This window comes from Hordeum vulgare, chromosome 1H (genome assembly GCF_904849725.1).
Source record: "Hordeum vulgare subsp. vulgare chromosome 1H, MorexV3_pseudomolecules_assembly, whole genome shotgun sequence".
Taxonomy (NCBI): domain Eukaryota; kingdom Viridiplantae; phylum Streptophyta; class Magnoliopsida; order Poales; family Poaceae; genus Hordeum; species Hordeum vulgare.
This window is the reverse complement of record NC_058518.1, coordinates 494,996,055-495,068,143: the sequence shown is the minus strand read 5'-3', so window position 1 is coordinate 495,068,143 and position 72,089 is coordinate 494,996,055. Positions and strand designations below refer to the sequence as shown.

The following is a 72,089-nucleotide window of genomic DNA, read 5'->3' as shown; positions in this document are numbered from 1 at the left end:
CACAGACAGATGGGCAGACTGAGAGGGTGAACCAGATATTGGAGGATATGTTGAGAGCTTGTGCTTTGGACTACTGGTCCAGTTGGGATGATAATTTACCATATGCACAGTTCTCATATAATAACAGTTATCAGGCTAGTTTGCAGATGGCACCGTTTGAGTTTCTGTATGGCAGGAAGTGCAGGACACCATTGATGTGGGATGAGGTTGGAGAGCGTCAGTTCTTTGGACCAGACTTGATTAGAGATGCTGAGGAGAAAGTCAGGTTGATTCATGACAGGCTAAAGATAGCACAGTCTAGACAAAAAAGTTATGCCGATGCAAAGCGTAAGGAGGTGACATATGAGGTAGGAGACCGTGCATACCTTAGAGTTTCACCACTTCGTGGAATTAAGAGGTTTGGAATCAAAGGTAAGTTAGCACCACGCTTTGTGGGGCCTTACAGGATCTTGGAGCGTCGAGGAGAGGTAGCTTATCAGCTGGTGTTGCCAGAAGCTTTGTCAGGAGTTCATAATGTGTTTCACGTATCCCAGCTGAAGAAGTGTCATGCCGAGATGGCAGACGTTCCTTTGAGAGATACAGTGCCACTTGAGGCAATTCAGTTGGAGACTGACTTGACATATGAGGAGAAGCCTGTTAAGATTCTGGAGACAGCAGAGAGAGTTACTCGCACCAAGACAATCAGATTATGCAAAGTTCAGTGGGATCATCATACAGAAGAACAGGCTACTTGGGAACGAGAGGAGGATCTCAAGCACGATCACCCACACCTATTTGCTAGCCAACCCGAATCTCGAGGGCGAGATTCATCTTAAGGGGGGTAGGTTTGTAACATCCCAATTTTCTTAAATTCGGGTGTTAATAGATCATTCATATGCATCTCATATTTTCCTATGCATTATTTGCTCTTTTGAAAATTTTATTCATTATGTAACTTCGGGAAATTTATTGGAGTGGAGATAATATGACTTCTCCCGTGTCGAATAAAGGTGCATAATGTTTCGAATATTATTCGGAGTCACCGATTTGGTTTTGCAAATTTTATAATGTCCGAAATTATTTTTAGTTAAGTTTTCAAATGCTATTTGCGTGGCCTATTGCATTAAAATTATTTTCAAAATATTGCATTAGGTGGAACTAGGTTCCTTTATTTTTTTATTAGGGGATTTATTTTATACTTATATATATGTGTCTATATTAGCATTTTAATATATATATATATATATATATATATATATATATATATATATATATATATTACTATATGCGTATATTATATGTATATATTTTGTGTATATATATAATACTATCTTAGTATATATATTTATATCAGTATATATTTGTTGGTATTTATTTAGCTAGAAAAAAATATTTATTTGATTTCTTTTAATTTTTATTTTTCGTAGCTGTTTTCTTAAAAAAAGGGAAACCACCAGGGGCCAGCCCACCAGCACCGAGATGGCAGGCCAGCGCCCTGTTCCCATCGAGCCTCAGGCTCCTGTCACGCAGCCAGCCAGGCTCCTGCCCAGGTGTCCCCAGCCCCAGCACGCCACGAGCCCCAGCTCCCATCGATCCCTGCCACGAGCGTTAGGAACCCACGCAGCGAGCCCAGCCCCAGCGATTCCCATCGCACTAGAGCCCCAGGCGTTGACCACCTCCTTCGCACCAGCCTCCAGGGGCTGGACCCCACCGCCCCAGCGCCAGGTGGCCAAGATCCCGCGCCCTAGTTTCTTCCCTGAGCCGGACCAGGAGACCGAGCCAGGGACGAGCTCCCACGACTCCTCCCCCTCGCGAGGGCATAAAGTCCGAGGGACCGAAGCCCCAGGAACAGAAACCCCTGCTCCCGATTCGCACAGCACCGCCGCCTCGCATGCACAGCAGCCTCGAGCTTCGCAAGAAAACGCCGTGCACGCCCGAGTTCGTCCGTGTTCGTCGGAGTTCGCAGAGCCGCCGTCGTCGGAGTCCGTTCGACCGCCACCGGAGCATCATCGGAGGCACCATGCCGAGACTAATCCGTTTTCCCCGCTGTTCGTGGTGAGAACGCCCGTACGAGCCGATTCATCAAACCCCGATGAACAGCTTCTGGGCGAATAAAATCTGTTTTAACCTGTTTTTAGCTGTGTCAGATTCTCGGTATAATTTTGAAATGCGTTTATCTTTTTACTCGTAACTTCGATTCAGGAAATTCTTTTTCGTGTGATCTCGTATTGATGAATAGAACATGTTAGAACCAGTAGTTTTCGGCTTTGCGAAAATTAATTTTTTTGTTAAATCAGATTTATTTTAGACCTACCGAAGGCCATATTTTGCAAACCTTCATCCGATTTAGTTGATTCTTTTTGCGTCATGTTCGTATCAGCATGTAGATGATTTTATACCTACTGTCATGCTATTTATGCTTTGGTTTTAAACAATTTGTTTTATTGCCGATGGTTTTATTTGGTGTTATGTGATTGTGGTGATTGATTGGTGTGATTGTTTGCAACGTGTAGATTGTGCGGAGTGCGACGCAAACTATTGTCTGGAGTGTGACTTTCTGAACCAGAATCAAGGCAAGTTACATGTTGATCATACTTTACCTATTATTTTCTATGCATATAGTATTATATCACCCTATGAAAATTTATGCATGTATAGGATTATTATTATTATTGCTATGCTATTGAGCTATATCCCCTTGTCATGAAGATCATTTTAGATAAAAAATTTGCTATGCTATGTAGACGGGGATTGGTTCCTGTATTCATTGAGATTATGTGAGGATTACTACAAAATAAATTTGAGTAGTAATTAAGGATTTAATTCACCTCTGGGCGGATATGGTATTGCTGGGTGGTTTCAAGAACATCATGGTATCAACCCTCTGAATGTAAGTGGATGCCGCCCAGGTTCAAAAAGATCAAATAGACTTAATGACTAGTAGCTTCCTTGTGCGACCACTGGCTATTATGGGCTCTGGCTTAGTTGATCAGTCGTGGAAACCTTACCCGGATGTGCCAGCTGATGTAGTTATGATAGGTGGGATGGGCCTCCTGTGGGACTAGGTGACTCCTTCTGAAAGACTTCGTCTCAATCTTCGGGTTGGGTCCAGTGGGTACAACGTACTAACCTCTGCAGAGTGTATAAACTAATCATGATTAGCCGTGTCCCCGGTTATGGACAATTTTGAGCAGCTAGGCCATTACAGTTGTTGGATGATCTTGACAGATGACACACTTAATAAAACTTGGTGGGAAACTTAATGATTGGTAATAGGTTGGAGTTGGAGATGCCAATTCAACCATATGTGAGTTATTGTAGCAAACAAATTAAAACTTGACTATTAGGTAGCTATGAGGATAAAATCAGCTTTCTGCAAAATAACCATCAGCCTTCTTTTGTTGTACTATGCATATACATGTAGGTCTGTTATATTACTTTTCATGTGTAACTTGCCAATACATTCAAAGTATTGACCTATATGGCTGCAACGTATCATGTTGCAGGACATTCAGACGAGGAGTAAGGTACCGTTAGGGTCGCGAGTCTTCACTCAACATCGCCAGTGGGCTATGATGGGACTCATCATTATTATTTTGCTACTTTTCCGCTGTTTGATAGAATAAAGCTAGCTAAGTGCTATGCAGATTGTTATATTTTATAAATTCTGGATCATACGTTGTAATAAATGATGCACTTGCTATTCTGGTTTTCATCTATACTGTGTGTGCTAGCGAGTCGATCCAGGGACTAGCACAGTAAAGCACAGAAACTCAAATCCTTCGAGGTTTGGTCGTTTACAGTAAAACTTGCAACAACAATTAGAGGACGTCTAACTTGTTTTTGCAGGGTTTGACATGTGATGTGATATGGCTAAAGTTGTGATGTTGCATGTATGATGTATGAGATGATCATGTTATTGTAATAGGTTTCACGACTTGCATGTTGATGAGTATGACAACCGGCAGGAGCCATAGGAGTTGTCTTAATTTATTGTATGAGATGCAACGCCATGTGCTTACTACTTTTACTTCATTGCTAACGGTTAGCTATAGTAGTAGTGATAGTAGTAGTTGGCGTGACGACTTCACGGAGACATGATGATGGAGATCATGGTGTAACGCCTGTGACAATGATGATCATGCGATGCCTGAAGATGGAGATCGAAAGAGCAAAGATGATAATGGCCATATCATGTCACTATATGATTGCATTGTGATGTTTATCATGTTTTTCATCTTATTGCTTAGAACGACGGTAGCATAATAAGATGACCCCTCTTAAAAAAATCGAGAACGTATTCCCCTAAGTGTGCACCGTTGCGAAGGATCATTGTCTCGAAGCACCACGTGATGATCGGGTGTGATAGATTCTAAAGTTCGCATACAACGGGTGTAAGCTAGATTTACACACGCGAAACACCTAGGTTGACTCGACGATCTTAGCATGTATAGACATGACCTCGAATACAAGATACCGAAAGGTCGAACATGAGTCGTATGGTTGAATACGATCAACATGAAGTTGCTCACCATGATGACTAGTCTGTCTCACGTGATGATCGGACACGGGTTAGTCAACACGGATCATGTATCACTTAGATGACTGGAGGGATGTCGATTTAAGTGGGAGTTCATACTTGATTTGGTTAAATGAACTTAATTGTCATGAACTTAGTCTAAAAGTTGTCTTTATAAATATTGTAGATGGCCAACGTCAACCTCAATTTCAACGCATTCCTAGAGAAAAACAAGCTGAAAGATGATGGTAGCAACTATGCGGACTGGGTTCGCAACTTGAAGCTCATCCTTGAAGCAGCTAAAAAGGCTTATGTCCTTGATGCGCCGCTAGGTGACCGTCCCGCTCCCGCAGCAGCCCATGACATTCTGAACGTCTGGCAAACGCGGAGTGATGACTACTCTCTGGTTAGGTGTGGCATGTTATACAGTTTGGAAACGGGGCTCCAAAGGCGTTTTGAGCAACACGGTGCATATGAGATGTTCCAAGAGCTGAAACTAGTTTTTCAAGCTCATGCCCGTGTCAAGAGATATGAAGTCTCCGACAAGTTCTTTAGCTGTAAGATGGAGGAGAACAGTTCTGTCAGTGAGTACATACTCAAAATGTCTGGGTTACACGGTCGTCTGACTTCACTTGGAGTCGAACTTACGGATGATGCTATAATTGACAGAATCCTCCAATCTCTCCCACCAAGCTACAAAGGTTTTGTGCTGAACTACAACATGCAAGGGATGGAGAAGACCATTCCTGAGTTGTACTCGATGCTCAAGTTTGCAGAAGTAGAAATCAAGAAAGAGCATCAAGTGTTGATGGTCAACAAGACCACCAGTTTCAAGAAGGGCAAGGGTAAGTAGAACTTCAAGAAAGATAGCAAAGCCGCTGCCGCGCTCGGTAAGCCAGATGCCGGGAAGAAGAAAAAGAATGGACCCAAGCCTGAGACTGAGTGCTTCTATTGCAAGGGAAAAGGTCACTGGAAGCGGAACTGCCCCAAGTACTTAGCGGACAAGAAGGCCGACAACGTTAAAGGTATATGTGATATACATGTTATTGATGTGTACCTTACCAGCACTCGTAGTAGCTCCTGGGTATTTCATACCGGTGCTGTTGCTCACATTTGCAACTCAAAGCAGGAACTGCAGAATAAGCGGAGACTGGCCAAGGACGAGGTGACGATGCGCGTCGGGAATGGATCCAAGGTCGACGTGATCGTCGTCGGCACGCTACCTCTACATCTACCGTCGAGATTAGTTTTAAACCTTAATAATTGTTATTTAGTACCAGCTTTGAGCATGAATATTGTATCAGGGTCTTTCTTAATACGAGACGACTACTCATTTAAGTCAGAGAATAATGGTTGTTCTATTTATATGAGTGATATGTTTTATGGTCATGCTCCGCTGGTGAATGGTTTATTCTTGATGAATCTCGATCGTGATGTTACACATATTCATAGTGTTAGTACCAAAAGATGTAAAGTTGATAATGATAGTCCCACATACTTGTGGCACTGCCGCCTTGGTCATATCGGTGTTAAACGCATGAAGAAGCTCCATACTGATGGACTATTAGAGTCTCTTGACTTTGAATCATTTGATACATGCGAACCATGCCTCATGGGAAAGATGACTAAGACTCCATTCTCAGGAATAATGGAGAGAGCAACCGACTTATTGGAAACAATACATACTGATGTGTGTGGTCCAATGAACGTTGAAGCTCGCGGTGGCTACCGTTATGTTCTCACTCTCACCGATGATTTGAGTAGGTATGTGTATATCTACTTGATGAAGCACACATCTGAGACGTTTGAAAAGTTCAAGGAATTTCAGAGTGAGGTTGAGAATCAACGTGACAGAAAAATTAAGTATCTACGATCTAATCGTGGAGGAGAATATTTGAGTCACGAGTTTGGCTCACACCTAAGGAAGTGCGGAATCGTTTCACAACTGACGTCGCCTAGCACACCGCAACGCAACGGAGTGTCTTAACGTCGTAATCGCACTTTATTAGATATGGTACAATCTATGATGTCTCTTACCGACTTACCACTATCATTTTGGGGATACACATTAGAAACTGCAGCATTCACTTTAAATAGGGCACCGTCTAAATCCGTTGAGACGACACCGTATGAACTATGGTTTGGCAAGAAACCTAAGTTGTCGTTTCTTAAAGTTTGGGGCTGCGATGCTTATGTGAAGAAACATCAACCAGAGAAGCTCGAACCCAAAGCGGAGAAATGCGTATTCATAGGATACCCTAAGGAAACTATTGGGTATACCTTCAATCTTAGATCCGAAGGTAAAACCTTTGTTGCCAAGAATGGATCCTTTCTAGAGAAAGAGTTTCTCTCGAAAGAAGTAAGTGGGAGGAAAGTAGAACTTGATGAGGTAATTACACCCCCTCTCGAACCGGAAAGTAGCGCAGCGCGGGAAATTGTTCCTGTGGCGCCTACACCAACTGAAGAGGAAGTTAATGATAATGATCATGAAGCTTCAGATCAAGTTACTACTAAACCGCGAAGGTCCACGAGGGCACGCTCCGCACGAGAGTGGTACGGCAACCCTGTGATGGAAATCATGTTGTTAGACAACGGTGAACCTTCGAACTATGAAGAAGCAATGGCGGGCCCGGATTCCAACAAATGGCTTGAGGCTATGAAATCCGAGATAGGATCCATGTATGAGAACAAAGTATGGACTTTGGTGGAGTTTCCCGATGACCGGCGAGCCATAGAAAATAAATGGATCTTCAAGAAGAAGACTGATGCAAATGGTAATGTGACCGTTTATAAATCTCGACTTGTCGCAAAGGGTTTTCGACAAATTCTAGGAGTTGACTACGAAGAGACTTTCTCTCCCGTAGCGAAGCTGAAATCAGTCTAAATAATGTTAGCAATTGCCGCCTTTTATGATTATGAAATTTGGCAAATGGACGTCAAAACAGCGTTCCTTCACGGGAATCTTAAGGAAGAGTTGTATATGATTCAACCAGAAGGTTTTGTCGACCCTAAGGGTGCTAACAAAGTGTGCAAGCTCCAACGCTCCATCTATGGGATGGTGCAAGCATCTCGGAGTTGGAACATTCGCTTCAATGAGGTGATTAAAGCGTTTGGGTTCATACAGGTTTACGGAGAAGCCTGTCTGTACAAGAAAGTGAGTGGGAGCTCTGTAGCTTTCCTCATACTGTATGTGGATGACATATTATTGATGGGGAATAATATAGAGATGTTGGAGAGCATAAAGGCCTATTTGAACAAAAGTTCTCGATGAAGGACCTTGGAGAAGCTGCATACATATTAGGCATCAAGATCTATAGAGATAGATCGAGACGCCTCATAGGTCTTTCGCAAAGTACATACCGTGACAAGATATTGAAGAAGTTCAGTATGGAAAACTCAAAGAAAGGGTTCTTGCCAGTTTTGCAAGGTATGAGATTGAGTAAGACTCAGTCACCGACCACGGCAACACATAGAGAGAAGATGAGTATTGTCCCCTACGCTTCAGCCGTAGGCTCTCTAATGTATGCCATGTTGTGTACCAGACCTGATATAAACCTTGCCATAAGCTTGGTAGGGAGGTGCCAAAGTGATCCCGGTATGGAACACTGGACAGCGGTCAAGAATATCCTTAAGTACCTGAAAAGGACTAAGGAGATGTTTCTCGTTTATGGAGGTGACGAAGAGCTCGTCGTAAAGGGTTACGTCGATGCTAGCTTCGACACAGATCCGGATGACTCTAAGTCACAGACCGGATACGTATATGTGTTGAATGGTGGGGCAGTGAGCTGGTGCAGCAGCAAGCAAGAAGTCGTGGCAGCATCTACATGTGAAGCGGAGTACATAGCTTCTTCAGAAGCGGCTCATGAAGGAATTTGGATGAAGGAGCTCATCACCGACCTTGGAGTGGTTCCAAGCGTGTCGGGTCCAATGACACTCTTCTGTGATAACACTGGGGCCATTGCCATAGCCAAGGAGCCCAGGTTTCACCGGAAGACCAAGCACATCAAACGTCGCTACAACTCCATCCAAGACCATGTCTAGAGTGGAGTAATAGAGATTTGTAAAGTACACACGGATTTGAATGTTGCAGACCCATCGACTAAACCTCTTCCTCAAGCAAAACATGATCAATACCATAATGCTATGGGTGTTCGATACATCACAATGTAACTAGATTATTGACTCTAGTGCAAGTGGGAGACTGTTGGAAATATGCCCTAGAGGCAATAATAAAATGGTTATTATCATATTTCCTTGTTCATGATAATCGTCTATTGTTCATGCTATAATTGTATTAACAGGAAACAGTAATACATGGGTGAATAAATAGATCACAATGTGTCCCTAGAAAGCCTCTAGTTGGCTAGCTCGTTAGTCAATAGATGATCATGGTTTCCTGATCATGTGCATTAGATGTCATTGATAACGGGATCACATCATTGGGAGAATGATGTGATGGACAAGACCCAATCCTAAGCATAACACTAGATCGGATTGTTCGTATGCTAAAGCTTTTCTAATGTCAAGTGTCTTTTCCTTCGACCGTGAGATTGTGCAACTCCCGGATACCGTAGGAGTCCTTTGGGTGTACCAAACGTCACAACGTAACTGGGTGACTATAAAGGTGCACTACGGGTACCTCTGAAAGTGTCTGTTGGGTTGGTACGAATCGAGATCGGGATTTGTCACTCCGTGTGACGGAGAGGTATCTCTGGGCCCACTCGGTAGAACATCATCATGAGCTCAATGTGACTAAGGAGTTAGTCACACGGTAACGTGCTACGGAACGAGTAAAGAGACTTACCGGTAACGAGATTGAACAAGGTATAGGTATACCGACGATCGAATCTCGGGCAAGTTCTATACCGACAAACAAAGGGAATTGTATACGGGATTGATTGTATCCTTGACATCGTGGTTCATCCGATGAGATCATCGTGGAACGTGTGGGAGCCACCATGGGTATCCAGATCCCGCTGATGGTTATTGGCCGGAGAGTGTCTCGGTCATGTCTGCATGTTTCCCGAACCCGTAGTGTCTACACACTTAAGGTTTGATGACGCTAGGGTTATAGGGAAATGTTATACGAGGTTACCGAAAGTTGTTCGGAGTCCCGGATGAGATCCCAGACGTCACGAGGAGCTCCGGAATGGTCTGGAGGTAAAGATTGATATATAGGATGGATGGTTTTGGACACCGGAAATGTTTCGGGCGTCACGAGTAGCGTAACGGGACCACCGGGACCACCGGAAATGGTCACGGGGGTCCACCGGGAGGGGCCACCATCCCCAAGAGGTAGCATGGGCCAAAAGGTGGAGGGAACCAGCCCAAAATGGGCTGGTGCGCCTCCCACAAAGAGGCCCAAGGCGTAGGAGGTGGAGAGGGGGGAAACCCTAGGCGCTAGTGGGCCTAAGGCCCACCTAGGGGTGCGCCACCCCCTCCCCCTGCCCTGGCCGCCGCACCTCCCATCTGGGGGGGGGGCTGCTGCACCACCTAGGGGGGGAACCCTAGGAGTGGCACCCCCTCCCCTCCTCCTATATATAGTGGGGGGTTTTGGGGCTGTTTTGCACACAGTTTTCTCTCTCCCTCGGCGCAACCCTCCTCCCCTCCTTCCTCCTCTCCCACGGTGCTTGGCGGAGCCCTGCAGGAAGACCTCGTCTCTCCATCGACACCACGCCATCGTGCTGCTGGAGATCTTCCCCAACCTCTCCCTCCTCCTTGCTGGATCAAGGTGCGGGAGACGTCACCGGGCTGCACGTGTGTTGAACGCGGAGGTGCCGTGGTTTGGCACTAGATCAGAATCACATCGCGATCAGAATCGCCGCGAGTACGACTCCATCAACCGCGTTCTAGTAACGCTCCCGCTTAGCAATCTTCAAAGGTATGAAGATGCACTCACCCCTCTCTCGTTGCTGGTCTCTCCATAGGAAGATCTGAATATGCGTAGGATTTTTTTTGAATTTATGTTACGTAACCCAACAATACCTCCATAGACAATGCCCTTAGAATGGTTCGTGTTCAACCGTTGAGCTACTATGGCACCCAAGCTATAAGTTTTATCATTATAAAGAGCTTCGTGCAAGACCGCAAGATCTGCGGAACTAAGTGACCCAGCTTTCCCACGGCCAATCAAACATTTTCCCACAAATAATGAGAAGTACCGAAGCACGGGAAAATGAATGCTAGCAGCTCTAGCGCAAGACACTCCTCTCTCCTCTCCTACAACAATTGTATCGATGAAAGCTGCCAAGTTCCATGGACGAGGTTCATGAATATCCCCAACAAAAGGCAATTTGCAAACATTGCAAAAATCCTGAAGTGACATGCGCTGGGGGATATCATAAAGTTTAAACTCAACCATAGGAGGATTCTTCCTCGGATAGAAGTTAAAGCTTTGTACGAAGATATTAGTGAGGAGGTATTGTGGACACTTATCTTCAACGAAGGCGGTAAGGCCTGCGTTCTCCACCAAGTGATAAAAGTCATCATAAATTAGAGCGACGCGTAAGAACACGTCGCTTGGCCACTCGCACGCTTGAACTTCTGCGACTCGAGGGACCACATACTTGGGCTTCTTCTCACTCCCATCATCCTTGGGGTCACGGCTTGAAGAGCCTCTTAAGAACCTCCTCATCTTTTCCCTTTCCTATCTCTCAAAATTTCTGAAATTTTTAGTGATTCTAAGCAAAAGTGAATAAGGCTCAACAAAACTCGTAGCAACTACTCCCACAAGTGCCTAGAGGCCATATTACGCCTCAAAACTACTTGGGACCAGCTAAAATCAGCATGCAAAGCTCAAGAACATGGTCACCAAGGCAGAAAAAATACGCGGAGTATAAGACACTAGAGCAAAAACTAATTGGACCAATGGAGGAGTCACTTACCAAGGAGTAATTTCCCCAAAACAGTTCGGAGAATGGTGATTTGAGCAAAGAGATCGAAAATCCCAGCAAGAGGAGCAAGAACACGGGTTTGAGCTGCGAAACGATTTTTTCTGGAGGTAGGAGAACTAGATGAGAGCAAGAATGAGTTGAGAGGGTGCCTGTGGGCCCCCACAAGCCTGGGTGGCGCGGCCAGGGGGGTGCCCGCGCCGTCAGGGCTTGTGGCCCACTGGTACAGCCCCCAGACAAGCTCTTTGTCTCAGAATTTTTCAAAAATTCCAGAAAAAAACATACTTGATTTTTAGGACGTTCGGAGAACTTTTATTTTCGGGGTACTTTTCTACTGGGCGCTAAAACAGAAAACAGGAAGAACTGAACTAAATCTATCATTTTTCTTCTAAGCAACCGAAAGTGAAAGCTTGGAACAGAGGTTTGTGACTCCTTGATTCATCCATCTCATGGTCACCGAAAGAAATCCGTCAATGGGGTTGATCAAATCCCCTCGACAAAACTTCTCGAATCGCAAAAGAAGACGGAGAATTTTCGAATAGTCACTAGGTCACCTCAATGGGGATGTGTATCTCCCCAACAAGCAAATCATACTTCATCTTGACATGAGGAATAGGGCATTCAAATCTCCCAATAAGAATCGATGAAGTTTTTTTGCTAGCATTGATGCAATGTACTCGATATTGTTTCTTCGGAAAGTGCACCGTATGCTCATTACCGTTGACATGGAAAGTGACATTGCCTTTGTTGCAATCTATAACAGCCTCTGCGGTGTTTAAAAAGGGTCTTCCGAGGATGACCGCCATGGCATGGTCCTCAGGAATATCCAAGATAACAAAGTCTGTTAAGATAGTGACATTAGCAACCACGACAGGCACATTCTCGCAAATGCCGATAGGGAAAGCAGTTGATTTGTCGGCCATTTGCAGAGAGATTTCAGTGGGTGTCAACTTATCCAGTTCAAGCCTACGATAAAGAGAGAGAGGCATAACACTAACACCGGCTCCAAGGTCGCATAACGCAGTGCTAACGTAGTTGCCTTTAATGGAGCAAGGTATAGTGCGCACATCAGGATCACCTAGTTTCTTAGGAGTTCCACCCTTGAAGGTATAATTAGCGAGCATGGTGGAAATCTCAACCTCAGGTATCCTCCTCTTATTAGTCACAATATCTTTCATGTACTTAGCATACGAAGACATTTTGAGCATATCCGTCAAACGCATTTGCCGAAAGACACGTCTGATCATTTGAACGAAGCACTCAAAATCCTCATCATCCTTTTTCTTGGATGTTTTGGGAGGAAAGGGCATGGGTTTCTGAACCCATGGTTCCCTTTCTTTACCGTGCTTCCTAGCAGCGAAGTCATTCTTATCGTAACTTCTATTCTTAGGCTGTGGGTTATCAAGATCAACAGGTTCAATCTCCATATCCTTATCGTTGCTAGGTTGAGCATCTTCATGAACATCACTATTGATATTATCATTAGGCTCATGTTCATCACCAGATTGTGTTTCAACATCAGAGACAGAGGCATCGTTTGGACTCTCAGGTGTAGCAGCAATAGGGTTGCTAGCGTGCAGGTTCCTATCATCTTTCTTCTTCTTTCTAGGATGACTTTGTGCATCAGCGCTAACTACTTAAGAATCTTGTTCAATTCTCTTTGGATGACCCTCAGGATACAAAGGTTCCTGGGTCATTCTACCGCCTCTAGTGATGACTCTGACGGAATTGTCATTCAACTCATCGAGCAAGTCATTTTGAGCTTTAAGTACTTGTTCTACCTGAGTAGTAACCATAGAGGCATGTTTACTCAGAAGCTTAAGATCGTTGACGTTTCTATCCACACAAGCACTTAAATGACTAAGCATACTAGCATTCTTTTCCAATTGTCTGCTAACATAATTATTGAAACTCTGTTGTTTGGCAACGAAGTTATCAAATTCATCCATGCATAAGCTAGCAGGTTTATCAAAAGGAATATCACTCTCATCAAACCTACGCAGAGAATTTACTTCTACTACGTGTATCGGGTTATCGAGACCATGGATTTCTTCGATAGGTGGTAGATTTTTGACATCTTCAGATTTAATGCCTTTCTCTCGCATAGATTTCTTGGCTTCTTGCATATCTTCGGGACTGAGGAATAGAATACCTCTTTTCTTCGGAGTTGGCTTAGGAGGTTGTTCGGGAATAGTCCAAGCATTCTCATTGCACAAGATGTTATTCAACAGAATCTCAGCTTGTTCTACAGTTCGTTCCCTAAAAACACTACCGGCACAACTATCTAGGTGGTCTTTGGAAGCATCAGTAAGTCCATTATAGAAGATATCAAGTATTTCATTCTTCTCAAGAGGGTGATCAGGCAAAGCATTCAGTAGCTGGATGAGCCTCCCCAAGCTTGTGGGAGACTCTCTTCTTCAGCTTGAGCAAAGTTGTATATTTCCTGCAAGGCAGCTTGCTTCTTATGGGAAGGGAAACATTTCTCAGAGAAGTAGTAGACCATATCCTGGGGGCTACGCACACAACCAGGAGCAAGAGAAGTGAACCAGGTCTTAGCATCATCCTTTAGCGACAAAGGAAACAGCTTGAGGATATAGTAGTGGCGGATCTTTTCCTCATTAGTGAATAGTGTGGCTATATCGTGCAGTTTGGTAAGATGGGCTACAACCGTTTCAGACTCATAACCGTGAAAAGGATCAGATTCGACCAGAGTGATTAACTCAGGGTCGACAGAGAATTCATAATCCTTATCGGTCACAAAGATAGGCGAGGTAGCAAACTTCGGGTCGTATTTCATCCTAGCGTTCAGAGATTTTTCTTTCCACTTGCGCAGTAGTTTCTCAACATCATAGCTATCCTTACACGCAAGAAAATCCTCAGCTATCTCTCCCTCCATAACATAACGCGTATCAGGCATATCAGGCAATTCAAGCATAGGATAGCTAGTTCTAGCAGGCAAAATAGCAGGTTCTACATCAATAGTATCATCACATCTAGCAGCAACTCTAGCAATTTGTGCATCAAGGAATGCACCTAGTGGCAAAGCAGTATCAAGCATAGCATCATTAGGCATAGTATCAAGCATAGCATCATCATAAGCATCATGGGCAGCAGAAGTACCATCATCAAGCACATGCGACATATCAAGATTCCTAGGAGGAGGTGATGTGGCAAACTTACTCATAACTGAAGGTGAATCAAGTGCAGAGCTAGATGGCAGTTCCTTACCTGTCCTCGTAGTGGAAGGCAAGATTTCAGTTCTTGGATCTTTCGGATTCTTCATAGTGACCAGCAGACGAAAATCCCAAGTGACTCAGAGAATATAGTTGCGCTTCCCCGGCAACGGCGCCAGAAAAAGGTATAACACACAAGTGTAGGGGATCGCAACAGTTTTCGAGGGTAGAGTATTCAACCCAAATTTATTGATTCGACACAAGGGGAAGCGAAAGAATATTCTCAAGTACTAGCAGCTGAGTTTGTCAATTTTAACCACACCCGAAAGATTAGTGTCTGCAAGCAAAGTATCAGTAGCAAAGTAGTATGATAGCAAGAGTGCCAGAAAAGGTCTGTTGACGGCAGACTATTCCTAACTTGTTGTATCAATGGCGCCAGAAAATAGCACGTAGACGGGGAATTAATCTTCCCTAGCAACGGCTCCAGAAAAGTCTTGCAGCTTGTAACAGCAAAGTAGCAAGTAACAGCAGTAGTGACAACAGCAGCAAGGAACAACAGTAGTGACAACATGTGACAACCCGATGCCGACGTTCTAGAAGATTCCCTTTCCTTTCCGTTTTCGTCGGGTGTCTGTTTTCTTTTGTCGCGTCATCATCGCATCATGCGCATCATCTGCATTGCATCGGCATCTCCGTTGTCGCCAGTTTTCAAAACGTGCATTCGTTAGTAGTTGCCGGTTCTCGGCGTTGTCCGTTCTGAGCCCGACCGCACACGCACGCGCCCACGACACCTTCGAAACCCTGTCTTAAAAGTCTGCGTAAAAATTTCTCTGATCGGGGTGAAACTTGGCATGCAGTCATAATTAGTTATAGCCAGGCCGCCTGTCGAATTTCGTCGCGATCGGAATCAGTTTGGTACCCGAACGGTCGACCGTAGCGGCACCGTAATCGGTCTATCGTCGGACGTTTGTCGGTGTTTTAAAACTCGTTGCCGCGCCGCCCGTTCTCCCTCTCGTCTCCGATAAACCACCTACACGGCCACGTACCCATTCCCGCGTGCGGAATCGTCCGAATCCGACCGCACGGTTGGATCCGGAACGCGATTTCGGGTTGACCGAGCCCCTCTGCTCTCTATAAATACCCCCCTCCTTCATATTTTTAGACAACCCCCTCTCCCCTACCTCGTTTTCCATGCCAAACCCCCTCCTCTCTCCTCCCTGGCGCCGCCGGCCCGCAAGGCCCAGATCGGGCCTGCCTGAGCCCGAGCCGCCGCCGCCCCGATCTGCCTCCCGAGTTCCTCTCCAGCCTCGCCGCCTGCAGGTCGCTGCCGCAAGCCCGGCTAGCCGCCGGCCTCCTCCCGATCTCCAGCCCCTTCGCCGACGGTGCCCCAGCCCGATCGCGCCGCCCCGTCCCCAGCGCCTCGCCGGAGGGCAGCAGCTGTGCCCGGGAGCAGCTCCTCTGCCGCCGCCGTTCTGCTTCCCCGTCGGCGCCGCCCTGCAGCCGTGCGTTGCCGCGCCAGGCCCCGCCGTGCCTCGCGCCGGAGCGCCGCCGCCTCGGCCCCCCGGGTCGCCCGCAGCCTCGCCGGCCGGGATCCCGTCGCCGCCGGTTGCTGGAGGTCCCGACCGCCGCCAAGGTCGAGCCTCGACCCGATCGAGCGAACGTCAACCGGCGCCTCCTGCGCCTGGGCCTCGCCTGCGAGTTGGGCCAGCGTCGTGCCTCCCCGCGCCGAGACCCAGCGTGGGCCGGCCTTGCCTCCCGGCCCAGCTCGCCCCTCTCCCCAAGCCACAGCCTCCACTCCAGGCTGGACCGAGCCGGCCCAAGGTGAGCACCCCCCAAGCCACTATTCTACGCCCATGCACTGACTTGTTACCTTGCGCCCACCTGTTCGGCCCATTTAGGAATTTCAGGAATTTAATTAATTCCAGTAATTAGACGATATTAGATTGCCCGTAGATTTTATTTCGTAAGTCGGTTCGCGAAGTGTAGCATATGTATCTTGACTAGATTTTCGCGTAGAATCCGATTTCACAAATTGCATATTCAGTTGACGTCGTTTAGCGTGCCGAATGCCTAGAATAGCGTGCTGTTTTAATAGTATACGTCCCGTATTTAATTTTCCGCGCGTGTTCGAATTGTCCGTATGCCTTAGATAAAATGCCCATGTTTTAGGAATCATTTTTGCATGTATTTTAGAGCGGTAAATTGTATTTTTGCGTGTAGGGATTGCCGGTAGTTTATTTTCCCGTGTATAGGTTATTTTTCTCGCATTTTCTTGTGGCATTATATTGTTGTGCAACCCCACATATTTTATATGTTTCCGGCGTAGAAAGTGTTATGTGGCTGATTTTGGCAGATTGTGGTGATTTGTCGTTTTGCTCGTAGATGTTGAACCGTAGCTCGTTTAGTTTCATTTTCTCTTGCTGTTTGTATGTTTTGAAGTGCTCGTGACCGTCGTTGCACACATATTGCATTCATGCCATCATATCTTGCGGTGCTTGTATCTTTTGAACCGTAGCTCCGTTGGAGATAATTTCTATGTGTAAATTGCTTGTATCGATGCGTAGAATCACGTGTACCTACTTGTTTTGCTGTATAACAACTAATTAAATGCATTAGTTCTGATTTGGACAGAATTATAAATTAACATGTGAGGTCGTCTCGGAGGTGCTATATGTCATTTCCGACCTCATTTAAAATGCCTAGATAGGTAGTTTAATTGCGCTTCATCTCTTGCCATGTTTAACCACATTTAATATTGCCATGTACCTAATCGGGATAGAACTAATTAAATTAACGTGGAGTTTCGTCAATATGCAACTCGTTGTATATTGAACTTCACTTAATGTGTAGTGTCTGTTTGTGTGAATTGTCATGCCGTGACTTGTATGTATTCAGCTGCTCATGCATCATTTGTGTTGTGCATCATGTGGTGAATTCCGTGTGTTGATTTGTGTTTCCGGTTTGCTTCGTCTCGATAGAGTTCCGCAGCGTGCCGGATTGTGAGGACCCGTTCGACTACGTCGGTTCGTCTGCTTCACGGAGGCATTTTTCTTCCAAGCGGGATCTCAGGCAAGATGACCATTTCCCCAGATACCATTACTATCATTGCCATCCTAGTTTTATCGCTTCTATCGATTATGTCTCGTTGCCTACCACATGTTAAATATCAGCCTCTCAATCATGCCATGATAACCTTCAACCTCTTCGACCTAGCAAACCACTGATTGGCTATGTTACCGCTTGCTTAACCATGTTGTTAGCGTTGCTAGTTGCAGGTGCAGATGCTTCCATGTGATAACATGGGTTCCTTGTCATATCACCATATTAATGCTATTTAATTTAATGCACCTATATACTTGGTAAGGTGGAAGGCTCGGCCTTTCTAGCCTGGTGTTTTGTTCCACCTTTGCCCCCTTAGTTTCGGCTACCGGTGTTATGTTCCATAATTGAGCGCTCCTAACACGACCGGGGTTGTTATGAGGACCCCCTTGATAATTCGTTTTAGATTAAAGCTGGTCTGGCAAGGCCCAACATTGGTACTACATTTTCCCAACATAATAACTTGGTAATAGTGAAAGCATAGGGCGTCATGAACCCGAGGAGTAATTTCACATAATACAGGGAGGGCCAGTGCTGATGGTGTTGGTCCAAAACACAGCATTGATCGGGGCCACCGCGAGGAAACTCGAGGTTTGGCACTCGTACGCGTAGCTTATCCGTCGTATCCTGAGAACGAGATACGCGGCTCCTATCGGGATCGTCAACACGTCGGGCGGCCTTGTTGGATTAGTTTTACCTTTGACGAGATATCTTGTGCATCGGGATTCCGGTGATCCTTTGGGAAATCTCAGAGTTGAGGTTTTCCACTAGGAAATCCGATGAGATCGCGAGCTTCGTGATTGAGGATTTCTATGCGGCTTGTGGTAATTTGTGATGGACTAGTTGAAGCACCCCTGAAGGGTTAAATCTTTTCGGAAAGTCATGCCCGCGGTTATGTGGCAACGCGGAAACTTTGTTTAACACTGGTTCTAGAAAACTTGAAGTTAATTTAATTAAAATATGCCAACTGTGTGCGTAACCGTGACTGTCTCCTTCGTGAGAACTTACTCCGATCGAGGACACGACGGGGTTATGTCTGACGTAGGTAGGTGTTCAGGATCATTCATTTGATCATCCGTAGTTCACGTCCGCTATGCGTAGATCTTCCCCCTCTTATTTCTTGTACTTGTAAGTTTAGCCACCAAATATATGCTTAGCCGCTGCTGGAACCTCACCACTTAACCATACCTCACCCATTAAGCTTTGCTAGTCTTGATACCTTTGGAAATGAGATTGCTGAGTCCCCTGTGGCTCACAGATTACTACAACACCAGTTGCAGGTATAGGTAAAGGTTACTCGACGCGAGCGCGTTGATTGTTCATTTGGAGTTGCTTCTTCTTCTTCTTCTTCTTCGATCTAGGATGGGTTCCAGGCCGGCAGCCTGGGATAGCAAGGATGGACGTCGTTCTTATTTTTCTCGTTTGTTTCCGTCTGTAGTCGGACCCCGCTCTTACTCGTGATGAATATGTAATGTACTGATGTGACTCTGATGTAGCTTGTGGCGAGTGTAAGCCAACTCTATTTATATATCTCTCCTCTTGAGTACATGTACTTGTAATGATATCCATTCTTGCGACACGACGAGATGTGTTTCTATCCCTGACGAGGCCTTCGTGCCAAATTGAGGATAGGGTCGCATCTTGGGCGTGACAAGTTGGTATCAGAGCAAGGACCGACCTAGGAGCCCCATTGATTGATCGAACTTGGCCGAGTCGAGTCTAGTGAAAAACTGCTTTGAGTCTTGTTATATATCAAAGAGTAGGATTCTTTTTTCTCCTCTTCTATGCTGTGGTGAGGAATCTTGACGTAATAATTTATTCTACTCCTCTCCCCACTCAAAAACAATTTAGGATCACGCGGATATTTTTGGAATCTATATGATGCCGATGTGACGGAGTTCTGTCTTGGTGCCTCCTATCTGCTTTGAGTTTCAGGGGAGTTGAGCTCCAGGGGATTCTCGAGCACATCGTTATCATTCAGATTTCTTAATGTCTCAGAACGAAGGATGTTCGTAATTGCTTCAATACTAGTAGTGGCGAGATAACCCCGATGTCCCCAGTACTGGTGTAGATTGTTCGGGAGTACTGCCATACTTTGTATCATTGTGATCACGAGGGTCTGTTGTAGATGAAGGTCCGAGATTCTGGTCTTGTGTTGACGGATGTGATACAAGTGACGGGTTACTATAGGAGTTGTGTGATTATTACTCCTTGTATCCGTGTACCAGATTGCATGACCAGATATTTCGGGAATTCTTAGGTGGGAATTCAAGTAGTCGCTTATAGGACAATCTTCCAACAAATGCATGATGTTAGGTTGGGGTTCGACATCTAGTGGATTCGTTTGTTCACGGTCGACTTACAGCGGTACACGTTGTGTCTTAAAGAGTCCTTGTAGCTTGCTACGACTTGGGGACGCTTCGTATGTCGGGTGCACTGCCTTGCACTTGATGGCTACTGTAAGGATCGAGCCCGTGCGATCCTGTCCACGAAAATATCGGACGAAATCTCTCTCATGATTTTGTTCTGGCTTGTTTCGTAAGCCTCACCCTTTGTTTTGTTGGAATATGGTAATTCGAGTTGCTTCGATGTCAAGTGGTGATTTCAGATCTTTCCTAATGTGTGTTCTCATATTTTTATGTGAATGCAAATTCTTTGCTCAATCAGATCGTCTTATCAATTCCTTTCAACCGGAGTCATCGTATCAATTCCATTCAACCGGTGTGCTTCTCTTCAAGTGGATTCAATCCTCTCCAATTTTGGCAAGATCATTCTCTCATTTTATTCCGGAGTTCATCTTATCTAGCCCAAGTTGTCTTTGTTTTTCCCCACCCTCCCGCCCTTTTCTCAGCGATTCAATTTTCATCCAAGAGTTTTCTTTTCATTGTGCTCCCGCTGTGTGGTCTTTTCTCTCTTACCAAGTGATTCATTGTGAAGATTCTCAGGAGTTCTAGTGCATCATTCCTTCAACCTGGTTATCTTTTCCAGTGAATTTAATTCAGTTGTCCGTGTTCATCATATCCTTTTCATCCTTGTTAATTACTTCCTATGTTGGGAATTCTTATTGAGCCTATCTTGTTATTTATTCCTCTCTTTTCGATCCAGAGCGTTGAAGCTATCTTAGAAGTTTTTGTTTCCAATCTTTTCAATTATTTCGAGGTGCTAACCTCATCTAGTTCTCTCCATACCGGTGTAATATCTCTCCTTATAGTCAGTTGTTTCAACGGTGGTTTCTTTGAGTGGGCCCATAACCCACAGGTTCTTTCCCAGGATCTTTCCTGGCTCTTTTAATCTTTTCCCGGAGATCATTAATTCTTTTCAGCTATGACGTAAGTATGGATTTCATCAGTCGTATTCCTTCTTCAGGATCAATTAGAATTAATTCTCAACCTTTCATTCTTCTCTATTCCGGAGTGTCTCAGTAATTCTTGGTGTTGTTCTCGTCATCATTCTCAGCTTGCAAGTCGAAGGAGTGTTTCTCTCAATGTTGGTCCATTCTCTTTGTGATTAATCGTTTCAGACTTATGGCATCATCTTGAATTATTCCCAATCATGAGTAATCTCTTTCTGGCTATCCGGTGCTTCTCTAAGTTGTTTTCATTCTCGATCCTCCGAAGGCCATCATTTCAGAAGATTCTTCGTTCTCAGCTTTCAGCTTTCATCCTTAATTCTTCTCCATTGTTGTCTCTTCGTTCGTCTCTCAATTATTCCGGTGCCTTATTCAAGTTTTTTGTTAGGTGGTTCATGATCTCTTCGTTCTCATGTGTTTCCATGCATTCTTGGAATTCCCATTCAGTTGTGAATTCTTACCGTTGCGTCCTTCAATCATGCCTCAAGTGGTGCTTATCTTTCTGCCTCTTCAAGATTCATTTCTAGTAGAATAAGTGATATGCTAAATCCATTGCTTGTCATCGGTTAAACTTGATGAAGGATAAGCATAACATAATTCTTATTCTTGTTTCATCAAATGATCTTAATTCTTCTTCCGGAGTGGCTCACGATATCAATTCCTTTTCTCTAGTGTTCTTATCTTTCTTTTCCGAAGTTCCAAGTTTTCTCAAGTATCTTTTCGTGTTGCTTCATCTAAATTTTGGCAAGGTCATAATCTTATTATTTTCTTCCTTGATATCTTTGCATTATTCATTCATATACGGAGGTCCTTCTTGGTGGTTCATCAAGGTTTCAATCCATTCTCAAGTGTTCTTCAAGAATCTTGTTGGAGAACCTCAAATTTCCTTCTCTTGCTTTTCCAAGTGCATTTGTTATTCCTTTATCCGTTGAGGTGGTATTACAACATTCTTGTTAGTGTAGGAGCCTCGAGGAGATATCCTTTCAAGAATGAGATAATTAAACCCACCAATCCTTTGATCATGAGATTATTCTTAACTCATGGTTTCTTCATTGATCTATCTTGGTTTGGATTTCACCTAAAGCTTTTCCTATGGATTGTACTATCATGGTGCTTGTCTTTAATCTAAGTTCTCAATGCATCCTCTTGGTGTAAGATTGTTCATATCTTGTTGCTACCAATCTATCCTTCTTTCTTTTAGTGCTTGGTTGTCACCTCATATATGTTGAGATGATCTTCATAAGCCCACTACTATCTTGTTCTTTTCATTGTTGGTTTTTCCAACTACTATGCCAATTTTCTGTCCGGAGGCTCTTCAACTCTATTGTGATGATAGTTGTCATTATTTTCTTCATTCTCTACTTCCGCTTGAGCTAGTTCTTATTCTATTGTTCCGGAGGCTTTGCGATATTGCTCTTTTGGTTCAATCTTGTTGTTCTATCAAGATCATGGTGTTCCCTTGCTCTATTTAGTTGTTTGTTATGAATATTGTATATTTCTTCTACCTTTTCGATTTTTTTTGTCCCATTTTCCTACCGAAGTGCTGCCGAAATTTTCCGTGAATTCTTGCTTCTTTCTCATCTCATTCCTCATCTCTTTGCAACCTTCAAGGATTGTTGGTTTCACTCGTTTGTCAAGAAGCGACTAAATTTTACCTTGTTCTTTCTCATCCTCTCCCCCTTTCATTCTTGGATCTTGGGGCGAGATCCTCTTGTAGTGTAGGAGAGTTGTGACAGCCCGATGCCGACGTTCCAGAAGATTCCCTTTCCTTTCCGTTTTCGTCGGGTGTCTGTTTTCTTTTGTCGCGTCATCATCGCATCATGCGCATCATCTGCATTGCATCGGCATCTCCGTTGCCGCCCGTTTTCAAAACTTGCATTTATTAGTAGTTGCGGGTTCTCGGCGTTGTCCGTTCTGAGCCTGACCGCACACGCACACGCCCGCGGCACCGTCGAAACCCTGTCTTAAAAGTGTGCGTAAAACTTTCTCTGATCAGGGTGAAACTTGGCATGCGGTCGTACTTAGTTATAGCCAGGCCGCCTATCGAATTTCGTCGCGATCGGAGTCAGTCTGGTACCCGAACGGTCGACCGTAGAGGCACCGTAATCGGTCTATCGTCGGACGTCTCTTGGTGTTTTAAAACTCGTTGCGGCGCCGCCCGTTCTCCCTCTCGTCTCCGGTAAACCACCCTACACGGCCACTTACCTATTCCCGCGTGCGGAATCGTCCGAATCCGACCGCACTGTTGGATCCGGAACGCGATTCCGGGTTAACCGAGCCCCTCTATTCTCTATAAATACCCCCCTCCTTCATATTTTTAGACAGCCCCCTCTCCCCTACCTCATTTTCCGTGCCAAACCTAACCCTAGCGCAGCCATCCCCCCTCCTCTCTCCTCCCTGGCGCCGCCGGCCCGCCAGGCCCAGATCGGGCCCGCCCGAGCCCGAGCCGCCGCCGCCCCGATCTGCCTCCCGAGTTCCTCTCCAGCCCCGCCGCCTGCAGGTCGCCGCCGCCAGCCCGGCTAGCCGCCGGCCTCCTCCCGATCTCCAGCCCCTTCGCCGACGGTGCCCCAGCCCGGTCGCGCCGCCCCGTCCCCAGCGCCTCGCCGGAGGGCAGCAGCTGTGCCTGGGAGCAGCTCCTCCACCGCCGCCGTTCTGCTTCCCCGTCGGCGCCGCCCTGCAGCCGTGCGTTGCCGCGCCAGGCCCCGTCGTGCCTCGCGCCGGAGCGCCGCCGCCTCGGCCCCCCCGGTCGCATGCAGCCTCACCGGCCGGGATCCCGTCGCCGCTGGTTGCTGGAGGTCCCGACCGCCGCCAGGGTCGAGCCTCGACCCGATCAAGGGAACGTCAACCGGCGCCTCCTGCGCCTGGGCCTCGCCTGCGAGTTGGACCAGCGTCGTGCCTCCCCGCGGCCCAGACCCTGCGTGGGCCGGCCTTGCCTCCCGGCCCAGCTCGCCCCTCTCCCCAAGCCACAACCTCCACTCCAGGCCGGACCAAGCCGACCCAAGGTGAGCACCCCCCAAGCCACTATTCTACGCCCATGCACTGACTTGTTACCTTGCGCCCACCTGTTCGGCCCATTTAGGAATTTCAGGAATTTAATTAATTCCAGTAATTAGACGATATTAGATTGCCCGTAGATTTTATTTCGTAAGTCGGTTCGCGACGTGTAGCATATGTATCTTGACTAGATTTTCGCGTAGAATCCGATTTCACAAATTGCATATTCAGTTGACGTCGTTTAGCGTGTCGAATGCCTAGAATAGCGTGCTGTTTTAATAGTATACGTCCCGTATTTAATTTTCCGCGCGTGTTCGAATTGTCCGTATGCCTTAGATAAAATGCCCATGTTTTAGGAATCATTTTTGCATGTATTTTAGAGCGGTAAATTGTATTTTTGCGTGTAGGGATTGCCGGTAGTTTATTTTCCCGTGTATAGGTTATGTTTCTCGCATTTTCTTGTGGCATTATATTGTTGTGCAACCCCACATATTTTATATGTTTCCGACGTAGAAAGTGTTATGTGGCTGATTTTGGCAGATTGTGGTGATTTGTCGTTTTGCTCGTAGATGTTGAACCGTAGCTCGTTTAGTTTCATTTTCTCTTGCTGTTTGTATGTTTTGAAGTGCTCGTGACCGTCGTTGCACACATATTGCATTCATGCCATCATATCTTGCGGTGCTCGTATCTTTTGAACCGTAGCTCCGTTGGAGATAATTTCTATGTGTAAATTGCTTGTATCGATGCGTAGAATCACGTGTACCTACTTGTTTTGCTGTATAACAACTAATTAAATGCATTAGTTCTGATTTGGACAGAATTATAAATTAACATGTGAGGTCGTCTCGGAGGTGCTATATGTCATTTCCGACCTCATTTAAAATGCCTAGATAGGTAGTTTAATTGCGCTTCATCTCTTGCCATGTTTAACCACATTTAATATTGCCGTGTACCTAATCGGGATAGAACTAATTAAATTAACGTGAAGTTTCGTCAATATGCAACTCGTTGTATATTGAACTTCACTTAATGTGTAGTGTCTGTTTGTGTGAATTGTCATGCCGTGACTTGTATGTATTCAGCTGCTCATGCATCATTTGTGTTGTGCATCATGTGGTGAATTCCGTGTGTTGATTTGTGTTTCCGGTTTGCTTCGTCTCGATAGAGTTCCGCAGCGTGCCGGATTGTGAGGACCCGTTCGACTACGTCGATTCGTCTGCTTCACGGAGGCATTTTTCTTCCAAGCGGGATCTCAGGCAAGATGACCATTTCCCCAGATACCATTACTATCATTGCCATCCTAGTTTTATCGCTTCTATCGATTATGTCTCGTTGCCTACCACATGTTAAATATCAGCCTCTCAATCATGCCATGATAACCTTCAACCTCTTCGACCTAGCATATGTATCTTGACTAGATTTTCGCGTAGAATCCGATTTCACAAATTGCATATTCAGTTGACGTCGTTTAGCATGCCGAATGCCTAGAATAGCGTGCTGTTTTAATAGGATATGTCCCGTATTTAATTTTCCGCGCGTGTTCGAATTGTCCGTATGCCTTAGATAAAATGCCCATGTTTTAGGAATCATTTTTTCATGTATTTTAGAGCAGTAATTTGTATTTTTGCGTGTAGGGATTGCCGGTAGTTTATTTTCCCGTGTATAGGTTATTTTTCTCGCATTTTCGTGTGGCATTATATTGTTGTGCAACCCCACATATTTTATATGTTTCCGGGGTCGAAAAATCCATGGGATTTTTCTGTGCAATTAGTTTTAGCTTTTGAGAAAGTTAGTTCGCGCGATATTTTGCCGTGTTGCCCTTTTGTTTAATTCGTAGGATTTATTCCGTGCTTCGTTTGAAGGAGTTGTCAACTAGGGAGTTGTTCTTGGGTGTTTTGTCTAGCCTCTGGTATTTTTGGTTGCAATAGAAATGCATGTTTAGGTGTGGTTTGATTGACCTCAAGTTGCTAGAAATAGTGCTGATTTGGAGGAGCTGAAATATTTCTAAGTCTGAAATCTGTTATATTTTGTTGCTGTTTTGTTTAGCTTCTATCTTGTGATCTGTAGCTCTTTTGAGGTTGGTCTAATGGAGTTAGTTGTACCCCTTGTGTTTCTCTAGCATGCTGTAAGTTTTCATGCATTTTGGAGTCCTGTAGCTATAGGTTTTGCTGCTGTCAATATGGCTTCAGATCGAAAACTGCACTTTCATGAGGTGTCATTTTCACTAAGTCTGAAATAGTGTGTGGGAAGCCATTTTGTGTCTTCTTTCCCTACTGATCGATGATGCCATGCTAGTTGTTGTTAGTTGTTCGTAGTAGTGCTTCTTGCCCTCTTTCATGTCATGCCTTGCTTGAGTTTATCGGAGTAGTGTAGTTCGTAGTTGTGGGGCGTAGAAAGTGCTATGTGGCTGATTTTGGCAGATTGTAGTGATTTCTCGTTTTGCTCGTAGATGTTGAACCGTAGCTCCGATTTGATCGTGTCCTACATGAAACTTGCTTAGAATCTCGTTTAGTTTCATTTTCTCTTGCTGTTTGTATGTTTTGAAGTGCTCGTGACCGTCGTTGCACACATATTGCATTCATGCCATCATATCTTGCGGTGCTTGTATCTTTTGAACCGTAGCTCCGTTGGAGATGATTTCTATGTGTAAATTGCTTGTTTCGACGCGTAGAATCACGTTTACCTATTTGTTTTGCTGTTTAACACCTAATTAAATGCATTAGTTCAGATCTGGACAGAATTATAAATTAACATGTGAGGTCGTCTCGGAGGTGCTATATGTCATTTCCGGCCTCATTTAAAATGCCTAGATAGGTAGTTTAATTGCGCTTCATATCTTGCCATGTTTAACCACATTTAATATTACCGTGTACCTAATCGGGATAGAACTAATTAAATTAACGTGGAGTTTCGTCAATATGCAACTCGTTGTATATTGAACTTCACTTAATGTGTAGTGTCTGTTTGGGTGAATTGTCATGTCGTGACTTGTATGTATTCAGCTGCTCATGCATCATTTGTGTTGTGCATCGTGTGGTGAATTCCGTGTGTTGATTTGTGTTTCCGGTTTGCTTCGTCTCGATAGAGTTCCGCAGCGTGCCGGATTGTGAGGACCCGTTCGACTACGTCGGTTCGTCTGCTTCACGGAGGCATTTTTCTTCCAAGCGGGATCTCAGGCAAGATGACCATTTCCCCAGATACCATTACTATCATTGCCATCCTAGTTTTATCGCTTCTATCGATTATGTCTCGTTGCCTACCACATGTTAAATATCAGCCTCTCAATCATGCCATGATAACCTTCAACCTGTTCGACCTAGCAAACCACTGATTGGCTATGTTACCGCTTGCTTAACCATGTTGTTAGCGTTGCTAGTTGCAGGTGCAGATGCTTCCATGTGATAACATGGGTTCCTTGTCATATCACCATATTAATGCTATTTAATTTAATGCACCTATATACTTGGTAAAAGGTGGAAGGCTCGGCCTTTCTAGCCTGGTGTTTTGTTCCACCTTTGCCCCCTTAGTTTCGGCTACCGGTGTTATGTTCCATAATTGAGCGCTCCTAACACGATCGGGGTTGTTATGGGGACCCCCTTGATAATTCGTTTTAGATTAAAGCTGGTCTGGCAAGGCCCAACATTGGTACCACATTTGCCCAACATAATAACTTGGTAATACTGAAAGCATAGGGCGTCATGAACCCGAGGAGTAATTTCACATAATACAGGGAGGGCCGGTGTTGATGGTGCTGGTCCAAAACAGAGCACTGTGCGGGGCCACCGCGAGGAAACTTGAGGTTTGGCACTCGTACGCGTAGCTTATCTGTCGTGTCCTGAGAACGAGATACGCGGCTCCTATCGGGATCGTCAACACGCCGGGCGGCCTTGCTGGATTAGTTTTACCTTTGACGAGATATCTTGTGCATCGGGATTCCGGTGATGCTTTGAGAAATCTCAGAGTTGAGGTTTTCCACTAGCAAATCCAATGAGATCGCGATCTTCGTGATTGAGGATTTCTATGCCGCTTGTGGTAATTTGTGATGGACTAGTTGGAGTACCCCTGCAGGGTTAAATCTTTTCGGAAAGTCGTGCCCGCGGTTATGTGGCAACGTGGAAACTTTGTTTAACACTGGTTCTAGATAACTTGAAGTTAATTTAATTAAAATATGTCAACTGTGTGCGTAACCGTGACTGTCTCCTTCGTGAGAACTTACTCCGATCGAGGACACGGCGGGGTTATGTCTGACGTAGGTAGGTGTTCAGGATCATTCATTTGATCATCTGTAGTTCACGTCCGCTATATGTAGATCTTCCCCCTCTTATTTCTTGTACTTGTAAGTTTAGCCACCAAATATATGCTTAGCCGCTGCTGCAACTTCACCACTTAACCATGCCTCACCCATTAAGCTTTGCTAGTCTTGATACCTTTGGAAATGAGATTGCTGAGTCCCCTGTGGCTCACAGATTACTACAACACCAGTTGCAGGTACATGTAAAGGTTACTCGACGCTAGCGCGTTGATTGTTCATTTGGAGTTGCTTCTTCTTCTTCTTCTTCTTCATCGATCTAGGATGGGTTCCAGGCCGGCAGCCTGGGATAGCAAGGATGGACGTCGTTCTTATTTTTCTCGTTTGTTTCCGTCCGTAGTCGGGCCCTGCTCTTACTCCTGATGAATATGTAATGTACTGATGTGACTCTGATGTAGCTTGTGGCGTGTGTAAGCCAACTCTATTTATATATATCTCCTTTTCAGTACATGTACTTGTAACGATATCCATTCTTGCGACACGACGAGATGCGTTTCTATCCCTGACGAGGCCTTCGTGCCAAATTGAGGATAGGGTCACATCTTGGGCGTGACACAGCAGCAACAAGTAATAGCAGTAGCAACAGCAGCAGCAAGTAACAGCCGTAGCAACAGTAGCAACGACAAAGTAACGTAGCAAGGACCAGTAGTAAAAGACTCGTAGGGAGTGGATCGGTGATGGATGAGTATGCCGGATGTGATTCATCATGTAACAGCTATGACACGGAGAGATATGTAACTAGCTCCCATTCGTCAATCTAATGTAGGCATGTATTCCGTATGTAGTCATCCGTGCTTAGGGAAAAGAACTTGCATGACATCTATTGTCCATCCCTCCCGTGGCAGCGGGGTCCTAATGGAAACTATGGGATATTAAGGTTCTCCTTTTAATAAAGAACCGGACCAATGTATTAACACTTGGTGAATACATGAACTCCTCATACTACGGTCATCTCCGGGAGTGGTTCCGGCTATTGTCACTCCGGGGTTGTCGGGTCATAACACATAGTAGGTGACTACAACTTGCAAGATAGGATCTAAAACACACATATATTGGCGACAACATAATAGGTTCAGATCTGAAATCATGGCACTCGGGCCCTAGTGATAAGCATTAAGCATGGCAAAGTACTAGCAACATCAATCTTAGAACATAGTGGATACTAGGGATCAATCCCCGTCAAAACTAACTCGATTACATGATAGATCTCATCCAATTCATTACCGTCCAGCAAGCCTACGATGAGATTACACACGAACGATGAAGAGCATCATGGAATTGGCGATGGAGGAAGGTTGATGATGACGATGGAGATGATTTCCCCTCTCCGGAGCCCAGAACGGACTCCAGATCTGCCCTCCAGATGAAGAACAGGGGGTGGCGGCGCCTTCGTATCGTAAAACGGGATGAATCCTTCTCTCTGATTTTTTCCGGGCGAGACGGAAGATATATAGCTGAGTTTGGAGGCGGTGGTGCCACGTGGGCCCCACAAGCCCTCACGACGCGGCCAGGGGGGTGGCCGCGACCTGTGGGCTTGTGGCCCACTGGCACACCTCCTCCGGTGGATCTTTGCGCAGGTATTTTTCATTAAATCTAGAAAAATTCTCCGTAAATTTTCAGGACATTCCGAGAACTTTTATTTCTGCACGAAAACAACACCATGGCAATTCTGCTGAAAACAACGCCAGTCCGGGTTAGTTCCATTCAAATCATGCAAATTAGAGTCCAAAACAAGGGCAAAAGAGTTCGGAAAAGTAGATACGACGGAGACGTATCGGCCATCAAGAGTAAAAAGTTGGGGTTTATATCTATTGAATGAATTTATCCCTCTACATCATGTCATCTTGCTTAAGGCGTTATTATGTTTGTCATGAACTCAGTACACTAGATGCATGCTGGATAGCGGTCGATGTGTGGAGTAATAGTAGTAGATGCAGAAAGTATCGGTCTACTTGTCTTGGACGTGATACCTATATGTATGATCATTGCCTTAGATATCGTCATGACTTTGCATGGTTCTATCAATTGCTCGACAGTAATTCGTTCATCCACCGTAATATTTGCTATCTTGAGAGAAGCCTCTAGTGAACACTATGGCCCCCGGGTCTACTTCACATCATATTTTCAACCCTACACTTTTATTTCGTTGCACTTTCCGCCTTCAGATCTCACCTTGCAATCAATCGTGAAGGGATTGACAACCCCTTTGTAGCGTTGGGTGCAAGTTTGTTGTTTTTGCGCGGGTACATTGGTGCCTCATCTTGATACTCCTACTGGATTGATACCTTGGTTCTCAAACTGAGGGAAATACTTACTGCTGCTGTGCTGCATCACCCTTTCCTCTTCAAGTAAAAAAACAAAAGCAAGCTCAAGAGGTAGCAGCGCCCTATATAGATAAGGAGGTTAAGTGTGCTTTGTTCCAAATGTTTCCAACCAAGGCCCCTCGGCCGGATGGTTTTCCTGCACACTTTTTCCAGCGACATTGGGATATATGTGGAGGAGCTGTCACAAGGGCGGTGTTGAGTATTGTTCGAGGGGAGGAAAGTCCTGAATGTGTGAATGATACTTTGTTGGTTCTCATCCCAAAGGTATCTAATCCCACACTCTTGTCACAATTTCGCCCTATCAGTTTATGCAACGTTTTCTATAAGATAGCCTCAAAAGTTCTTGCAAATCGCTTGAAGGAGATCCTTCGTGACATTGTTTCTGAAGAACAACCGGTCTTTGTGCCCGACGGGTTTATTACAGATAATATTATCTCAGATTATGAATGTTTGAATTTCATGAAAAGAAATAGAGTAAATTCTAATAACCATTGCGCTCTTAAGCTCAACATGATGAAGGCATATGATAGAGTGGAATGGTGTTACCTCCAAGCCATAATGCGGAAACTTGGTTTTTTAGAACAATGGATCTTAGTAATAATGAACATGATTAACTTTGTTTCCTTTTCAATCTTGTTCAATGGTAACCAGTTGGAGGAATTCAAACCTTTAAGAGGAATTCGGCAGGGAGATCCTATCTCTCCATATATCTTCTTGCTAGCAGCAGAGGGCCTTTCGTGCCTCTTAAAGTCTCGAAGTGTATCATCCCAGCTTAGAGGCGTTAAGGTGGCCCCGACGGCTCCATCGGTGAACCATCTTTTATTCCCGGATGATAGCCTCCTGTTTTTTAAGGCGAGCGTTGATTTTTTTAGAAAAGGAGGCATCACCCCGGCCTCTGCATCGAGTGATGCATACAACCTTTTAATTGAATAAGGTAAAAATAGTTCAAACCGAGTACATCAATCTGAGACCAGCAAAAGAAAAGTACAAAGCGCCAAATGCACCACAACCAGCGATGGTAATAGAACTAGATGACTAGCCACCTATCCTATTATTGTGTCGCCATCCAAACTGGTTGAAGATACCCAGAGCTACCATCTCCCAGCGGGCACACCCAGTAACCATAGGCTCCCTGGCTTTCGCAGGAGTGAGTAATGACCACGTGCGGATCAAGGCGGCAGCCCTGAAGATAACCTGCAAAAAATTATAGAGTTGCATCTGTTAAATACTAAGTCATTCCTGTAGTTCCAAATAGCCCACAACAATGCATAGGTTCCCACACGAATAATCTTTGTCAAATGAACATCAACTCCCTCTACACACGTTTCAAATAACGTGTTAATACTATTAGGGGGCTGATATTGAAAGCAATATGAATAGAACGCCATAAGAGTTTAGCCAAAGGACAGTCAAGAAAGAGGTGCTTGATATTTTCTCCATTTTGACAGAAGTTGCATCGTTGGTTGCCCTTCCAATTTCGTTTTGCCAAATTGTCTTTCGTTAGAATAACTCCTTTGTGGACAAACTACATGAAGATCTTTATTCTCAACGGTACTTTGACCTTCCATATATGCTTGGATTTTGTAATGGGCATCGAATCTATGAGATGAAGATACATAGATTTTACAGAAAAAACTCCAGTCTTTGTCAACTTCCATTGAATAGTGTCTGATCTATCCGAAAGTTGGATGACCATTAACCTTCTGACTAGGTGTAGCCAACTGGTCCATCTGTCACCAATCAAGATCTACGAAACTAAATATTTAGAGGCGTGTGGCTCAATATTGTCGCAACGGACGCTTGTCAACGTTGGACAATATTGTATAACTGCGGATATTGCAGGGCTAGGGGTACTTCCCCTAACCATGTATCTTCCCAGAATCTAGCCGATTCACCATTACCAATGATAAACCTAGTTCGGTGGAAAATGGCATTTTTAGACCTCATCAATCCTTTCCAGAAAGGAGAGTCATTCGGTCTTACGGTCGCCTGTGCTAAGGTCTTATTTTGCAAGTACTTATTCCTCAGAATTTGTACCCACATGCCTTCGGTTTCCACTGAGATCCTAAACAGTCACTTACTTAGCAGGCATCTGTTTTTAACCTCTAAATTCTCAATTCCTAAACCCCCTTGGTCCCTGGGTCTGCAAATGATGTCCCATTTAGTTAGCCTATACTTTGTTTTAACCTCGGCACTCTGCCAGAAGAAACGTGACCGATAAAAATCCAACCTTTTCCGTACCCCAACCGGTATCTCGAACAAGAAAAGAAGGAACATAGGCATACTGGTTAAGACCGAGTTAACGAGTACTAAACGTCCTCCATATGATAAAAGCTAAGGCGAGCGTTGATGGAGCTAAACATGTTTCAAACCTACTAAATTCCTATTGTCTTGCTTCGGTACAAAGGATTAACAAGGAGAAATCTTCTATATTTTTCAATAAAGGGTGCCCGAGTATAGTCAAGGATGCAGTGAAGGGATGTTTGCAAGTTCCTAATGAATCTCTAAGTGACAGGTATCTTGACATGCCAACTGATGTGGATCACTCAAAGATGGGGACTTTCAAAGAACTGGCTATTCGAGTTAAGTGATGCTCTAGCTCATAGCTTGTTTGCATCAATGGTAATCACCTTGTGGGTGATCTGGTTTGCAAGAAGGAAAGCAATACACGAGGGAATCTTCCAATCTCCACAACAAACTATCGCCTTTGTCTCCTCATATATCAGCGAGACCGGAGCACTGAGAACGCTGGCGACGGGACAAGCCCAGGGTGAGACCGCGCCAACTCCTTCGAACTCGTGGCTTCCTTCTTTTGACGGAGTTTCTAAGATGAATGTGGACGTTGCGCTTGCGCGTAACATGCACGATAGGACGGTCGCGGCAGTTTGCCGGGACATCACAGGGGCCTATTTGGGGTCTTTGGCAATTGTGGTAAGAGGCATTCGAGACCTGATGATTCTTCAGACGTTCGCTTGCAGAGAAGCCCTGTCACTCGCAGAGGATCTGAACATTCAAAAACTGCTGGTGGCTTCGGATTGCTTGGGAGTAGTGAAGGATATTAACTCTGGAACGAGAGGTCTTCACTCAACAATAGTGCAGGAAATTAAGGAACGTAGCAATAGCTTTATTTCTTGTTCTTTTGTCCATGAGCGTAGGAATCATAATTTTGAAGCTCACAATCTCGCCAAAACGGCATGTAACCTAGGTCTAGGTAGACATGTTTGGTTGGGTACTCCTCATGACCCAAACCGTGTACCTATGAACATCCTTATCAATCAATAAAGTGGCAAGATTCCTAAAAAAAGATTGGGCCAAGACCAAAAAAGGCTGGTGTGGCTCGTTTTGGGCTTCCGACAATCAGGGCGAGAAGCTCGAAAGCAAATAACTGAAGATTATTACCGAGGGACCTTAAGGGTTAACTTTTGATGCCATTAGAACATGCTAAGTGTTGCGTCTAGCCGCTCTACATGTCACGTGCTAGACGTTCCCTCTAGATTTATTTATTTTATTTTTTCTGTACGTGTTTTTGAATTTTAGGTGAAGTTTTTTCCAGGGTTTTTTGTCTCTTCGGATTTTTCAATGTTTTGGAGAGAGAGAAATTATAAAAATATATTTTTATGATCTTTATTTGTTTTCGTGTGCTTTCACGAGAAACACTCGGAAGGGGGGGGGGGGCTTCCACAAGAAGCACATATATGCTTTTTCCGAAGGCACAAGCACAACGGTGCTTATCAATGAAAAAAATGGGCTTTCATATGAAGCAAAAATTTGCTTCTTGCGGAGGCATTAATTTGCTTCCGTGATAAGCACAATTGTGCTTTTCGAAAAGAAAAGAAGAAAAATAACAACGAGCCCTGTTTTGATTTTTCTTCCATATTTTTATGCAAAAAAGTTCGTTGAAATCTGTTAACATGAAATCTATTTTTAAGATCTCGATACAAGAAATCCAATAATTAAAACGCTCAGGATTTGAACACATGGTTAAAAAGATAAAATGTTTTAAATAAACAAATCTACTGAAAAAAAAACTGGCCAATTGTGATGAGAAGATGAGACTGGCCTTTGAAGGGGTAACCAATAACTAATGATTCCGGAGAAGCTCCTGTGTAGAACGATCGCTAGCTGCTGCTAATTGGTGCCTATAGCGACAACCAGGAATGTGGTGCGCGCACGCCAGCTTAGCAGACCGCGGCCCATAGAGCTCGCGCTTGACCGCTGACGTCATCAGGGCCGGCCCTACAAAATCCAGAACCCTATGCGAAATTTAAAAATAAGGTCCTATTTTATAAAAAATATAAACTAAAGAATTACTATATTATATGGAAAACGTTTAAAATCCACCGGTTGATTATGCCCGTACATCAGCCTCCTTCCGAGTGAACCACGTGTCCAGGTGGGACCCCATAGCTGCTTACTTTCATTTCTTTTAAGCAAAGTGTTCGTCTTGAGGCGGACTTTTTTCGGCTAAACTGTTGCGTGCCACTGTTTGTGCCCCCGCTGCATGCCACTATTTTGGGTAAACTGTTGCATGTCACTTACAGTACGTATTGTTAATGCATGGCTGAATTTTTGCCATGCATCAATTGTACTATAGCTAGTAGTCCTACATTAGATATTTAGATGTGCTAATATTTACGAGACATATGTGCTCGGATGTGTGCACGTTGATGGTCATCGTAGCATGGGTTTGCTGCACGGCGTGCCGTCACAACATGTTGACGGCTGACCTAGCAAGGCAGTGACACCGCAACATTCGATGGCATTGTCACAACATCGACTCACAACACAACATCAGTTTGTAATCATGACCGCTCATATTATGATGGTATTATCACATCATCGGATCACAACACGACAACGGCATCGCAACACGATGGCAGCAACCGGCTTATAATCATGACCGCTCGTAGCACGATGGCGTCGTCGCAGCATTAACTCACAACACGGCGATGGTGTCGCAACTCGGGCTTGTAGTACGGAGGCACCCTCGCATCACCCAAGCACCAACTAATAATCATGGCCGCTCATGACACGATGGTGTCATTGCAGCATGAGCTCACAACCATGACCGCCCGCGACATTGTGGCATCGTCCCAACACCAGTTCACAGCATGACGACATCGTCGCAACACCGGCTGACAACATTGGCTCACAATGATGGTCGCTCGTCACATGGTGGTGTCATCGCAACACTGGCTCGCAGCACGACGCCATCATCACAACACGGATTGGAAACACCGGCTCGCAACCATGGCCACTCACAACACAATGGTGTCGTCGGAGCACCGACTCATAACACGACGGCGCCCTCACAGCACCGGCTCGCAATCATGGACATTCGCAACATAATGGCGTCGTCGCAACACCGGCTGATAACACGACGGTGCCATCGCAGCACTGGCTCGCAATCATGGCTACTCGCAGCACGACGCCATCATCACAACACCGACTCGAAACATCGGCTCGCAACCATGGCCACTCGCAACACAATGGTGTCGTCGGAGTAGTGAATCATAACACGACGGCGCCCTCACAGCACCGGCTCGCAAACATGGACACTCGCAACACAATGGCGTCGTCGCAGCACCCGCTCATAACACGACGACGCCATCGTAGCACCGGCTCATAACACGAGGGCGCCATCACAAAACCGGCTCGCAATCATGGCCACTCGCAACACAATGGTGTCGTCGCAGCACTGGCTCATAACACGACGACGCCATCGCATCACCGGCTCATAACACGAGGGCGCCATCACAAAACCGGCTCGCAACCGTGGCCACTCGCAACACAATGGTGTCGTCGGAGCAGTGAATCATAACACGACAGCGCCCTCACAGCACTGGCTCGCAATCATGGACACTCGCAACACAATGGCGTCGTCGCAGCACCGGCTCATAACACGACGACGCCATCACAGCACCGGATCATAACACGAGGGCGCGATCACAAAACCGGCTCGCAATCATGGCCACTCGCAACACAATGGCGTCGTCGTAGCACCGGCTCATAACACGACGACGCCATCGCAGCACCGGCTCATAACACGAGGGCGCCATCACAAAACCGGCTCGCAATAATGGCCACTCGTAAAACAATGGTGTCGTCGCAGCAAGGCTCATAACACAACGGCGCCATCGCAACACCGGCTCGCAATCATGGCTACTCGCACCATGACAGCGTCGTCGTAGCACCGACTTGTAGCACGATGGAGTCGTCGTAGCACTGGCACGTAGCACGGTGGCACCCTCGCAACACCGGCTTGCAATCATGGCCGCTCACAGCACGGTTGCGTCGTCGCAGCACCGGCTCACAATCATGGCTACTGGCAGCACGACAACGTCGTCGCATCACCGGCTCATAGCACGGCGGCACCCTTGCAACACCGGCTTGCAATATGGACTCTCGTAGCATGGTTGCATCTCGCAGCACCGGCTTGTAGCACTGCGACACCCTTGCAGCACCGGCTTGCAATCATGGACTCTTGTAGCAAGGTTGCATGTCGCAGCACCGGCTCGTAGCACGGCGACACCCTCACAGCACCGGCTCACAATCATGTCCGCTCGCGGCAGAGTGGCATTGTCGCAACACCAACTCACAATCATGGCCGCTTGTGGCGCAATGACGTTGTTGCAACACCACTTCGCAACATGTTGGTGTCGTTGTAGCTTGGGCTTGTAACGCGGCAGTGCCCTCGGAGAACCGGCTTGCAATCATGGTTGCTCGCAGTATGGTAACGTCGTTGTAGTATCGGCTCGCAACACGACGTCATCATGAAAGCACCAACTAATAGCATGGCGGCGCTCTCACAGCACTGGCACACAACACTTCGATGATTGTCGCAGCATGGCGCAGTGGCAACACCGGCCCGTAAATGATTGGATATATGCACGAGCGTAAATACTTATTGACGCATAAAAGAGGCAAAAAAAAGATGCTGCATTGTAGCTAACTTTCTTTACAATTTATAATCAGCATGAATGGCTTGACAGTTGACTGAATTAGAAGTATGTACTTGGTTCATGCGAGGTTGCTGCAATGAAGTGACTAGCTAGCTTTGTGATGCACGTAACATGTGAAACATTGCGCCGTAGCCTTAGCACCCACACGAATAAAAAAACATGCTGACTGATTGGGACAATCGGACGGCTCGCAAAGTAAATTTATAGATTGATCGGGTGGCTAGGCAGCCGGCTGATCCCGCGTACAGATCAGCCGGCTGATTTGTAGCAGCGGCCATATTATATACATATATATATTACAGAAAAGTTATAATTATATAACATAATGTCTTACATATTGAATATATAAAAACGTCATACCCATCCTCGCTAATAATTAATTAGAAAATAGGAATTAAAACTTAGGAGTCGAAACCGAAGTTAAGCGAAAAGAAAGACTCGATAAACACCTAGAGGCTGGAGGAGTCAGTCATCGAGCAATCCGACAAGACGATGTCAACGAGTTTAAATTTTAAGAGAGAAGGGAGGAAGGCAGCGAATTCCGATGATCCGACTGATTTAATGAGTAATAACGATTGAGAAGGGACGAGGCCAGAAGACCGGAGACGAGGGCGGACTCCATGGCTGGCTGCTCGTCGGGGCTGGTTGGCGGCTCCTTACCGAGAGTTCGAGACGGAGGGCGTGGGGCACGGGGCGCGGGCGAAGAGACGAGGGTGCGAGCCATGAGAGGAGGCGACGATTCTTCAGTTCTTGGCCACGATCGATTCGAGAGTCCCTGCTGCGCCAGTTGCCCGATCCCGATCTTGTAAGGAATCCTGATCTGTGTAGCGGCATGATGAGGAGTCGAGGAGTGCGCTCGATCCACCCCTCTAGGCTGTAGCGATCCAGTCTTCAGCCCAACTCCAGTGCCACAAGGCCTAATAGCGCTAAGTTTATTTTTTCTTTTTTGTACTGGGCCTATATGAAAAATTGGGCCCTCCAAAATTTTGGGCCCTGTGCAGACCGTACTTTTCACACCACTGTAGGCCCGGCCCTGGACGTGACCTTTGACCATTGTCTTTCAGACCTTATGAATTGGAAAAAACATGAGTTTAAAAAATGGTGAGAAAAAAGTTCATGAATTTCAGATAAGTTTCATAACTTGAAAAAATTTCATGAATTCAGAAAAGTGCATGAATTTGAAAAGTTTTACATGTTTTCAAAGAAAACCATGAGTAAAAATATGTTCAAAAAAAAATAGAAATCATGAATTCAAAAAGGTTCATGGAGTTGAAAAAATCACAAATTAAAAAAGTTTGCTTTTTTAAGGTAATGCTACGCGTTGGCCGAAAAATCTTTTTAAAAGATCCATCCCCTGGCGAGACATAGGATTCAACATGGGGAACCGTCAGATTCATCTGCGAGCTTTGTAACAAGGATGATGTTGCGCTCGGCCGTTTGCAACCGAGTTCATGTTGCAGAATTTTTGCAACAGAGATATTGTTGTAGAAAGTTTTCTGCAAGAGAGCTAATGTTGCAAAAAAATATTTTTCACCTTTATACAGGTACTACTGAAGAAAGTTTTGCAACATAAAAAATGTTGCAAAAATATTTTTAGCTACAGAGAGGATGTTGCAAAAAATGCTGCTGGATTTTCATTTCCATCGTGAGCTGCTGGCGCCCAATATGAGTTGTGGGATGTGGAGTACTACTGAACAGACCGGATTCCTTTGCTAGGTTTGAACATGAGGACCTTGAAAAATGCTATACGTGTGATACGAACACATGGCAAATTCAAACTTTTTTATCACAAGTTTAGTGACGCAATGATGACAGCTTTTTTTGGGATGGCAAGTTTTTTTTAATGTTTTTTTTCTTTTTCGGATGAAACTTTAGTTGTAAAAAATGTCAGGGCAGGAATTCCTGCCATACGTGTGATATTTATCATTTGGGTAGGTCGTTGCGCAAGCTAAATATATCGCATTGTGGATACTTTTGGATTGTATAGTTATATTTTCTTGTATATCGGACTTGCTAAATTAGATTTGGTATCCATCCACTAAATGCTTTAATCACCAAATTAAGACAATTTGGGGAACACTAATGTCACATTTTGGATTATTTTATTTTGATTGCGAATTAAAATTGGAATCTACAATGCATATAAATATATTGTATTTAATGTACTATAGAGCTAGGTCACGAACAGGTATCCCCAAGATTAAATCCTTCTGGATCATTCAATTATCTTTTCTTGTATATTAGACTTGATAAATTTGGATTTGGGTATCCATATATTAAATGCTTTATAATCATCGAACAATTATATTATACTACAAATAATTTGGGCAATAATAGTAGTATCATATTTTGGACGATTTTATCTTAATTGTCAGTTAAAATTGGAATCTAAAATGCATCCCGATATATCATATTTAGATATTATATATAGCTAGGTCACCAAGTTTCCCCAGGATCACATCTTCACTGCATACCACTGCAACTAAGAAGAATGGGTTGTGTTGCATGCACTCTTTCCATTACTTTCTTGCTTGCACTATTCTTCGTGGTACTCTCCCTCTCCCTCTCTCTCCCTCTCCCTCTCCCTCTCCCTCCCCCTCTACCTCTCTCTATATCAAATCCTTGTTTGCTGCAAACATATGCTTAAACATTAGTGAAAATCAATTTTTAGGCTGAAGTCTCTGGAAGCATGAATGTCAGATCATACCAACCGGTAAGTTCAGTGTATTGTTTTCATGACTTCGGTTAAACTGTAAATACGTTGCAAACCATTATGTCATACTTGTATCAAAATACTGATGTTTGGTATTTCAATTTCTGATCAAGGCTGGCGCAGAAGAGTATGTTTCCTTAGCAGGTAACAAATATAAGTTCACGTTTGTCAAATCATTCTACACAAAAATTATAAGTCCATATATGTTAATCATTATAATTTCATTGTAAAATTAAGAAATCATTTTTCAGATATAGCACGAAACATGAAAAATTCTAGGATGAATGACATGTAACCTTTTTTGTTGAAGCATAAAAAGACATATGTACAATGGTGTCATTATAAAAAACGTTCAAATATAACTTCCAGTCTTTATTTGATTTTTTTGCCACACATGATGAACAGACTGCCCAGCGAAATGCGAGATCCGTTGTTCAGCTACATCACACAAGAAACCATGCAATTTCTTTTGTAACTACTGCTGTCAAAGGTGCCTGTGTGTTCCTTCTGGCACAGAGGGCAACAAGGAAGAATGCCCATGCTACAACAACTTGAAGACCCAGGAAGGCAAGCCTAAATGCCCCTGATCTGCTTGCAAGCCGTGTGTCTCCATGTACCATCCGGTGCGTAATCACCTCCACATTTTACAACCTATAGTTGTAACCAACAAAGTATTTTGTTATTGATAATAAAGTTGATGAGTTTCAATACAAGATTTGTGTAATTGTTGTGGCCAAGACATGAGAAAGGATAAAGTGTCTTCATGAATTTATAATTCCGTCTGCAGCAATTTATGGGTTGTTTGGTTCTTCGACATACTTTGATATACCATTTTTAGTCGAGTCTGGTGAGTTAGGTTGGTGTTTGGTTGAGAGCTGCACCTAGTCAAATTACCTTTTTCGTGACAAAACATAACTTTTTTGTCGCTGGTGGGGCGCAACGACCTTAGCGTCATGGCTGATGTTGCTAGTCGGTTCTCACATGTCTGGAATGCCAGCGGCCAAATCCACACTGCAACATGGACAACCCCCTCGTTGGCAGGGCGGTGATCTTTGGCGGGATCTCACCTATCCGCTAGCGCCATTTTGCCCTAGAGTGGAGTACAAACTAGTGTGACTACCAAAATATCTGTTTTTTTAACGGTCAGGGGGAAGAGGATCCCCACGTGAATATATTACTGAAAAAACTGTCATAGCCAAAAGTCACCCCTTGAGCTTTGGCTGATCCAGTTTATAAGGAAAATCGGATCGAAAATCTAAACAAGTTGACCCCGTTTATGAGGGAAACCGGGCCGAAAGCCATAAATGTAACCTTGTTATAGAAGATGAGAAAAATTGTCACCCAGGAGAAGACATGACCTAGATAGCAGGCAGAAGACCAACACCACAAGAGACACAATTAGATATGGGATAATGTCAAAAGATCACAATACTAAGACTCTGCAAACAACCTAACGCACCACACCGGCGTGCGTACCGAGGCCCATGGCACAACAGAGGATCAACCATAATCAACGAGTGCCAAACCTTAACATGAACCTTGACTAGGAGATCCTCCATGGGCAGTCGAAACGATTAGCAGGTTGGGAAGGCATCATTGCGTCGTCATTGAGCAAAGGTGAGCCAAGACAACACCAAGAGCCTGAAGTTCGTCGCATCACAACGACAACCATGTGAGGGTCTTAAGCATGCCAACAGGACGAAGACCACACGAAGGACAGTCGAAGAGAAACACATGAAAAAGCACACGCCACCGTCGGCCCCAAGCTAGCCGCCCCAAGCTAGTCTGGCTGGAAAGTGGCGGCGGGGACCTCCGAAGTCGCCCGAGAGAGCGACCTGGGTGGTTGGGCTTTTGAGTACCCAAAAGATCTGTCATAAAGATGGTATGGAACACCTCTTCTTGTCCAGGATGAAAACTCATGTTCTGGCATTGATTTATTGGCTCTACAATGAGAAATTTATGGTGTTTCCTTATTGAAGATGTAGTCTTCTTGCTGACGTGTTGGCCTGTGGTGGTTGGTCACAAAAATCGGGATGTAAATCATTCTCTTGGCCATTTTTGACGAATCAGATGACGGTGATGTGAGGGCGTTTATTTCTTCATAAGGGCTTTGCTTCAGAAGAAGTCGACTTAGTCATTGGTGTTATATTCAAACTCTTAATGGTTTTGTTATAGTTATCTATGTTTTGTCTTGTTGATGATTATGATCTCGTTGCCTTACATCAACTTAATTTCAACAAAGGTGAATGTGTTCGTATTTGATGATGCAGAGCCCGTGAGGGTTTCAAACTCCTTTACAAAGAAAGGGGAAAGTCTTATACAAGCAAAAAAGCATGAAAAGATTCTGTAAGGTACCTCAAAGTATGGATAAAAATGTGTGCGTTAAGAATAGGTAAATGTGGCAAAAAAAAATATGGCAAACTACTTGTAGCCAAACCACCCACAAGGAAAAAAAATTATAATCAACCAGCTGATTTTACGCGCGCGCTGCACCGTCTGATGACGGCTATCGTGATTTACTTGCGGGTGAGCTGCAGAGTGTTCACACAGGGATGTGCCCTTTTCACCTGGTTGGTGCATGCCGCCCATATTTGTTTTGACTGTTCATTGCTCCACGTGACACTGTATATTGCTATAATACACTAGCTAGTTTTAGCTAGCTGCTCATTTTATTGACAAAAAATGGCATCACTGTTCTTTCATTTAAACCAACCAAGCAAATCATAAAACATGAACCTATATTTTAGTAGCCACATATTTTTTTAGCCGGCACTAGGCGCGAGCAGACTGATTTTTTGCGCAAGCCATCAAATCTGCCATGTGTGGTCATCGCAGCCTCGCGGCATTGCAAGATTCCAGTTATTGTGTTCATCGCCACCCTACATCACCATTGTTTGTTGTAGTCACTGATGTGTCGTCGACCCACCGCAACGCTGATGCCATTGCATTCGTCGCTACGCAACATTGTTCCATTGTAGTTGTCATGACCCGTTGTAACGTCATCGTTGTTTCATTCGTTGCGACGCAACAAAAATCCATGTTGCACAATGCCATCTCAATGACATCGGTGTTGCCATCGTCACCGGACAACATCGCAAACGTTACAGTAGCCGCCACACACAACAACACAGTGTTGCAGTAGTCGCCACACAACATCATTAGCATTGCGCCATCGTAGGCCACCGTTGCCGCATTACCCAATGTTGTTGTCATTCAACACGTGAGCGGTTACCACAAGGATGAAGTGGTATGCCAGTAACACATGATCTCACTTCGATATCACGACCATGTGCCCAAATGATGCGAGTGTCGTATCAGCTAGCTTCTAAAAGAATTTTTCAAATATTATTTTCAAAACACATTTCTCGAAACCCACTGATTGATGTCTAGGTCGTGTCAAATTCCTCTCTAGCATGAAACATTTGTTTTTGGGGCTCACTCACCACTCTTCCATGGCGACTCTAGCTAAAGGCTACATTCCATATCTTTTTCCCAGACCCTCCCCTTCGTCTACCTTTCAATAATCCATATGGATACTATGAGGCAGCACCAACTGTTGTTGTAACGAGGTCACGGAGTTGATCCTAGAAGTGTCGCGACAAGCGGTTGTGATGTTGCGAGTAGGTGTAGTGAGGACGTCGATTGTACTGCTAGCAACTGTTGTGAGGCAGCCATCGTGATACGATGGTCTACCGCCATGCTGCAAGGTGTGCTGCAAGCTGGTGCTACGCGGTGCGTCACCATGTTGCAGGAGTGATGCTATGCCACAGGGGTGACGCCAATGCGGTGGGTGCATCTCTATTGTGCAACGAGTGCCACCATGTGGCAAGGCATGCTACAAGCCGATGTTGTGAACCTTGCTACAGGAGTGTCGCCATGTTGCAAGCCAGTGCTATTGGAGCATGAGCGATTTGGTGAGCGGTATTGTGAGTAGCGACCGCATGTGCTGTGAGGTGGAGGTCGTCAGCGAGGGAACCGTAAGATGTATTCAGCACGATTCATGATGCAATGACCGTGCGATCTCGCGTCTGGTCATATTACAAGGGGTCGCCACCTCTGCTGCAAGCCATGACGCGCGATGTTGTTAGGACGAACCACCGCCACAATAAAAGCCCACTAAAGTTGTCGAAAGCCTTGATGCGCAACGCCGGAATGACATTGTAAGATTCCTGCTATTGTGTTCATGGCCAACCTACATCATCATTGTTTGCGGTAGTTAGTGTCGCTGATTTGTCGTCGGCCGAGCACAACGTCGATGCCATTGCATTTGCCGCTACGCAACATCATTCCTTTTCAGTTGTCATGACCCATCGTAACGTCATTGGCATTTCATTCACCGCTACCCAACAAAATCCATGTTGCACAATGCCATCTCAATGACATCGGTATTGCCATCGTCACTGGGCAACATCGTCAATGTTGTAGTAGCCGCCACACAACAATGCCAACATTGCAGCAGTCGCCAGACAACATCATCGGCATTGCGCCACCGTATACCGCCGTTGCCTTATTACCCAATGTTGTCGTCATTCAACACGTGAGTGGTTACCACAAGGATGAAGTGGTAGGCCACGAGTGATCTCGCTTCGATACAACGACCATGCGCCCAAACGATGCGAGTGTCATATCACCTGGCTTCTAATAGCATTTTTCAATTATTATTTTTCAAAACACATTTCCCGAAACCCATTGATTGATGTCTAACTCGTGTCAACTTCCTCTCTGGCATGAAACATTTCTTTTTGGGGCTCACGCACCACTCTTCCATTGCAACCTCAACTCTAGCGAAAGGCTACATTCCACATCTTTCTTCCCACAGCCCCTTCGTCTACCTTTCAATACTCCAAGTGGATACATGAGGCACCACCAAATGTTGTTGTAACGAGGTCGCGGAGTTGACCCTAGAAGTGTTGTGACAAGCGATTGTGCCACTGCTAGTAGGTGTAATGAGGACGTCGTTGTACTACTAGCAGCTATTGCGAGGGAGCCATCATGCTACGATGGTCTACTGCCATGCTGCAAGGTGTGGTGCAACCTGGTGCTACGCGGTGTGTCACCATGTTGGAGGAGCGATACCATTACCGTAGGGGTGACGTTGATGTGGCGGGGCATCTCTATTCTGCAACGAGTGCCACAATGTTGCAAGGCATGCTATAAGCCGATGTTGTGAACCTTGCTACGTAAGTGTCACCATGCTGCGAGCCGGTGCTATTGCAGCGTAAGCGATTTGTGAGCGGTATTGTGAGTAGCGATCGCCTGTGAGGTGGAGGTTGCTGACGAGGGAACTGTGAGATGTATTTAGCACGAGACATGCTGCAAGCGGCTTGCCATACTAGAAGGGGTCGCCACCTCTGCTGCAAGCCATGATGCGCGATGTTGTTAGGACCAACCACCGCTACAATAAAAGCCCATAACATTCTCGAAAGCCTTGATGCGCAATGCTGGAATGGCGGACAAAATTGATAGATAGCCCGCCATGCTGCGCTGCAAGGAGGTAGACATCCCTGTTGCAAAATGGTGTGTGTGATATTAGACAGACCAACCATCGCCGCTTCAAGTCTCACGACACTGCTACAATCCGAGGAAGTGTCACACTACAAGGACTAGTCGTTGTTGCTACAAAGCCAACCGGCACTGTTGTAAGAGTATGAACAAGTTTATGGCTTTCCTTCAGAGAGGCAACGAGGAGTTATTGTAGATGATATATGTACATGGAGTCCAGCGACATGCATGATCATGGCTTGGTTCTTGTACCTACTTGTGAAAGATCGAGTGTCGCTGTTGTATCCCGTCCCGTGGCCCCGCTCCCCCGTGTCGCCTCCCCGAGCGAGGAGGCTAGGGTCTCCTCCCCTTCTTCCTCTTCCAACACTCCCTGAAAGTGCGCTATATCGACTAAAGGGGTGGTGAATAGGCAATTTTTACAATTTCATCACTGAGGAAATTCCTAGGGAGGAAAGTCCTCACTCATGAAGTGAGTGCAGCGGAAAAAGTACTAAGTCAGAAGTGTGAAAACGTCTAAAGCAAAGTACTCAGCATAATTTCAAAGAATTGGTTTGCGCAGGTCACAAGTACGTGATAAGCAGGTGAAGAATTTGAGGTGAGGAATTCAGAGAAAGTCTTCAGTCAAATTCTTCAAACAGTACAGATGAAAGTCTTCAACATACAATTGAGGAAATGAAAGAGTTGAGGAAATATAACCAGTAGCTTGATGAAGATAGTTGTTGATGACCCAGTTCCAACTACTCTGACAGTTGTACGTTTGGTTTGGAGCGGCTTGGTATTAAAACCAAAGGACACATAGTCCCGGAACACACAGTCCCTACCATATTCTCCTTGAGCTAAGGACACATAGTCCTCGCCCAACACTCATGGTAAGTCTTCAGGGCAGACTTCCAAACCCTCACAAACTCAGTCACCCGACGATCCATAATTGACTGGTGGATGCTCTAGACCATGACGCCTAGCCGTTTGGAGGATGCACAGTCCTCAAAGGTAACAAGTGTCGGTTCCACACAGGAATAATTTCTTCAGTGATGCTCAATCACTTGGGTTTTGCTTTGGGTTTGGGTGTTTGGGGTATTTCCTCACTTGAAGATTTTCGCTCAAAGGTTCTGAGGAATTTGGGTTGCTCTAAATGACTAGTGTCAGTTTCTCTCGGAGCAGCCAATGAACTAGTGGTTGTGGGGATGATTATTTATAGCCTGGGAGCATCCCGACATGATTTGACATAAATGCCCTTTAATAATATGACCGTTGGGTGGATAAGATCTATGAAAGGTGGCGCGTGGCGCGGCAACGGTCGGAACTTTCAACTGTGAAAGTCCTCATGTCTCTCATATTCCTCACTTTGAGGCTTTGATAGATGTATGCTTGGGTTGAGCATCTTGAGGAAATTTGTTCCAAGTTTTACCTCGACCCCCTTTAAAAGTAGGGTGTACCTATGACTCAAGTATAAAGAAAATGAAACAGAAAGAGTAAATCTTCAATCTTCAAAGTCTTTAGAGTGTTTTCTTCAAGACACACCGAATTCCTCATCATCAATATCTTCATGAGGAATATCAATTTCTTCGCAATCAAAGTCTTCAAGGAATGACCAAAGTCTTCACCCAAAGACATACCTTTTTAGGGGTCGATATGCATCGAATAACTCAAACTCATCATCGACTTATAGAGCCTATGTACACTCACAAACATATTAGTCTCTTAACATATAAGTCTTCAAAGCACCAAAATCACTAAGGGGCACTAGATGCACTTAGACTCCCCCTCTCCCTCCCCTCCCCCACCGTAGAGAGCAAGCGTTGACGGGCCTTTCCCACGTGGTGCTGGCGGCGGCGGGTCTGTCCTTCCCCGCGCGCAGACCCCCCTTGCTCGGGCGATGATGGCTCACGGCGGTGGCTTTTGGCCGGTGGCAGTGTGGCCCGACGGCGACGGTGTCGTGTGCCACGGTGGATCTCGACACGGCGGCATGGTCGTTGGTCGTGGGGCAGCGCGGTGGCTGGCATCGCCCGCCTGGCCCAGATGTGAGCCCCTTTGGGCCCCATCTAGATTGCGGTGGGCCGGTAGCTCGGTGCTCGGCAGTGTCGCTCCCTCATGGTGGGGCGAGGCAGCAGCGGTCTCTGGGCGGTGACCACCTTGTCGGTCAACGAGTTGTAGTGCGGGGATAGGGACTGTCCGAGCCCAAGTGGGCCTGGTCGGGCCGTAAGATCCTGGCAAGTCCTCGTCGCTGCGTCCGATCGGCTCCGCACAGGCGGTGGAGGTTGTTACCTCCCTCCGATCGAGTTGTGGTCGCTCCCATAGCCGTTATCTCCTTTCCCCCTCCAGGCCTCGTGTTGGCAGCTCCAGAGCGATGGCGAGGATGGTCCGGTAACCGTGGTGGCATAGGTTGGTGGGCAGATGAGTGGGTGGTGCACTACGAAGTGTCTCGGATGGTGGTGGTGGGGGTGGTTGTGGATTGGGAGAAATCCCTAGCGGCTTGCCCGGAATCGATGCGTTGACACCTGCGGGCGCCGCCGGACCTTCCTGAAGGGCGTCGGGCATATCCCTCCTCCAGTGCCCTCCGTGTACCAGGGGAAACCCTAGGACTTGTTCGGGCAACAGCGGCGGTATCGTCGCATTCCTTCTTGAAGGTGTTGTTTGGTACACGACGTTTCAGAATGTTGGGACGCGGTGGTACTTCTCCGGTGGTTGCAGCAATTGCCAGTCTTTTTCTCTTCGTCAATCTCCCGGTGTGTGCATTTGTTTCTCTTTCCTTTCTTTTGTTTATTCCTTTTGGGTTTTTTTGTGCTACGATCCGAGCAAGCTGGATGTATCGGATGGTTGCTTTGTAATATACTAGCAAAAGGGCCCATGCGTTGCAACGGGAGAAAAATAACTATAATCTTCAAGGATGCTGATCATATTACGTCCTTCAAATTTTAGGACATTTCTTGAAATGCATGAACATTTTTTGAATTAGCAAACATTTTTTTCAACTGCACTCAAAAAATAATACACAAACTTTTTTCTCAAAATCATGGACTTTTTTTGTTTTCACCAACACTGTTCTCAAAATTATGAACATTTTTCTGAATATGGGAATACTTCTACAAATATCCCGAGCATATTTTGAATTCACAAACATTTTATGTTTTCTTCAAATTTCTATTTCAAAATTCTCAGTTTTATAAGTTGCAAAAGTTTTTCAAAATTCGATATTATTTAAATTTTAAAAGATGGAACAGAAAATGAGACTAAAAACAGAGGCACAAACTGTTTTTAAGATTTTTACACGGACTCTTGTTTAAAATTATTGACTTTTTCATTTTACAGACATTTTCTAAAAATTTAAACATTTTTTGTATATGCAAACATTTTTCAAAACTCCTGAGTAGTTTTTGAATTCTTAAAAAATATATTTCTTTTAATATTTTATTTCAAAATTCTCAGTTTCTTAAATTTAAGAAAAGTTATTTGAAATTCTAAATTATTTAAAGTAGAAAAAAGAACTGAAAAGTAAAATAAAAAAACTACACTAAAAGAACAGGCTGCCACGCATGGGCCGGTCCAAATAGGTGTGCTGCATCTTTTTTCAATGCCCAGAGCGTAATATAAGAGGTGTCTACATGGGCCGGCCCAGTCCAGAGATTTTCCTGTTTAAAACGTTTTCTGTGACTTATAAGTGACAATTGTGGGTAATTTTCATCAACTTTATGGGTAATGTTAATGACGGAAGACAGAAGCACTAATTGTTTTATTAATAGGTGAAGATAAAGCAGAGGAAAATACTTTATCGTTACTTGTGAAAGGGCTTTGTGGGGTGACTAACACATCCCACGTCATACGACCACGTAGACACTCAGGTCACACATGTATCTAACAACTGGCTTTGGTCCAATTGCACGGCTCGGGAGGTGGTCCAAGTTTTGTTGGAATCATGTGAATGATGCCTAGGAGCCGCCTTAATACAGTCTCTTTTACCCCAAAAAATACAACAAAATTCCAACCAAAACAGGTCCTCAGCTCCTCAGACATAATTTTTACCCATCCCTAATGATAATGGCATGATATCGATTGCACGGTATACACATCGACACCCATTATATATATTGGAAAGGATGCACGTTATTGCCAACTATTGATGAATTTAAGTTATACTTTCTATGTATTTAGATAATTATATAATTATAGTTGAAGAAAACTAGATACGGAGGGAGTAATACATATCACATGAGGAAGGTGATATTGGTAGTACCTTGCTCCTACACACCTCCCTTCCTCGGAGCCTTCAAGTTCTATGTAGGGTTTTGCAGAATAGCATGCATGCTCATGTCGCTTTGAATGTTTAGTTTCATGCTCGTATGACTATCTATAACCATATGCCTGGTAACTTTGCTCATGCTGTTGTTGCCATAATCCAGCCCATAATCAGCCATATATGCTTCTGTCATGCCATTGGCATAATCAACAAACCCATCGTGCAACTGAGTGTGGTCAGTTTCGTGACTCGCATGCTCATTATATCTCTCGTGATCCCTGCATCTCTCTCTCTCTCACTCAGGCCGGTCCTGAGAATTCGGAGGCCCGGGGCGAACTAAAAATTAAAGATCCTTAATACATAAGTAATTATAATATATGTATACATATGTATTGTTTGCCTAAAAATATATATATATAGTTGTTTAAAAATGTATATATAAATTATTATCAGTAACACTTAGATGCAACCAAAATTAGTATGTGTAGCAAATAATTTGTACATATTACCTTCAAAAATTCTTCTAACATTCCTACGCAAAGTCACTTATGATGGGGTCGATGTCAATACCATCCAATAATTTCTTCTCAATGCATAATGTGGCCAAACCATTTAACCTCTCTTGAGTCATTGTTGACCTTAAATAATTCTTCAATAACTTCAACTTTGAAAAACTTCTTTCAGCCGGTGCGATCGTCACATGCACAGTAAATAAGATGCGATGGACAATGGAGATACTTGGATAACAATCAACTTCTCTCACATGCCCAAAATCTCCATAGCAGACATTACGTCATCCGGCAAAGTGAATCTCATAATCCTTAATTCAGAAATAAGATCGTATACCTCAACATGTGATGAACCATTAAAAGAGAAAGTTTCTGCAAATTTTGTACAACATTCTTCAAGTTCATTGTCACTTAATGACTTCAGGGTGTTAGGTTGATCTCTCCGCGTGGGCCCAACGGCCCGCCGGGCCCTTGATCCATATGCGCCCTGATCGGGGGCGCCCAACCCATTTTGGTTGGTGGGCCCCTGTGACGCGCGCTATATTAACAGAGGTGGGGGCCGGGGCACAACTCACGAGGTTCGCCGCCGCCACTTTCCCCACCTACACGTCCTGCCAATCTAGGGTTAGAGCGGTGCTCACGGGAAGCACTACCGCCACCTCTCCATCTCACTGTCCCCGTCGCCGTCACCACCTCACGATGGACGCCGGCGGGAGTTCCTCGACCGCAGGACAAGGTAAAACCCACCACCACTACCGGAATCACGAGTTTACCGGATCCAAAGATCTATCAATGGTATCAGCCCAGGTTTTGGTAATGAATTTTCGGTAGCAAAAGTAAAGTTTCCCCTTCCCACCAACCCTAGAACAGGGCAAAGAAAGACAATAAAACAGCAAAAGCAAAAGAGAACCACCGGATTCCTATCCGGCAAAGAGCGCCGCCATCTCGGTCGTGCCTATTCCTCTCGATCCCCACACGCATCGGCAAGCCGAGATTGGGGAAGAAGAACGCCACCCCGAGAGGGGCAAAGTAGCACCATCGCCGATCCATTCGACGGCGGCGCGCTCACCACAGAGGGGAACGCGCAGCCGGCGAAGGAGAAGGCAACGGTGCATCTCTCTGTCTCTCTTTTGCGTCTGTATCTGGTTATGGACGGAGGAGATGGAGGGAGTACAAAGAAAAGGAAAAGGCAGCAGAGGCACGCTCGGCGCGGCGCGGCAGCTCGCTGCTGATGCCGGCGACCGGAGTCAGCGGCTCGCGTGCAGCAGGCCGGGGGAGGAACCAGGGGCGTGCATGGGACAGTGGTCTTCGATCCCATCACCGGCGGCCGGCCACAGTCTCGCCGGAGTCCTGCACCGGCACGAGATAGGAGCGAGAGAGAGAGGCGCGGCGTGGTGGCTTTCCTCACCGTCGCCGGCTCCAGGAGAACAGAGGGAGAGAAACGAAGGGGAGAAGGGCTAGCGCGACTCGCGCGGCGCTGGGGGGAGAGAAACGAAAGGGAGAAGGGCTTGCCTCTTCCCCAAGCACAGAGGCTCACAGGCCATCGCCGCTACAGGAGCGTGCGAGAGAGCATCGCGAGGGGATGCGCAAGAGAGAGAGGAGTGGAGCGGCGCTGGGGGAGGGAATGAACGCTAGGGTTCCCCCTGCCGGCTAGGGCCACGTTTTGGTCTATCCGATCCACACGGGGGACCGTCGGATCAGATTGGACGGTCAGTAGTACTCTAGTGCGAAACCCTAGCCCAACCGGGCCACTTGGGCCGAAAGCAGCAGGCCAGAGACCGACGAGAGGAGGGTCGGCCCAGGCCGAGGCAGGGTTGAGCAGGCCTCAGGCCCATGGAGGCTCTATCCGGATTTTTTTTAAAAGAGGTTTCTGTTTTCTGTCCAATTTATGGGAAGATTCAAACAATTTAAATTTCTTTTTCTTTGCTAGTTTTTCCAACGAAATTTTTTTGTTTAGAAAAAAGAAAAGTAAATATAAATTTTTCTGCAAAGAAAAATTAAAAGTTTCTGAAAGTAAAATAGATATTTTTTAGAAAAAGCAAAGTTCATGGATTTTATAAAAAGGTTAATAAAGTTCATGAATTTCTATTTTTAACAGAATTATTTTTCTGTAAAGTAGAAAAGTACATGAATTTTATATTCACGTTTTCCGCTGCAAAGTAATTTAATAGTGCTCTTTTACGAAGTAAATAAAAGTTTAGAGAGAATAAACTTTAAGAGCATATTAAAGTGATTATTCAAATAAATATGGTTATGTTATTTTTCTGACCAACATTGTTAATAACATGATCATGTTGCCTTATTGGAATTAAAAGTGCATTTATTTCTATAGTTTGCCCAAGGGTAATATATATTTATTTGTGTTTAATTTGACGAACGTTAGATTAATGCATATGATTGTTATACTGATCTCACTTAAATTGTGATTTCAGGAGGTTTCCACCTGATGAGTTGCCTAAAAGATGTTCCTACACTCAGAGATGATAACTACTCTGAGTGGAGGAAGAAAGTAGACATGGCTTTTGTCTGTGCTGAGGTGGACTGGGTTCTGGAGGAACCACAACCTGTTAAACCTCCAGAGCCAGTGAGAGATGCAAACGACACTCATGTTGTATGGGAGAAAAAGCAAAGGGATTATGCTTCAGTGGAGATGTCCTACTCCTTTAGTAACCAAAAGTGGGTAAATACCAACAAAAAGTGTCTGACATTTATAAAGAATACAATTGAGAACGCCATTGTGGGCTCAATTGCAGAGTGCCCTTCCGCAGGGAAATGCTGACAAAGATAAAGAGTCAGTGCACTGGCTCTTCAAAGACATATGCTACCCAGTTGATCAAACAACTAGTTACATAGAACTACACTGGAGGTGACCATGGCATTAGAGAGCACATCCTTCGGATGAGCAACACGAAGTAAAGCTCAAGCCAATGGATGCGGATCTGGAAATCAAACCAGCACTCCTCGTCCACTTGGTCATGGCCTCACTTCCAAAGGAGTTCGAACCCTTTGTTGTGAACTATAGCATGTCCCCTGAAACATGGAACATTGAAAAGACAATAGCAATGTGTGTCCAAGAAGAGGACAGACTGAAAGCCTCACCTGGTGGTTCACTCAACTATGTGAAGGACAATAAGAAAAAATAATTCCAATCAAAACCGCAAAGGTTCTCCTTCAAAGCCACATGGTAAAGGCCCAGTGCAATTTCAACATCAGCAAAAGCCTCTTCTAGTGGACAGGGACACTTGTCTCCACTTCAAGAAAACAGAGCACTACAAAAAGGATTGCCCCGACTGGCTAAAGGCCTTCATGTCAAGGAGAGGTAACGGCATTGTTTCCTTTGTTAATGAATCCATGTATTCACATTTTTCAAAATCTACTTAGTGGATTGACTCAGGTGCAACTGTTCATGTTGCAGACTCTTTACAGGGATTTAGTTCGACGAGGATTATATATGCAAAGAAAAGAAAGAAGTATTGAAGTCGCAAATGGTGTCCAAGCAGAACTTGAAGCTGTCGGTGACGTCTCCTTGGAGCTAGCCGAAGGATTCAAGCTTTTGCTTAGAGATGTTCTATTTGTTCCTTCATGTAATAGAAATTTAATTAGCGTTTCATGTTTGGATAAAGACAATTATGAATGCTATTTTGGACATGGCAAATGTGTCATTTGGTATAATAATGCTTATGTGGGTGATGCTTTCCTTCACAATGAGCTTTATTTATTATCACTTTTTGAAAAAACGCCTTATGTGTGTAATGTGAATGGGCAAAGTTCCTCGTCGAACAAAGAGCAAAATAAAAGAAAGAGAACTCACGGCTCCTCAAAGTTATGGCACTGTCGTTTGGGCCATATTTCAAAAGGGAGGATAGAAAGACTAATTAAAAGTGAGATTCTTCCTCCACTAGAGTTCTGAGATTTAGAACAACGCATTGATTGCGTTAAAGGAAAGTATGTAAAACAAATTAAAAAGGGTGCAAACCGAAGCACTAGCACACTAGAAATCATCCACACTGATATATGTGGACCATTTCCTGTGAAAAGTGTGGATGGCTATGACTCGTTCATAACATTCACAGATGATTACTCCCAAGTTGGTTATATTTATCCAATCAAAGAAAGAAATGAAGCATTGGATAAATTTAAAATATTCAAAGCTGAAGTTGAAAATCAGATTGACAAAAAGATAAAGATAGTGAGGTCTGACCGTGGGGTGAGTACTACGGTCGACACACTCCATATGACCAAGTCCCTGGACCTTTTGCAAAGTTCTTGCAGGAGTCTGGCATAGTAGCCCAGTATTCAATGTCGGGCGAACCTCAACAAAATGGAGTAGTTGAAAAGCGTAATCGTACCCTTATGGATATGGTGCGCAGCACGATGAGCTACTCCAACCTGCCATTGGGATTATGGATGTTGGCGCTTAAAACCGTCATTCACATTCTCAATAGAGTACCAAGGAGTTGGTGCCCAGAACACTGTACGAGTTGTGGACAGGAAAAGTACCATCCTTGCAGCACTTTAAAGTGTGGGGATACCCATCTGAGGCCAAGATGTTTAATCCAAATATTGCAAAGTTAGATCCCAAAACAGTGAGTTGCCACTTCATTGGCTATCCTGATAGATCAAAAGGTTTTCGTTTCTACTGTCCAGAAAGACACACAAAGTTTGTAGAAACGAGACATGCGGTCTTCTTAGAGGAAGAAATGATGAGGGGGAGTCTCGTAGCTCGAAAAATTGATCTTGAGGAGAATAGGGTGCATGCACCTAATCCGATGATTCAAGAGCCATTTTTCGCACCACATGTTGTAACTCCAACCATGACAACTATGGGAGAGGATCCGGAACCTGTCCTTCAGGATCCGACTGAACCTGTTGTTGAGCATGAAAGGGAGGTACAACGGCCAATTTTAGAGGATGTGTGAGAGAATGAGGCACTTAGAAGGTCTAACGGAACAAGAAGATCGGCTATTTCTGCTGATTATAAAGTTTATAACACAGAATTGGTTCATATGGAAGGTGATCCCACTTCATGTGAAGAAGCGATGAGAAGCCCTCACTCATCGAAGTGGCTGGAGGCAATGGAAGACGAGATGAAATCGATGAGTTCCAACGATGTTTGAGACTTAGAAAATATTCCTAAAGGAGCCAAAACAGTAGGCTGTAAATGGTTCTACAAAACAAAGTATGACTCTAATGGGAATATAGAAAAGTATAAAGCACGACTCGTCGCAAAAGGATTTACACAAAGAGAAGGGATATACTACAACGAGACTTTTTTCTCAGTCTCATGTAAGGATTCCTTCAAAATCATAATGGCATTAGTTGCACATTTTGATTTAGAGTTGCATCAAATGGATGTAAAGACGATATTTCTAAACGGAGATTTAGAAGAAAATATCTAAATGAAACAACCCAAGGGTTTTACCATGGAAGGCAAGGAAGATATGTGATGTCGCCTAAAGAAATCCATTTATGAACTAAGGCAAGCCTCTAGACAGTGGTATCTAAAGTTTAGCGATACTATTAAAAGATTTGGATTTAAAGAAAATGTTGAGGATAACTGCGTTTATGCAAAGTTTAAAAATGGGAAATACATTTTCCTAATATTGTATGTGGATGATATCTTGCTTGCAAACAATGGTGTTAGTCTACTACAAGAGACAAAGAAGTTTTTATCCTCAAACTTTGATATGAAAGACCTTGGTGATGCTTCATATGTTTTGGGCATTGAAATTCACCAAGATAGAAAAAATGGAGTCTTAGGACTATCGTAGAAAGCATATTTAGAGAAGGTTCTCAAAAAGTACAATATGCATGCGAGTAAGGCCACACCTGCTCCTATAGTCAAGGGTGGTAGTTTTGGGAATTACCAATGTCCCAAGAACCAGTACGAGCTCGATCGGAAGAAAGCAATGTCATATACTTCGGTTGTTGGAAGTTTACAGTATGCACAAGTGTGCACACGTCCTGACTTAGCTTTTATCACCGGGGTACTTGGTAGATATCAAGCGAATCCAGGCCTAGAGCACTGGTAGATGGCAAAGAAAGTATTGCGTTATGCGCAAGGCATAAAGGATATCATGCTAACATACAGAAGATCTGATTCCGTAAAGATAAAAGGGTATGCAGACGCAGATTTTGCGGGAGATAGAGATGATAGAAAATCCACGTCGGGATACGTGTTCACTCTCTCTGGAGGGGCTATTTCATGGAAAAGCTCCAAACAGACCATAGTTGCATCGTCCATGATGCAAGCAGAGTTTATAGCATGTTTCGAAGCCACCGGTCAGGTGATATGGTTAAAGAAATTTATACCCGACTTCAAAGTGATAGATTGTATTCACAAGCCACTAAAGATATACTGTGACAACCAGCCCGCAGTATTTTATGCTCACAACAACAAGTCGAGTAATGCTTCCAAGACAATAGATATAAAGTACTATGTTGTGAAAGATAAAATCGAGGATCACACTATAAGTCTCGAGCATATAAGTACAAAGAATATGCTTGCGGATCCGCTAACGAAAGGCTTACCACCCAATGTGTTCAAGAAACAATTAGCCGGCATGGGGTTAATGAAAAGCCTATGATTCTGGATCATAAGAGGCCCAAAAAGTAACATAATTTGTTTCAAAACAAAATGTATGTAGTGGTTGTATGATTCTGTCGACAATAAAGCTGTGACGATGAGACATGCTCTACATGCCAATATGTGATGAAACAAATAAACTAGAAAGTATAAAGTTAAAGTAAAAGTTAAGATCAAGGGGAAGAATGTTAGGTTGATCTCTCCGCGTGGATCCAACGGCCCGCCGCACCCTTGATCCATATGCGCCCTGATTGGGGGCGCCCAACCAGTTATGATTGGTGGGCTCCTGTGACACGTGCTATATTAACAGATGTGGGGGCCGGGGCACGACTCACGAGGTTCGCCGGCATAACTTTCCCCACCTACACGCCATGTCAATCTAGGGTTAGCGCGGTGCTCACGGGACTACCACCACCTCTCCATCTCACTGTCGTCGCCGCCGTCACCACCTCACGATGGACACCGACGGGAGTTCCTCGACCGCAGGACAAGGTAAAACCCACCACCACTACCGGAATCACCAGTTTACCGGATCCAAAGATCTATCACAGGGTGCCCGACTCAATAAAAATCTAAATATATCTTTAAACACCATGAGTTCAGAACCAAAAAATATGTTGTAAGAATATCATACAGGCCTCAATACCTGATCCTGAATCCTGATGACCAAGTTTCAGATTTTCAGTAGTATGTACTCTACGTGTCTAACTGTCTATAGTCTGCCTGCACATGAATGAGAGCACTGAGAGGAGAGGAATTAAATAGAGCCTGCTGAAATCGTTTCAGACTTTCAGATCAGGATTCATGAACAGGAAGACAATTAGCCACCTGATTACCAAAGGACGGCGACGAGTAGCGTATGGCTGCTGCTGCTTGGTCTCTCCTGCAGGGCCGCTGCGTGCGCCGCTGCGTTGCGTGCACCTCTCCTGCAGGCTGCTGCGTGTACAGGCGTACGGCCACTACGGCGACGTCGTCGTCGGCCACTCGATCAGTAGCTAGGGCTCGGGAAGTCGGGAGTCGAAAAAGGAACCGTCCAGACACGGATCGCTCATTTCCTTTTTTATTCTAAGGATCTTTCGCTATTTCGTTGGGATCGCGCAATCGACACCTGGGTATTCTTCTTCCAACGCTTCCAGTAAGGCGGTAATACAGGTCCGATCATGAGAGCGGCTTCGATCCTTCTCCTTATCATGATCCCAACGATGATGGTCCCTACCCTATATCTATCCAAACGATCGATCACGGCTACGCCCATGGTCTTTCTCCTAGTCCCTTTGCCTCTGTTCGATCTCTATGGTGGTCGCCCCTCTTCCCTTGAATCACGCTCAAGCATCCAGCTATGGGAGCTACCACGGGGTTTCTCATCTCTTCTTTGCCTTCTTCTATGACATCTTTTGGCTACAAAATCAAGTGCGACATCGTGGGGTTAAACTCGCGACCTAGGGATCATCCACGTCTGGCGATTGTCAACTGAGCTAATGAGCGTTGGTGTTAGCTAAACACCACGAAACTTAAAAGTACTACGAAAAAGAGGGAGAATGAAGAGTAGCGAACGGGCACACCAGACCAGGTACTGTAGCTACAGCACCGCATGCTGTGGCGACACAACCTGGGTACTGTAGCCATTTTTTGAAACTCCAGTTTTTCTTAAACACAAACATTTTTTGAAAAGCACGAACAATTATGGAAAAATCAAACAATCTGTGAAAATGGAAATTTTGAAAAAACACAACAAATTCTGAAAAGTGCGAACGGATTTAGGAAAATTCGAACAATTTTCAAAAACATAAAATTTGAGAAAACACGAATAGATTTTACAAAATAAGAGTAAAAATTGAAAAAAATGAACACTTTTAGGAAAAACACGAATCAATTTCCAGACGAATCAATTTGAGAAAATACGACTCTATTTTACAAATCTCACTACACTTTAAGCCATAAGATTTCCGGACGAACCCAATCAATGCCGTAATCTTGATTTATTTAGCTACTCCCTCCGTCACAGTTTATAAGGCATATACATGTACCTAGATCGTTACTTTAACTTGTATAAAATATATTGTTTAACTTAAAAATTATATCATTAGAAAATAGAACATCTAAAGTTTCTAATGATATATTTTTTTATAATATATGTCTCTCATTAAGTTGGTTAAATTGACGACATAGGTATACGTGCATGCCTTATAAACTGTGACGGAGGGAGTAGTTACATTGTGCATTGACACATTGTTTTTTATTGATCTTTAATATTCAATTTTATGATGTGGTAGCAATGACCAACTGTGAAAGACTCGGAAACAACTTGGAATCCCCGCCCCCCACCCCCTAATATTTAAGTACATCATATATTTACATGCACAATCTATGTATAAAATACTCCCTCCGTTTCTAAATATAAGTCTTTTAAGACATTTCATTAATAGTCTACATACAAAGCAAAAAAAATGAATTTACACTCTAAAATATGTCCATATAGATCCGTATGTGGTCCTCTAGTGAAACCTCTAGAAAGACTTATATTTAGGAACGGAGGGAGTAGTTCATATACATGTGAATTTGACATGCACACTAATAAATAAATGTTGGGTATTTCTATATGTTTTTTGAAATATATGGTTAATATATAAACCTTAATGGGTATGGTTGATTCTAAGAGAGATAAGGTGATGGATGCAAGTAATTGTTACTTTCGGGGTTAAATTACACTTATGATAGTATCATACCAAACCAACAAAAAATATGTTGTACAAATCTCTTTGCATATCTCATTACAAGTGATACTACCTTTTCACACAAAAAATACTACAAGAATTTTTTTATTAGATTAAACCAAGAAATATACTACACGTGTTTGACGCATGGTGAGTTGAATGATTTTATTCCAATACCAAGTATACATGTGATACTAGCTGATTGTAAACCCCGGATTAAAAAAGATATGTTTGGCCATGAAAGAACTAGTAAGCTATCGATGGAACAAGTATAGGACAAAATCCCTCATGTATTTTTCCTATATTTTAGAATATATATATGTAGTACATTGATAATTGGCATTGATATTTAGTTACACCTAAATTAGACAACCATGTATTATAGAAATATCTACTAGCTTCAGAGCTCTCTTCCATGATATTTAATTAGACCAAAATAGAGATGAATGCCTCTACATATTCGCATTCATCTGAGTGTCACAAATTACTCTATAAAGAAATGTGTTTTTTCTTTGATCCAATATTTTAGTTTGATGAAATATTTATAAGGTTCCTAGAAAAGAAGCAACTAATGGAACTTCCTAGTAGTATGTGATTCAAATTTATTGTATTTTCATTTTTCCATGGTCAACATATACAATAAAATGCTCTATCTCAATATTTAGATCATTACCGGTGATTAATTTTCAAAGTATTACAAATTATAATGGTTAACCTATAATGTTGAAATAATGTGTTACTAATTATAAAGAAGTGAAAAATGTTTATAAATAATAGATAGGCAAAAACTAAACTGTAGCGTGTGCACGGAGTCGCTCGTGTGCGGCGGCTTGCAGAGATTCGAACAAATTTCATCCGGTGCCGAGACGCACGGGGCATCTCATCCATACAGGGATCATTTAATTAACGCGCTTGCCTACCAGAAAATAGCTGTTGCAATGCACTTTTTTCAACCACATCATGTAGTTCAAAGGAAGGCATGCACAAGCGAACATTAGATGTACTATTTTGAATGCTGCAACACTATACCACATGATATGCTACAGTGCGATGTGCATTGATGTGATTGCAGTATACCTATAATCTGACAACTAAGTTTTATTTTAATTGATAATAAGGATATTTTTGTAATACAATGACTAAGTATGCTGAACTCTTTTGTCAAGTAAGCATTTTTTATATTGCAATTAAATATGTTTAAAACTGGTAACTAAATACCCTAAGTATGTGAAACCTAAGGATGCTAAACTCTTTTACAAACTATAAGCATTTTATAATTTGGAAAGAAGTATGTTTAAATCTGGTAACTGAATAACCTAAGTATGCTAAACTTTTTTGGCAACTAAGACTTTTTTACAGTATGGCAAGTAAGTGTTTTAAATATGAAAACTAAATAACCTAAGTATGCTAAACTTTGACAAATAAGTGCTCATACTATGGAAATTAAGTTCTCGTAATATGGCAACTAAGGTTTTCTCAATCTAGGTAACCGAGTAGTTAACTGATGTACTAATAAGTATCCTAAGAGACCACGGGTAAATCTACATGCAAAAAAGTCAAAAGAAAAGAAGAGGATGTGAAGGGCTGAAAGCGACCGGAGAGTGTTTGGATTCTTTTTTTTCACCGTCACAGCTTTCTCGTGCACGACTTGAGGCCCATCTTTTTTATTACTAGTGAGAACTCTAGCATAGAGCATTGTACATGCGTGTGAGGGAATAGCGGGGTCATGATTTTTTAATCTAGTTGTGCGAGTAACGGTCGGCTACTAGCTACCACACGGGAGAGCGTATATGCGGCGCCGCTCTGTAGTCGAGCCCATAATGGATAGACATGTAACTGAACTCGGACCGGCCAATAAGAGCATACTTATATTCTTAGAAATTCTGGTTGTTGCACTACATCAAAGATTTATGTGAAAGTGCTAGAATATTGCGTTAAAAAAATTGGAGTGACCAAACTCATCATCCCATTATAAAACAAAATGCAATGATTAAACCTGTAACAAAATTTAAAAGAGAGATTTCCCACAGTTGTGCTGGTTAATTGACTTGCACCCAAACATAGCGATCATCACTAAGGCACCTTTGATTAGATGACCAGACCGCCATTGCAAACATGAGAAGCTAGAGATGATTATACAAGAGATACAGAAAAACACATATGACGGTTCACTAGTATTTGATTCTAATTGTTATATTTCCAATTGGTGGATTCACCACTTATTTATATGAAATGAGATCTCGATAATTTGAGATATGATACCTCAAGATAATGATCGACAAACCATAGTAGTTACTCAAACTCATTTGCATATCCTACTACAAAACCTTTATATCGGTAAAGGAAACCATGACAGTACTAAATCAGAAAGAGTTAAACTAAACATGTGCTTAAAGAACCCACATCCATCCTGGCCGTGAAGAATAACGAGTGGGGAATCTCCCCTCTCCTCAATTAGGAACATCGAGCCACCACCGCACCACTAGTAACAAGATAACAGTGCAACCTCACCCTCTCTAGCAATAAGAACCAGGAATCAAAGATGTGAGGAAACAGAGGAGCTAAACTATTGATAACACAGACCAAATTATGCTAATACATGTATTTTCCGTAAAATCCAAGGGGAAAAGCATAAAATAAATATGTATGCACACGTATACGAGATGATGGGAGGATCCATGCCTCCTGTTAGACCCCCGGGTTCCACCACTACTAAGAACCACATTGTCGATGAGGCCACTAGATTCATCAAACATGGTTGCCTTGGCCAATGAATCTTGGGCATGCCGAAAGCTTATGCCATTGTGGGACTCATAGTTGGTGCATGCCCTTATTGGTTGTGATGAAAATAATCAATGTGTAGACTACCATTAATAAAGTTATGAATGTATGCAACAACATAGATAGCATGGTCTAATCTACAACAATTAATCTATGATTCATGCAGAAAGTAACTATCATGTCATCTACCAACAAGATAAACCTTAAAATAATCAAGTAACACACATATTGCATGAGAAATAATCAATCACAAGCTCGAATTTCTACAACGGGTCATCGATTGGGGGTATCCTCACCCTACTGCAGGATAGGGACAGGAGCGGCTAGCGTGGAAGAGAACAAATGAGTATGTTTCGAGAGGGATGCCTCCCTCATATAGAATCGTATCAATAACTCCCACGCTGAACAATATATGTGAAACGAAGCGCCCCGACGTATCTTGCCATGCACCACTTGCTAACTACATGTTGATGTGCATACTTATAAGAGTTTAGTGCATGAGACCGAGTGGGTAGATAAGGTTAGTGACCATTTGAGAGAAAAAGAGATGCAACTACACCATGGTAGTGTGTCAGCAAAACCGTACACAGGTGTGTGTGTGAAGACATAGCATAGCTCTCTCTTGCCAACTCACCCAAAGAAATCATGAGAGGTGACCTTATAAATTGGTCTAAGCAATTATCATTGGCAATGTGGGGCCAAACCTCACGTTTTTGTTTTTTTTTCGAAAATTAACATACCCTTACCCCTTTGACCTCTCCACTTTTCTAAAATTTCATTGGGACAAGGCCAAAGGCCCATTAATTCCAGTAATCTACACCACCTAGAAGTCAAAGTTTGCAACCTGACTTTCATAGAGACCCCATGTACGGCCCATTCAGTGGCGCCATAAAGCAACCAAAAACTCCCAAAAAACACGCTGAAGACCTGGTGTTTCTTACCACTTGAGCTGCTGAGTGTAAGAGATTTGTAGGCAGTGCAAAAGCTAACTAAATGCAGCGGCAAATTTTAAAATTCAAACAATTCAACCATTTGTTCAAAAATTTGTGAACACTTTTAAAGATGCGAATATTGTTTGGAATAGTGCACAAATTTCTAAATTTGATTTTTTTTAAAACGTTACAGTTTTTTAAATATATATTGAACCATTTTGTAATATTCACTGCACAATTTTCAAAGTACAAACTAGACATTTTTGCAATATACAGTGAGAAATATTTAAATAAACATTGTAAATTTTTGTTATATCTGCTTAAAATATATAAATACACATTGAACATTTTTTAGATATATGATGATCAATTTTAAAGTATGCACCTAAGATTTTGAAAATATTAAAATACACATTGGACTTTCTTTGTTATATGATTAACAATTTCAAAATAAACAATGAACTTTTTTTAATATGTTTAATAGTTGATTTTCTTAAGATAGGGTGAACATTTCCAAAAATATACAATGAATATTTTTTAATATAAACACACAATAAGCTTTGTATAATACACAAAAAATAAATTGATTAATCAAAAATAAAAAAGGAAAAGAAAAGTACTAGAAACTGAAAGGGAAAAAAGAGAAAAAAAGCAACATAACAGATAAGAAAAAGCAGAGCAACAGTGGGCTGGCCCAAACTGGTGTGTCGGAAGCCTAGCTTCAGCGAAGCCACGTCCTTTTGACGCTCTTCAGCGTTAAATAGGATCTGACACTTCCATATAGCAGGTTTTTTTTTTTTTGAAAGCTTGCAGCCTCCGGCATTTATTCAATAGGCGTAAGCTCATCTACTAGCAGTCTAGCACCAGCATGCGCTAAAATTAATTCAATCAGAAAGCCAGGGGATACAGTAAAATTCATTACATCATTTAAAGCCAAAGCTCATCTAGCACCAGCATGCGCTGCCGAGTTAACATCTTGCCCAGGAAAGAGAAGTTTAAACCCCTGAAAGGTACTCGCTCCGTTTTTAAATATAAGTTTTTTTTAATTTATTAAGAGACTACATACGAAGTAAAATAAGTAAATCTACACTATAAAATATGTCTATATTCATTCGTATGTAGTCTTATAGTGAAACATTTAAAAAGACTTCTATTTAGGAACAGAAGAAGTATTAACCAAACATTTTCACCTATAATTTTCATTATTTCAAATATTCTCATACAGTTTCCCTTATCACCAGAACTTGGTAGAAGAACAGCTAGAAAATACTCCCTTTGTAAAGAAATATAAGAGTGTTTATAGATCACTAAAGTAGTTATCTAAATGTTCTTATATTTGTTTACGGAGGGAGTATTTGGTAGAAGTGTGAAAAGTCCAGTTATTGACAAAAAATATTTTCCTACAATATTCATCTTTTAAATGTGCTTAGGACTTCTTTTTGTTAGCCAGAGTGGTTCAGGGTAGCATCAGAAACTTGGACTAAACAAAAATAAATAAACTTGGCACAAACAGAAAAGGAGCCCTAAATATGTTCTTTCTGTACATAAAGATTGTCCAAGCATTTTGAGACAGAACTCAACCAATCTGACAATCTCGACTTATTAGCTCATTATATTTTGTGTTTATTCTTGATTGATCTAGAGTTGTCAATCTTGTGAACAATGGGCTGCTGTGACAGACCAGGTTCGTGTCACTGTCAGGAGCTCCCCTGAGGTTTTTTAGTTACATCATATATGTACAGCCTATGTATAAAAAAAACAACTTTGAAATGATTCCAGTAGAAATCATTCTTCACACCAAGCTATCAGAGATTCTTTCTGCGGAATTTCTGGTGATTCCTCCACGACCACGCGAGCAAGAAGATCATGAACGCTACCCCCGCCGACCTCCAAAAGATTATCAGCCATGTAGGCATTGGATCATGAAAAAGCCCTGGCCATATTTCAGTTTCTATACGTTAAGACAATCACACTGCAGATTTTGTAGCACATGAAACCGCAGGGCTATACGTGTTAAGGTGAAAAAGGTGAGCTTACCATGCCCGAACTTCATGCAGATAAGAAGCTCCACTATGCATATGGCTACAGAGAGCCAACAGAAGGCCCCGACCTTCTTCACCGGTTTGCTGAGGTGATCAAAACAGTTCATGGCCAAATTCCATCAATAAATTAAGAGATGACTACTGTTCATGTGTGCTTAATCTGTTGACAAGTTTGTGCAGAGCAACTGAGAAGTACCTGTCTTGCAGGTAGGAGTTGTACTCGCGGATGGTCGGGATCGCAATCAGCCACCAGAGGATCAATCTGTACACAACCAAGGGATTCCTCGGAGGGATCCAGAGGCAGAACTTAAGGAAAAATGTGTTGAGCTCCACCATCATGAAAACGACGCAGAGGAACAGCACTTGGATGAACCGCAAAGGCCCCATGAATGGCTGCCATTGATCCTTGTCCCACTGTGCAGGAGTGAACTGGCTCAAAGATCTCTTCACCTGCAAATCAAAAGAGAGGAAGTAGATGGTGTAAGCACACTGAATCAAAACTAACTAGTCTGCAGTTCAGGAAAAAAATAACCAGTCCGCACAACTGAGCTTCAAGATTCGATATAAATTCACACCAAGAACACTGACGCCAGCTTATGTTGAAACTATTTTCCAATATTTCCGTTAATATTTCCGTTAATAGTTCCAATATTTCCGTTAATAGTTCCCAATATTTAAATAACATCTCCTTTTCTCAGACTGTACCAAGCTTCCTTCCAAAACAATGTTTTGTTAGGCCATATCATTGTATTGATCACTTAACTGGACAAACATGATTATCAAGTAAGGTTCTCTGTAACAGTCTGTGACTGTTCACATGTGGGTACAGTAACAGATAAATGCATAGAGAATTGGCAAGCAGCAGACAAATTATTGAGAAGAAAAATCAGGGATCAATAATGGCAAAAGACAGGTTTGAACAGCACAAGACACAGCCCCACTGGGATGCCCTTGCATCATGTTGCCTGGTATCTCACATACAAGAAGTCAAAGCAATTCACTTTTCCTCAGTAATTGGCTGACAGCAATGTTTCATGAAGTTACTACTGGTCTTGCACTACAATCTGGTCAGAGTCTCTGATAACTCAAAACATTATTCATGCTGTAACTTTTAGAAAGCCAAAGGAGACCGTGGGAATCTGAAGAGTACAGGAATCTGACCGTGGAAAAGGAACACTGATGTGCTAATTAGGAGGGACTGTGGATGCAACTGACTCATGAGAAAATGCAACCATTGGTCTGTTGATATATTTTCAGTAAACATACCTTACCCATGATGCTTGGCTGTCGGCTCAGTCCAACCCATTCATATGTTTTGCCATCGAAGTATCGGACCGTGTGCATTCCCGCCCAAATACCTGAATCAAAATACCAGAATTTCAGTAAAAGGATGCACCGGTGACAGAACTAGAAGTTGGTGCTCAGACAAAATGATGAGGTGTTGCAGCAACAGATAGAAATCGTTTGCTGAGGCTCAAAAAACGTCCAGGTCAAATATCATGGATTTCCAATGAGCTGAACACGATTAACTTCCATACACATAGTACTTGATTATTAAACTAGCCATTCCGTCAACATAAGGGCAATGAATATTCGAAATAGTGATTTGTGTATTAATCAAAGACTTGTTCCGCAAGAGGTACTTGCAACAGAAAATCTAGTTTCTACCACTGAAGCAAAAGAACAAGAGAAACTAAATTTTATTGTCAAGTAGGAAGTATCCTATGTACTTAGCAATCAGTGGTATGTCGACCAGGCACTACAGGTTATCCCTTCCAAATTCTGGATACATCACATCAATATTTTTAATGTTATCATTGTTACAGTTGATAAGGTCAGATTCAAAGGATATGTATCAAATCATGCAACCCGAGAAGCACTCAGCTATTTGAATATGCATAAATCTATTACAGGAAATTTTTGGATCATATACATACCAGGAAGGAAATATAAGGTATGAAAAAGGAGTGTGAAGTCATTAAGAGTCTTTAGATGTCTCACCAAACCAATTGCAGATCAAGATGTCCAAGATAATACTATCCCACCAGCACTCATTAAAGTTTGGTAACATATGTCGGAACGTAAGCTGCAAAACATGATAATAAGCACATTTCATTGTCAAAGACGGCAATAAGACGACAAAAACATAACTTCTTCCAAACAAGGAGACCAGATCTAACCTCCATTAGCTCGAAGCCAATCGACAAGACCCAAAGGAGAGCTTGATTTCGTATCATTACAGCCTTGCCCCACCAGCCCAAGACATGGGCGACAACAAATTCATCAAACAATGTCTCCTATATATTGATCACGGAAGCCGTCAAATTTGGTGGGATTAATGACAGCAACAATAAAAAGGAGGCCATCTTCATGAAATAGGAAGGTTCACATGGAAATCATACATAAATATTTATGAACTTGTTATTAGGGTTTTCTGGAACATACAGACGGCAATCGGCTCCATAGGATCTCTCCGGTAATTCTGCATTTGGGTAAAAAAAAAGAGCAGGGGTTTGTTAACACCATCTTTTCACATTTTTACCAGTGATGATGTGAAACTAACGAATTCACACAAAGACATTACCAACTCCGAGATCAGGAGAAAGGTGTTTCATGAACCGGCGAGCATCGTCACGATTCTGGAAAACGAGCAAGAAATTAGGACAATGCGCTGTATATCCATGATGTGCCACACATGCATGTTTATGGCATTTACTCTTGAAGTATCCAAATCATGTGTTCAGATGCCAACAGAACAGTAACAAACAGTGCGCATAGCAATTTATAGCATGTCCTCGAAGAGGAAAAATTAACTGCACATAGTGCGTATAGCTAACCTGGAAAAGAAGAAACGTGAGAGCAACAAGGTAAACAACCGCCAGCCCGTGCACCAGGCGCCAGAAGGCAGGATGGGGCCGAATAAGTATCCTGTCATAATTTTTGCCAGATGGCTGAATTATTGTCTACCAAATCATCCAATGAGACCAGCACACCAAGAAAATTTACAAGGATATTAAATCATGAACAATACCGACTGAATTTGCATGATTAAGCACTAATGTTCAGTTTATACAAAAAAAATAAAAACTGTCAAAAAATGAACTCACGTTGATGGTGCCTGGAGTGTGCAGTAGGCGAGGAACACCGCAATCATAGCCCAGACACCCCTAGAAAGCGCCAGCAGGCAAAAATCATGTCAGCGTCACTCGCTCTCCCCAATCATTTTTGCCGAAAAGGCGGCATCAGAACCCATTTTTTTCCTAGCCGTGATAAACATGACAGCGAACAGGGAAATTCAGGCTGGCTTGAGCCATACTGCTACATACAGTACCTCTTGATAGATGTGGAGCTGCTGTGAGAGGCAGCGCCCTCCGGATCCAGAGCTCCACTCGCCCAGCTGAAACGGGAAACAGTATTGAAGTTTGAGGTCAGATGGCAGCCAGAGAAAGTAAAGAGGAGAAGAAGAACAGTCCACATTTCTTCAGTGGTACTACAAGTTACTGAATCCGTTGCTTGCCCCGTGTGAGTTCTTCCGACACATATTTTCTTTTGGGATAACTTGGCACTGAGTTCACTCAACCATGGATAGTCTCTGGGGTTTACTTAGCTCTAAGCTTGATGGAGGTCTCATTAACCCATCAAGCGACAGCAAGGGTGTTCTTCTAGAACGACGTGAAATGCAGTGCAGCCGAGGAGCGCAAGAATATTTCCAGACAAAGAGAATTGGCAAGAGATATTCGAAAAAGATGTCGATTCTCATCACCACCCCCACCCTCCTAGTAGGTTGGTTCATGATGCTCCAATCATAGTACAAAAGCTGAACCCTTTGGCAACAAAAGCCATTAAATTTGGACCCAGGGAAAAAGATACTCTCTGTAAAAATAAAAACAACCACGAAGGGTGTACAATTTCTGACACTGTTGCAGCACCTGATATCCCTGCAGGCTCTTGTACTTGCATACTACTACCCCCCAACGCAAACGCACACGCTTTTTCACATCTGGTTTTGACTTTTCACGGCCGGTCACGCAGGCCAGCGGCGGAAGAAGAAGAAGGAGAATAAAAAATTGCGAGGAGCACGAGAGGAATCAATCAATCGGCCGGGGATGGGATGGTTGCTTCGGTTGCTTACATGAGGAGGCATGCGCCGACGAGGAGCACCGAGATGGTGCGCGGCTTGTAGAGCCAGGCCGTCCACGGGTCGTACTCCTCTGCCGGCGGCGTGCGCGGCCGCGCCCTCTGCCTCGCCGCCGCCGCCTCCATCCCTGCCCGAAACAGGGGAACGGACGCCGCTGACTATGAGCGGCGGCGACGACGGAGACCGCCGCCGGCCGGACGGAGGCTCGGGAGGTGGCGGCTGCCGCCAGGCGCCAGCTTCCCGACACGTATGGCTGGATATGCTGCCCGCTGGCGTGCCGGCTGAGGACCCTATCCGTAGCGAGAGCCGATGAAGGATATGGAATTTGGCGGAGACGGAGGCGGCGGGCGATCGGAGCAGGTGGGGGTGGAAGGAGGAGGGAGTGGTGGCGGCGGCTGGGTTCTTCCTCTTTAAAGGAGGAGGGAATCGGGAGGAGACGGGACGGGACGGGGGAGCCGTGGGCGGCGATGGTGGATTGGGTTTGGCGTCTCCACGTACGACGCGGCGGCGCCACGGAAATCACGGAACCACCGCCGTTCCGTTTGCCGCCTGGCCCGGCCTACGACGCTCTCTCTCTCTCTCTCTCTGGCACGGATTCGAGCGAGGTCCCCCGCCTCCCCGGGCTGGGCTGGCACGTATAGTAGGTAGTAGGACCATTGCTCCGGGTCCGGTTCACCAACCAGTTTTTGTTCGATTCCACTTGTATTTCCTTCACAAGAAAACACCACGATATCTCGTTATATCTGAGAAGAAACATCCACGGATAAAGTGAAATACATTGAAATAGAAGAAAAAAAGACACTGCCTTTAACAAGGTTCTTCAACAGTAACGCGTTTAGAAAAGGAAAGCGCCGCTTGAGCTTAGCCACCACCGGATCCAATCACCAAAGTCAAGAATCAATGTCCGATCATCTACGGCCGGACCTCTCAAATGATCCTCATACGTCTGCGATCGCGTCCGATTACTAATCGGACATGAGAGAGAAGAAAAAAGTGACCCAATCGAGCCCCTCGTATCGTTTCTATACGCCCGCGCTGTCACGAAGATCTTCGATGGCCCCTTCAATCTCCAACGAGGGCGTCGCCGCAGGTCGGAGTGATCACCACAATGGCCAGTACCTACGGCGGAGCACATCACCTCAGCGGAGAGCCCTGTCCACGCATGTCAACCGAGGCCCAACATGATCGAGACTGGGAGCACGAAACCACATCACCATCACCGATGTGACACGCGCGTAGAGCATAGAACCACTCGACATATGAGCATCCTTGAAAGACAAAGAACATCTACAGCCACAACCAGCAAATCCGACCCCTCGGCGCGTCCGCGGGCATTGACCGGGCACGCCACATATTTGGTACTCTGCATCCGCGTATCTCATATCGAAATCCTATATTTATACTACACATGCAACGTGGAACTACTCTACGTGAACAAGCATCAGACAACAAAATCGAAAGTTCATCTTAAGTTTGTCGGACATAGTTCAGAGATTTCTACAACTAAAAACTATATAAACAATGCGAAGGAAGGAGTGGCGAGATCACCACTTCCTCGCGGGGTCCTTGCCTTTCCGGTCGCGAGCGCAACTTTAGCCATTCACGGCTGGGGGGGGGGGTCTTGATCGTCGTCAAAGGAGGCGCAGTTGTCGTCGTCATCGTCGGAGAGGACAATGAGCCCCTTCATCCGAGAGACCGCCCTGTCCTGCTACCGCTTTACCTTGGCGATCCTAGCCACCTCCGTCGATGTCTCATTCGTATCGCGCTCCGACTGCTCGATAGCAAGCCCGAGCGCCTTAACGTTCTTCCGCTAGAGGTGTCGAGCGTCCGTCTCCATCGTCGTGAGGGACCGGTGGTACACTCAGGCCAGGAGGCATTCGTCCTCATCGGGCTCCTTCGGCATCTTGCGGCGACGTCGCGCGGAATGCTCCGCACTTCCCTCTCCATTGCTCGCTGCCTCTCACGACGGGCGGCACGCGCCTCCGAGTCTGGAGTGTGTGTGCGGGTCGGTGGCGGGGGGCAGTAGGACCCATCGCTGCCCGCGAGGAGCGGACGGCGGGGGAAGAAGGCGACGCGGGGCCTGTACGAATTGCATAGTCCTGGTGGAGCCGTGCACGCCCCGGGAGGGGCCGGGTCCTGCGTCCGTGCTGTGCCGACGCAGGAGCTGCGACGACACTCTAGATCCGGAGCTGTCATCAGTGTCCACCTTGGACCGCTCCAAGGTGATGTGGAGGGCGAGCTCCTTGTCGTAGTCCGAAGTGAGGTTCGGAGCGATGCGCCCATAGTGGAATTTCTCGGTCGAGCCTGTCAGCTGGGACGTGGCGGACGCGCTTGGGTGTG

The 72,089-nt window shown here is 44.2% G+C and overlaps 3 protein-coding genes across 3 annotated transcripts; 2 read left to right on the top strand and 1 right to left on the bottom strand.

Moving 5' to 3' along the window:
* Nucleotides 1-40,060: 40,060 nt before the first annotated feature.
* Nucleotides 40,061-41,079, top strand: LOC123418629 (gibberellin-regulated protein 5-like). Its single transcript, XM_045107043.1, has 4 exons — nucleotides 40,061-40,146; nucleotides 40,270-40,311; nucleotides 40,425-40,455; nucleotides 40,717-41,079. Exons 1-4 carry the CDS (start codon nucleotides 40,090-40,092, stop codon nucleotides 40,896-40,898), a joined length of 312 nt encoding a protein of 103 aa, XP_044962978.1. The 5' UTR covers nucleotides 40,061-40,089; the 3' UTR covers nucleotides 40,899-41,079.
* A 9,711-nt stretch (nucleotides 41,080-50,790) lies between these two features.
* LOC123401840 lies at nucleotides 50,791-53,335 on the top strand. The gene is made up of 2 exons (XM_045095696.1): nucleotides 50,791-51,292; nucleotides 52,989-53,335. Exons 1-2 carry the CDS (start codon nucleotides 51,037-51,039, stop codon nucleotides 53,333-53,335), a joined length of 603 nt encoding a protein of 200 aa, XP_044951631.1. The 5' UTR covers nucleotides 50,791-51,036.
* An 11,810-nt stretch (nucleotides 53,336-65,145) lies between these two features.
* LOC123449624 (CDP-diacylglycerol--serine O-phosphatidyltransferase 2) lies at nucleotides 65,146-70,366 on the bottom strand. The gene is made up of 12 exons (XM_045126908.1): nucleotides 69,744-70,366; nucleotides 68,943-69,008; nucleotides 68,719-68,778; nucleotides 68,449-68,539; nucleotides 68,196-68,250; nucleotides 68,014-68,093; nucleotides 67,792-67,908; nucleotides 67,613-67,697; nucleotides 66,878-66,969; nucleotides 65,808-66,061; nucleotides 65,607-65,695; nucleotides 65,146-65,502 (listed from the first exon to the last, which is right to left on the bottom strand). The coding sequence occupies exons 1-12, from the start codon at nucleotides 69,872-69,874 to the stop codon at nucleotides 65,375-65,377; spliced, it is 1,248 nt and encodes a 415-aa protein (XP_044982843.1). The 5' UTR covers nucleotides 69,875-70,366; the 3' UTR covers nucleotides 65,146-65,374.
* Between the last annotated feature and the right edge of the window lie 1,723 nt (nucleotides 70,367-72,089).

Excerpts from the sequence above, each read along its gene's own strand:
- LOC123418629 (XM_045107043.1), top strand. The coding sequence starts at position 40,090 with ATGGGTTGTGTTGCATGCACTCTTTCCATTACTTTCTTGCTTGCACTA. Across the intron at positions 40,147-40,269 it reads TGCTTGCACTATTCTTCGTG|GCTGAAGTCTCTGGAAGCAT; the intron begins GTACTCTCCCTC and ends ATCAATTTTTAG. Across the intron at positions 40,456-40,716 it reads AGAGTATGTTTCCTTAGCAG|ACTGCCCAGCGAAATGCGAG; the intron begins GTAACAAATATA and ends CATGATGAACAG.
- LOC123401840 (XM_045095696.1), top strand. The coding sequence starts at position 51,037 with ATGCGCCCTGATCGGGGGCGCCCAACCCATTTTGGTTGGTGGGCCCCT. Across the intron at positions 51,293-52,988 it reads TTCCTCGACCGCAGGACAAG|GAGGTTTCCACCTGATGAGT; the intron begins GTAAAACCCACC and ends TTGTGATTTCAG.
- LOC123449624 (XM_045126908.1), bottom strand. The coding sequence starts at position 69,874 with ATGGAGGCGGCGGCGGCGAGGCAGAGGGCGCGGCCGCGCACGCCGCCG. Across the intron at positions 66,062-66,877 it reads AGCCAAGCATCATGGGTAAG|GTGAAGAGATCTTTGAGCCA; the intron begins GTATGTTTACTG and ends TTTGATTTGCAG. Across the intron at positions 65,696-65,807 it reads AACTCCTACCTGCAAGACAG|CAAACCGGTGAAGAAGGTCG; the intron begins GTACTTCTCAGT and ends TGATCACCTCAG.